This window comes from Nannobrachium achirus, assembly GCF_963921795.1.
Source record: "Nannobrachium achirus genome assembly, chromosome: 22".
Classification (NCBI taxonomy): domain Eukaryota; kingdom Metazoa; phylum Chordata; class Actinopteri; order Myctophiformes; family Myctophidae; genus Nannobrachium; species Nannobrachium achirus.
In genome coordinates, this window is record NC_137829.1 from 43470617 (window position 1) to 43542705 (window position 72089).

The 72089-nt window shown below is 43.4% G+C and overlaps 1 protein-coding gene across 1 annotated transcript; it reads left to right on the plus strand.

Moving 5' to 3' along the window:
• Nucleotides 1–23074: 23074 nt before the first annotated feature.
• On the plus strand, nt 23075–58598 carry LOC308307646 (heat shock protein 83-like; the record flags this gene model as incomplete). The annotated part of the gene is made up of 3 exons (XM_080752911.1): nt 23075–23940; nt 49004–49065; nt 58507–58598. 3 exons carry the CDS (start codon nt 23075–23077, stop codon nt 58596–58598), a joined length of 1020 nt encoding a protein of 339 aa, XP_080609037.1.
• Nucleotides 58599–72089: the final 13491 nt, after the last annotated feature.

The window sequence follows — 72089 nt, forward strand, 5'->3', positions numbered from 1 at the left end:
TATAAAGTGTACTGTATGTACTGTACATTAGAAATTCAACTTTCTGTTACTGATTAATAATAAAATAAACCATGAGGCCCATAGGGCATGGAGCCTATCTAATGTTTCTGTAGCGTGAGGCAGCTTGATGTACAAGTACACCCCCTGGACATGACGCTAGGATGTCACAGTACAGGGACTATTACTGATTGTTAGCTGTTAAGTCGGTGTAGTTCTGAATCAGAATTAGAAGGACTTACATAACCAAGTAGAGTAAATGCATGGGTATTTGTCTTGCTGCATATTGACAATCCCCATGTGAAAGTATTACATGCAGGCAGCTCATTACGTACATAACAATGGATCTTATATACCTGTGCACATTTTCTAGCATGTACAGTACATGAAGTCTAAGATGGATGGATCTGAATGACCAGACTGAGGGGGGATATCAAAAGCAGATCAGGGCATTTCTCCCACTATGCCCCCCAGCAAATGCAACCCTAGCCTCGCGCAGGGGCGTCACAAGGGGTAGGAAAGTGGGACTGAGTTACTGGGGCCCAAGGTGGAGGGGCCCTAATAACTTTAACTATTGAAAAATAGCAGATATACAAGCTCACAGCATGGCACTCGGTGCCGCGCTGTGAGCTTGTATATCTGCTATTTTTCATGGGGGGCCCGCCGTGAATCCTTGTACCCAAGGCCCAGAGTTTGGTGTGACGCCCCTGGCCTCGCGTAGCCAGGCTTACTCATCTGCGAAGAGAAAAGCCTGGTGACAATATGAGGCAGAGACCGTTCTAGGAGGTGGGTCTCTGGGTATCTGGTCTACGTCTCCTGCTTCGTCCGTTGCGCTCGCAATAAACAATATACAAACATTGATTCAGACGATGTTACACCTATTAAGAGTGAGTTAAGAGCTACAATCTATTTTTGGATAGGAATCATACCTGGGACAACCGGGGGCTCAGGCTCCCCAGGCCGGCTCACTAACCACTCGGCTATGGCCGTCATCCAGTCTCCTGGCCTGGTGAATCATGAAACCATAAAACCTTAGATTCTGTGGTTTTCCGATATTCTTCGACGCAGAAAGAATCAGGTGTTTTATGGTCATGATTCACCAGGCCAGGAGCCTGGATGGAGGCCATAGCTGAGTGGTTCCTAGCATAAAATAATAAATATAAATATATTTCGTAAATCTCTATGGTAAAAACTGAATGGGCTTTCTACCTGTGGAACCACAAAATGGCCACCAGCGCTATGCTCAATTCAGTATGTGCATACGGGATGCTTTGCATTCTGTGCCTCGTGCAGTATGGCTTTAGTTGCAGCTAGGGTATACGGGCTGATAGTGAGTCTACTGAAGCAGTTTTCTCTGAGATAATTACAGTACAGTGAAAACCAAGATACGTTCTGTGTTGTTGTATGTTACACGTTGCCTAGGAGATAATTACAAAATCCGTCTGTATACGGTTTACCCACTGATGATGGAGCCTAACCCCACCAAATATGAGCAAAAAAGAAATCAATTTATAGCTGCTGTGAAGGCAATGGGCTGTCGCAGCGTGGGGAAACAACAGCAGCGGTGCGAAAAGCAAAGAATATCCCCGGACGTAAGGCCCCCCACTGTATTGATAATTAGAATGGACCCAGAGAAACACCGTCACGCTGCTGCGTGAGTGATGACTGTAATTACGCTCCTAGAAAATAAACAAACACAACACGCTAGAATTAGAATAGTAGAAGACAGCCCCGTGGGACATGAAACAGAGAGAATGCAAAGCGACGGGGACATGTCCACTGTAATCCTGTGACCGTGACCGACTAGGGACGCCGGTGTCAGGACTTAAGTGTGTCAGCGTGACGCGGCATGTTGCATCTACAACTCGTTGCTGCAGGTTAGCATGAACCTGCAACGGAGTCTTTTCTTTTTTATTATCATCATTTTTTTTGTAGAGAGCAATGGTGGGAAAAGTACCATTTTTTTTTATCAATCCTGCAATGCAGAAATACTCTGTTACAAGTAGAAGTCCGGATTCAAAATTTAAAGAGTAAAAGTGCAAAAGTATTGGCATCAAAATGTACATAGATACCAACAGTAGAAAGTGCTCATTATGCAGAAGGTCCCATTTTACGTTTTCAAATGTATAACAATCTTTTGAAAATAGCAGATATACAAGCACACGATGCGTCACATCGCAACACATTGTGAGCTTGTAGATCGGCTATTTTCAAATGGCCGAAATGTATATGTGAGGCTGAAATGTATGTTTTGTAATAATAATCAAAATCTACCAAGTAACTAGTATGTTTTCAAATAAATGTAGTGGAGTAAAAGTACAATATTTGGATTGAAAAATGTAGTGGAGTAGAAGTAAAAGTATTGGAAATTTGTAGGCTACTTACAGTATGTAGGCTACTTAAAGGCCCGCTGACACGCCCCAAAATTATAATAGTATACAGTAGTTCACATGGTCTCTCTGAAAACGCTCTGAAATAGTCTGAAACTCATGTCACAGTGTAATCTGCCCCTTCGCCCCCCAACAACAGCTGACCAGTACAGTAAGTAGTCTAAGTACAGTCAATTAATTTGATTGGCTTATAATTGCACATTCCCACAATGACATCATAAAAATATTAACTCATATTTTAAGATGACTTTTTAAAGTGACAGTACCCCTTTAGGTGACAGTACCTTAAGTACAGTACTTAAGTAAATGTACTTACCGTATTTTCCGGACTATAAGGCGCACTTAAAAGCCTTTAATTTTCTCAAAAAACTACAGTGCGCCTTATAGTCCAGTGCGCCTTATATATGGATCATTCATTGACATTGACATTCCCTTTAGCACAGCTCCATCTGTTTGATGCATAACGCAACGGTAGCGTCTATTATGTGCGCCTTATAGTCAGGTGCGCCTTATATATGAAAACAGTTTGAAAATAGACCATTCATTGACAGTGCGCCTTATAGTCAGGTGCGCCTTATAGTCCAGAAAATACTGTAGTTACTTTCCACCACTGGCTAGAGCAGTGTTCCTCAATCACTGTGCCTGGGGACCTTTAGTGTGCCCCTGAGAATTGGGCAAAGTGTGCCCTTTGAAACTGCTTGAAAGCCAGTATTGTATTTATAATTTTAAAAATGATTTAAACTAGTGAAAACAGCACACAACGCCTCGCAGTGCGAGGCGTTGTGTGCTTGTAGATCTGCTGTTTTCACTACTGTTGTGCGACAGCCTTGTATGATGAAGCAGGGCTTTACTTTGCGAAGAAACGTACACATTTGAAACTTGGAGATACAAGGTTTCTTCCCGACAGTGACGATATTTACACCCCCGTATTATGTCGGTGTGCCCATGGATTCTTGGGACATGAAAAGTGTGCCCACGCCGAAAAAAGGTTGAGAAACACTGGGCTAGAGAGTCACAGCAACGCACCGCATCGCAATGTAAAGGCTCGATAGTGTGATTATGAGGATCTGGAGAAGGAAAAAACGGTCACAGGCACAGGAACGTGACTTGGGGCTCAGAGTGAGTGGCTCCAAGCCGCACGCAGCCACCTGTACTCCACCGGCAGCCAAACAGCCAGCGTCGCCCTGTGTGTCAGGGCTGAGGCTCAAATCATTTCCATAAAGAGGGGAGGCAGATAATCCGCCGCCCCCTTATTCATTCATGACTCTGAAATAGGAGATCAGCATTCTGCCAAACAGGCCCAAATAGAGATTAGGCTGGCACAAATTGAATTACACACAACAGCAACTCTCCTTTCCATCTCGTCATGCATTTGGCTCTTATGTGCTCCAACCTTCATCCAAAACCAGATAGTGGGTCAAACGGGGTCAGTGCAGGAGCATCCCGCGTCCTTCACGTCCAAGCTTTCACCTCCCAAATCCTGTGGTGGAAAAAGTACTCCATTTCTTTACTTGATTAAAAGTATCAATACTGCAATGTAGACGTACTCCGTTACAAGTAAAAGTCCGGAATTCAAAATGTACTTGAGTAAAAGTACGAAAGTGTTGGCATCAAAATGTACTTAAAGTACCAAAAGTAAAAGCACAATATGTTTGAAAATAGCAGATCTACAAGCTCACAATGCCAATATTCAAATTGCCAAGGTCTAAAATAGGGCTAAAGTGGTATATGTATGTTTTATAATATCATAATTTAATATCTGCAAAGTAGCTAGTAACTAAAGTTTTCAAATAAATGTAGTGGAGTAAAAGTACAATATTTGGATCCGAGATGTAGTGGAGTAGAAGAAAAAGTATTGTGAATTGTAAATACTCAAGTAAAGTACAGATACCTCAAAATTTTACTTAAGTACAGTACTTAAGTAAATGTACTTAATTACTTTACACGATTGCTTATATACCGGTATGTTCAGGACTGAAAATGACTATGGTTGTTAGGAATTCGCTGTAGGCTGGTGCTCATGTACTGTATTAGACAGAACACAAGACGTTGTCACAGTGAATGACACACGTTAAGTCAGGTCATTCAGTGTCAAGTGTATAAAGTGTCAGATACATTAACCCATTTAGGGCCTAGAATTATTGAATGCTTTAGCTATTGAAAAATAGCAGATATAAAAGCTCACAGCGCTGCGAGCTTGTAGATCTGCTATTTTTGAAAAAGTCGTGAAAATGTGTGCAAATCTTTGAATATTATGTATTTTTAAAGCGAACGTTTGTAACTAACAATTTGCTTCTGGGGTGGGGGGGGGGGGGGGGGGGGGTCTCTGGAACTAGATATTTTGAGAAGGGGGTCCGTGGCCAAATAAATATCAGTTTGGGGGTCCTTGACATGAAAACGTTTGAGCACCACTGACATAGTAGTCTCTCAAGAACAGACTAACTGAGCTCCAGTTGAGTGAAAAGGACCTTTTCTTTGACGATGGCTGGCCAGATTGCTGACATAGAAACATAGGTTTTTTTTTTTTTAATCTTAGAAGGATTCAAAAGACATCGAAAAGAATCGGGTAAAAATTCGAATTTTCACAATTTTTCAAATATAGCAGATCAACTAGCTCGCAGCGCGGCACTCGCTGTGAGCTTGTATATCTGCTATTTTTCAATAGTTAAAGCATAAAATAATGATACACAATAATGTGTACCCGTTCTAAATGGGTTTAACAGAGACTAATTAATGTGCTGGTGCTGTGACACATTTTAAAGGGCCGGTTGCGGCTGCACGGGCGCTGTTCTTCTAAACCTTTATATGCAAATACGGAGCAAGTAGAGTGGCTGTATGTTAAAAACCCCAATTGTCTGCCCTGCTCCTTTATGAATAATAATTTGGATTATGATTAATCATTTTGTTTTAAAGAGATCAAATTGACGAATGTAAGGTCCCGGAAATGTCTAAAGCGTTCACTCGGCAAGCACGACTCAGCATTTATCAGAGTGACTGACTGTTTTCAGGCAGTGACCTTTCGTATTGACATGTATTCATTCATTACCAGGCCCAGGTGTAATTGGCCCCTGCTCTGAATCTAAGACGCCTCCTTAATGTGACAAATATATAATCCGCTCCTATGGGGGCTGTGAGGGGTTTGGCGAGGCCGAGGGGGGGTTGTGTGGTAGAGTGTGAAATTAATACTTCTCTCTTCTCTGGAGTGCAATAAATAAAGTCCTTAGTTGATCGAGAGAGAGCGCGCCACTGCTTGCTTATCATTACACACACCCACACGATTAAAAAGGCCATGTCTATAAGATTAGCCATTTTCCACGCAGAAATGGAAACAACATGCGATGATAAATCACAGTGAACACACACCACACTGCCCCAAGTGTGATAAACAATCCTTCGCTTTATACGAAAGCTTGATTCATGGCTCCGTTAAATGTCAGAGCAACCAACGTCTACTGTACGCTGCAAAAGAAAAAGGCTTTTTTAAAGATTATAATTAGCTTGGTCTCACTTATTGACTGTAAAGGTTTATGTCACACATCTGTGACCACTCGCGGAATTGTCTGAGCTAATTGGTATTTGTGGAGACTTGAAATTACCTCCTAAAGCTGCATGGGAAGTCGAGTTATTTTAGCTACAGTCAGTGATGTCACATAGTGGAAACGGGAGAGTGTTTTCTGTGCGTTCGGAAATGCGCACCGGGTGTGTGCTCAGTGTAGTGAGTGCCTAAACCCAACCCTAATCCTAACCTTAGTAAAACTATGCCTAAACCTAACCCTAACTACACCCGGTGCGCATTTCCCTTTGATAAGCTAGGACTGAACGACCTGCAGAAAATACTCTCCCTAGTGGAAACAGGGGGAGGGAACACCATGAGAGTGTGTAGGAGGTGCAAACAAAGGAGCTTCTTTTGATGGCTTGTGAAATTGAAAAACAAATATCTGGATGTCTCGTGTACATTTTTCGTAACATGTGGTGGTTGTCCCAGCACTACCATAGCTTTGCGCTTGGACAGAAGAATATATCACTGCGTATACTGCCATATAAGGCAAAGTGCAGTAAAGAAAAAAGCACAAATTATTGACACAAAAATCAAAGTATACTCATAGTATTCTCATTTGGGAATTACTTTTTTATACTGCTGCCTTGCATTAAAGGGCTAATAGTAGGCATCTATTTGTATGCAGAAAGGAAATATTAGTTCCTGGAATGTAGTGTCGATTAATGAATGACTTGGGGGTATAAAATTATCCATGGACTTCTAATGCATTTTCATTCAAACCACTTGCATACAATAACCGGGGTCCAACAGGGGTCTTTATTTGTCCCTCCTTTTTTCTTGAAATTTTATGCTTTCTACTATTTTCGCTGAATGTTCACCTACTGTATTTTTGCTGAATTTTCCTCTAGAATAGGGATGCTAGGGTTCAAGTGGTTAACTTTGTCCATTGACCCTTGATAATTTCCACTAACAATAGCTAGTCTGGGTGACATTAAAAGAGAGAAAAGAAAAACAAGTACTTTCACATGCTAATGTGTGATATTTGGCTAATGACATGCCAGTGCCCACTGCCCAGAATCACACATTAGCAAGGCTGTTACTGGTTGGACAAAGTACAGTACCATTAGAGGTGTGGAAGAGAAGGGTGACATCGCACTGACCTCTCTCTCTATGTCTCTCCTTCTCTTCATCTCTCCTTCCATCTCAAGAGATTGCTTCTGGGTCCATTATAGGATTTTACTGTGGTGTTAATTAGATTCTAAGAATGAACCACTTTAACGGTACTTTGTTGAGCAGGTCTACATACTTGGTCCACTAAAGTGCTGAAGTACAAACTCATAATGTGATGTGTTGTGAGCTTGTGGATCTGCTTGTAGGTCCACTATTATGTCATCAGACATCCCAAGTCTCCCGGAAGTTGCTGGAGTCTCCCGGAAATAAGCGTCGCTCCCGGACACCCGCGAGTGCCACTAAAACTCCCGGAAATCTCGGCCGCTCTCGCAAATGCCTGCCATATCCGGCGTGATCCGATCTAGAAACCGGATCTATAGATGCAAATAGATGTGTTCTCATTCGTCGTCGAACTGTCAATCTGGCAAATGAATGATTGTCATTCGCTGTGGGCGATATGGGCGTCTAAAAGTGACCAACCATTGGTCTCAGATGCAGAGACTGGGCTCTCATGCTGCTCATAACAGTAAACAGACAGGTTTTGACAGGTCTTGCTTAATATGAATAAAATGACAGTACTTTACAACTGTCGACTCTTGGTTCTCTGCTGGCGACGCTAAAACCATAAGTGTTTGCGTTCAGTGCCCCTTTCATAATACCAATTGCGCATACGATGGTGCCGTTATCACTTCATTAACGAATACGATCTCGGTCAAAATAGGGCCCTTGACGTTGTGCTCCAGAAACCCTTGTTTCAGCCTCTCTTTAACACATTGACCGCCATTTTAACATACCTCCGTACTCCCACCTGCCATTCGTCTCCATAGACTTCCATGTAATTGGGTGTGCACGGATCATGCACACCCATGCCTAGATAATGCACCACGTGTGTCCACATTGCTCACAGCTTTCAAACAAAAAAATCCGAATGGAAATCCGTTCAGGCATTCATGAGATAACAGCCACTATGTTTAACAAAGATGGCTGCCAAAATGGCTGCCATGCTTGAAAGATGGGGTTGCTATGGGGGTTAAACATGCAATTTCGCGATTGCTATCATGCCTACTCCATTTTTGGGGGTCAAAACATTTTTTTGAAAAAAAAAATTTTTTGAAAAAAAAATTTTTTTTTTTTTTTTTTTTTTTTAAATTCTCGGGACTATCGGGCCTGGCGGGGAAAGACATTGGAATAATCTCGGGACTATCGGGCCTGGCAGGGAATGAGTTAATACAGTATGTTTGTCTTGTATACAGGATCTGAAAGAATATGAAGAATGTACTGCATACAAGCAGCATGAACTGATAGAATAAACCCTGCATGGTTCATATCAAAGCAATATGAGAGGTCTGCCGTTTGAATTCATATTTTCCTCCCAACTGAACAAATGTTTGCTCCCCGATATCATGTTTAGACACATTTTGTGATTCCAGCCTAAACCCAGAATTGAGGCGATAAGCTGTCCTCAGAGAAGTGTTTGTTGCATCTGTGATACACTCTGTGAAGCAGAATAACTATCAATAAAACGCCCGAGGCTCTATCGGCTTGACTCGATTACCAAGCGTGAGTATTTCACTTGGTAAAATGTCCTTGCCAAATGAAAATCCTATTTGAGTAGGCAATTTTTTTTGTCTTAATCCTGTAAGGCCCGAATGAATTTCTACTTGCCAAAAAAAAAAAAAAAAAAGAATCAGATGGTGTTGTAGGAGTCCTAATTTCCAGAGGAAAATAAAACATGCTCCAATTTACATATGGGGGATATTTTTCACAATAATAACATATGTACATGTTCTAGGCATTCTAATGATCACCAAAAAAATATTACAGTCATTTTAATTATGTTTTTGTGAGGAATAGCTTCAGTGAAAAAGTGAGATGTTGTTCGTCCAGACTCTGGAATTTCAGCCTCTGTGGGGGTATTCAAATGCAAATATTGTGGCCAATATGGCATTGTAATTCTAAACAATAGGATCCAAATGGTTGCGACCGTCAGGTCGCAGTTACTATCAAAACCTCCACCGGCTGGCAGTCAGTCTGTCAGTCAGTCACATGTCACACTTTTGCCCTTCTCATATCTCCGCCAACGTTGCCCCGATCCATGCCAAACTTTGCACACACACTCCTTGGCTGCCAAACCACAACCACCCCCATTTCTCGCATGGCCCTCTTCTAGCACCACCATGAGGCCGATTCTTGCAAGACGCATTTTAGGACACTGCTCCTACAGATTTTGCCCTAAAATCATGCAAAGCGTTACACAGTATCTCTAAAGTCATGTCATCAACATGGACAGACCAATTTGTGTATACTTGCGACCTGACGGACGCTTATCTCCCAATTAGGGAGTCTTACTGGTGTTTAGGTGGTAAGGGGAGCAAAAATAAAATCATTTAATCCTTTTTTTGGATAAAATACAAAGGTTGTCATTTTGCAACAGTAGGTTTTACAGGGTTAAAGGAATGCCATTGCTTCTCAGTCACTCTATAGTATTCTGGGATAATCCCTGTATCAGACTTATATAATATGTTATATTCCTGTAATAATGGGATGGCCATAAAAGCCTCGCCATACAGTAGAATATTGCGTAGCTCAAGCTGCAAAGCTTATCTGTTTCAATATGCACTCTCTGCATTGTACAACTCCCACCCCATCCAGGGAACCCTTTTTATCCCCCGCGCCTTAAAGCAGTTCGTCCTCAAGAGAAAATTCATGTGAAAACTGGAGAGCTGGAGTGAATTCTAATCGGCTGCTTTCTCTCTGGGTTATATCTACATCGGCTCCTAACAGACAGTCAATCTTGGCGTGTCCCACCGCGGAGCACGTGGAGTCCCAGGGGGGCACTTTATTCCAGCGTGGGACTTCCAGCCTTCCGAGTCGACTGTACCCAGCCGGCATTGGTCGTTCTCAGGGGCGTCATAAGTTGGGGGGGGGGGGGGGGGGGGGGGACACGGACGACTGAGTTACTAGGGCCCAAAGTTGGAGGGGCCTTAATTATTTTATACTTTAGCTATTGAAAAATAGCAGATATACAAGCTCGCAGTGCGGCACTCGGTGCCGCGCTGTGAGCTTGTGAGCTTGTAGATCTGTCGTGAAAAAATGTGTGCAAATCTTTGAATATGTATTTTTTTTAAAGATTTGTTTTTGGGCTTTTGCCTTTATTGATAGGACAGTAGACTGACAGGAAATGGGGAGAGAGATGGGGAATGACATGCGGCAAAGGTCGTCCCAGTCGGGAATCGAACCGGCGACGCCGCAGCAACCATGCCTTTGTGGCGGTGCCCATGTGGTATGCGCCTTGACCAGTAGGCCACCGGACGCCCCTGAATATATGTATTTTTTAAGCAAACATTTGTAAGGCAAATTTTGCTTCTGGTGGGGGTCCCTGGATCTGAATATTTTGAGATGGGGGTCCCTGGCCAAATACATATCATTTTGGGGGTCCTTCACATGAAAAGGTTTGAGCACCACTGACATAGAAACATAAGTTAAAAAAATAAAAATAAAATAAAAGATTTTCATGATTTTTCAAAAATAGTTAAAGCACAAAATAACGCGTAATAATGCGTTCCCAGTTCCCCCCATGAAGAACATTCATGGGGGGCCCGCAGTGAATCCTTGTACCCAGGGCCCAGAATTTGGTGCAACACCCCTGGTCGTTCTCAGTCTCCCTGTCTCCGTCTCCGTCATATAAAGCTGCTTCATTGTCCATGAAACGGTCTCTCTGCCGCGCCGCTCTCCAGATTGCCCTCTCTCATCTCCCTCTCTGCTGTTGCTGCACGTGACATTAGCTCCTATACTGAATGCAACGCATGTGTTGCTTCTGCCTGTGCCAGGTGCCACACCATGCATTAGCGCCACATTAACCCAGGGATCCCTGGGTAGCCTATATGCCATTATAAGTGAATCATGAACAATCACACCGGTGTGAAGTGAGCGGTGAAAACGCGACACACGTGCGTATCTCCTTGTATGTTCTGTTCGTGACGTCAGTTACTTTATGTGTATCTCCATACACAAAGATCTGTACTAATACATTTTGGCTATCCATACAGGAAGATCCGTACTAATACACACAAAGTGAAATGAAAAAGAAAGAAATTTCACATAATTAGATATTAGATATCTTTTAACATTTTGGATAGGGCTTAAGTCAGGGGTGCCCACACCTTTTTGACGTGAAAGCTACTTTTAAAATGACCAGCTCAACATGATCTACCCACCCCCCAACAAAACAGAGGGGGCTTTGGAATAGCCGCACTGACGGGGTTATATAATATACCAGTAAGACTCCCTAATCGGGAGATAAGCGACCGTTGGTCGCTTATCTCCATAAATAGGCCAAAAAGTAGTTTGTGCAAAATCGTCCTGATGGTGGCGCTAGATGGGACAGATGCGTTGTGATTACATGACTGTAGAGATACTGTGTACTGGTGTGCATGATTTTAGGGCAAAATCTGTAGGAGCAGGGTGACTGTAGAGATACTGTGTAGTGGTTTGTGTGATTTTAGGGCTGGACTCCCTGGTGTGAAGGGGTGTGTGTGTGTGTGTGTGTGTGTGTGTGTGTGTGTGTGTGTGTGTGTGTGTGTGTGTGTGTGTGTGTGTGTGTGTGTGTGTGTGTGTGAGAGAGAGAGAGGACAGTGGCAACATTCCTTGCCACTTGACAGGTCACACATTATGTTTGAGAGAGAGAGAGAGAGAGTGTGTGTGTGTGTGTGTGTGTGTGTGTGTGTGTGTGTGTGTGTGTGTGTGTGTGTGTGTGTGTGTGTGTGTGTGTGTGTGTGTGTGTGTGTGACACAGAGAGAGCAGCCCCGTTGGGGTGGTCATTTGGTCATTTTTGCACATTTGGTAATTTTTTACACCTGGGGGTCCCCCAGGGACCTGGGGGTCCCCGAAACTCCGGGGGTCCTTGGAGGTTGTAGTTTGGCAGGCAAGGAGTGTGTGTGCAAAATCTGGCATGGATCGGGGCAACGGTTGCAGAGATATGAGCAGGGCAAAAGTGTGACGTGTGACGTGTGACAGAGTGACGGAGGGAGTGACGGAGGGACAGCCGGTGGAGGTTTGGATAGTGTGCAAGTAACTGCGACCTACGGTCGCAATAAGACAAACACACTTGGAATGCGAATCCCATTCTGTATGGAAGCGGTAGGTTTTCGGGTTCTTTGTAATGCTACTGACTCTTGAAAACAAAGCATTGCATTGTGGGGGTTTGCCTACTTTAGAAGCCATAAAGGGAGCTGCCTGGCCCTTCTTGATGTCAATCAATCAAGTCACCTCCATTCAAGTGACAGATGCCATAAAGATGGGTTTTAAGATTTGAGTTTGTATTTGTGTTTATTTATTAATTTATTTATTATACTGTAATTATATATTTTTTAAAGGCATGTCATGTGGTCTACGTGCACAGCCTTTGCGATCTAATGGTAGATCACAATCTACCTTTTGGGCACCCCTAGAGAGATTTCCGATACGGCGCTCAGCAAAAGACCCAATCGCATGAAAATGACGCCGAATTGGAATTATTACTAAAGCCTACTCATACACACATTGCCTCTCTTTCAGGGGCTGGTCCGGGAGGACCGCTGAAAACCTACAAGAGAGTGCTTTGATAATTGCAATTGATTTGGCAGTAAAAGGTACAAATCCACGTCATTTATTTGTTTTATTGTATTTTCTCAGACGCAGAGACAGGGCCAGGTCTTTTCGTCCGGTTGTTAAACATTATGACACATTTTATTTCCGGACTGAAACACAGCCTTTTCCCAGGGAATATTTGGGTCAATAATGAATACTTTATGTCTTTTTTTTTCTCTTCCCTTTATCCTATTTTGATCACATTAACACCAAGTAATTTCCTGTCATGATCTCTCCATTATTCAAAACGGTATTAGTCTCATAGCACCGATCTAATTACGCCTTGAGAAAATGTAATGAAATCCAATTCGACAGTCCAGCACTGGATTTCCACACCATGTCTAATGATCCATCTCCTTTCCAATATGGAGATGCAGGGAGACAGCAGGCCTCATCATAACTGTTATGCCTGATACTGTATATGCAGGGGCGTCACAAGGGGGGGAGGGGGGGGGGGGGGGAGTGGGACTGAGTTACTAGGGCCCAAGGTGGAGGGGCCTTAATTATTTTATACTTTAGCTATTGAAAAATAGCAGATATACAAGCTCACAGCGCGGCACAGAGTGCCGCGCTGCGAGCTTGTAGATCTGCTATTTTTTAAAAGTCGTGAAAATGTGTGCAAATCTTTGAATATATTTATTTTTTAAGCGAACATTTGTAACTCAAATGTTGCTTCTGGGGGGGTCGCTGAACAAAATGTTTTGAGATGGGGGTTCGTTGCCAAATACATATCATTCTGCGGGTCCTTCACATGAAAAGGTGGCACTCGGTGCCGCGCTGTGAGCTTGTATATCTGCTATTTTTCAATAGTTAAAGCACAAAATAGTGCGTAATGCGTTCCCAGTCTAAATGGGTTAAACCCCATTCCCCTATATGAAGAACATTCATGGGGGGCCCGCAGTGAATCCTTGTACCCAGGGCCCAGTATTTGGTGCGACACCCCTGTGTATATGCTCCGCCGTATGATGGTGACCTGCGCTGAAAATAGCCGACATGCAAGCTCACAAGACGCCATGGATGCGAGTCATGCAACGCATTGTGAGCTTGTACCTCGGCTATGTCCAGGAACGTGGCACCGTCATATGAAAAACTTTAAATCAGGTTTTACCCTTCAGTCCTCAGTCAACCTCGCCCTCCCGGGGTTATTAGTCGCATCATTTCTAATCAGACAAACTATTCTACACAGAGGCTCATGCAAACACAAGCCACAGTCCTTCCCTGTCAGTCACTGATGCCTTTGGCATAAGGGGGGTAGAGAAGAAAAGGAAGAAGAAAAAAATAAAAACAGTCTGCCTGAGCATTTTTATCTTGAAATTAAACACCACACTGCAGACATTAGTCTGGAGGCTTAGCCTCTCTGCAGTGTGCACTGTACCATAAACGCTGCATATATCATACCAAAGCTATAAGTGCATAATATATGGATGATCATTTAGCATAGCCAGAAATTGAGTATTTCTGAGACAACATAATGCATGCATAACATAACGCAGTATGAGCCACAGCCTATACATGATGTTAGCATGTTATTTACAAGTATAGGGCAGTCTAGTCCAGTGTATAGTCAATCAACAATATAGCCAAAAGCATCCACTGTATTGTGTGAATCTTATTTAGGCCTATGAATTCAACAATGGAGTCTTACAAGTCAACAATGGAGCTTACAAGTTATGTATGGGGGTGGGGGGTGGAATGTGTTTGGTGATGTGGCGGGGGACTCTAGCCTGACACTCAGCCTGAATTGACATTTCGTATCACTCCATTATTCAGAAAGTTCTTCCCTCCAGAGCAGTTTCTGGGATGGGCGTTGCCAAAGAGGCAGTCTTCTGCGATTGGTTAAGGCAGTAGCAACGCAGATGACTAAAGGGGAGCACACACTGGACGCGGCGGCTGCGCAGCGTCGCGTCACGGTATCGATGCACGTGAAGTGCCGCGAGGTAACCCCAACTGGATGCGGCGCGCTGCCACACAGCCCATCCATTTCCCCCAGTGGGGAGAACCATGGGAGAACATGTTCAACGTGCGGCAACGCTGGAAAAATAGAACAGCGGCGTATCGGTGCGGCAGGCGAGGCGTCAGACCCGCGGCTGCGCGCGTCTGCATGACGGCGCCGGTGTGGGTTAGTTCATTGAAAATAATGGGGTTGTATGTTTTGACGCGCCGCCTCCGCGCCGCCTCCGCGCCGCCTCCGCGCCGCCTCCGCGTCCAGTGTGTGTTCCCCTTTAGTGTTATGTGGCTGGCTACTAGTGGCTAGCCTGTTGCTTGCTAGTTGCTAGCGATTCAGGGACTGGCTAACCTCTCTCTCTCTCTCTCTCTCTCTCTCTCTCTCTCTCTCTCCCCCCCCCCCCCCCCTTCCCGGGAGAGGATCCAGCTCATTGCTTGAAGCCCATGCATGGGTTATGCTTCCTCAAGCCACTTTGCCCTTCTACGATGCCCCGGATGGATCCTATTCTAAGGACGGGGGTGGTTCTCTCTGAAACTCTCCCAGGCAGCATCTCGTTCTGCGTGCCCACGAATCACTGCTCCCTCCCCCGCTCGTTTGCTGCCTCCTGCTCCATACACCCATGGCAGTATGCTTGAGAAGTGCTTTTTTTTTTCAGTGCAGTCTATGGGCAGCAGTGCATGCTGAGTTGACCTCTATGCAGTGTTGTTTTTGACAGCAAATTTTGATTTAGTTTTAGTCATAGCCTTTTGAATAAAATATCATTCAGTTTTAGTCATAATTTAGTCACCTGAAAAGTATTAGTTTTAGTCAAATTTTAGTCAACTAAATATCATAAGATTTTAGGCGACTAAATCTACAGTTGATTTACACTTGGTTGTGTGCTGAAAATAGCAGATCTACAAGCTCACAACTCGTCGCGCTGCAACACCTGAGAGCAACCAAACATAAAATGACTCTCTTCTCCACTAGTCCCTCCCTAACGTTTTAGTCTAGTTTTTATTTTGTTGACGAAATTGTCAATATATTTAGTCTTAGTTTTAGTCATCACAGCTTAGTTTTTACTTAGTTTTGATTTAGTTTTCGTCAGTGAAAAAAACCTAGTCGACAAACATTTTTCGTCATAGTTTTAGTCAACGAAATCAACACTGCTTCTATGTCGCACAAAACTAGTGAAAATAGTAGATCTACAAGCACACACTATTCCACAATTAAAATGTTTGTTTTTAAATGATAAATACAAAACGAACGGCTTTGGACAAGGGTTTCACCCAGCAACAACGTTATGAAACTTGTGGCATCTGAACATGCAATGGTCAATCGGTTTGTCAATCTTGTCATCTTTCTCATGATTACAGTGGCACAGACACAGCAGTTCATCTGAAGTTATCTGCGCTGCTATTCATTGCAAACAATCACGATTCGCAGCTGAATTGCAATGATTTTTTTTCTCCATGTGCTGACACTGTGTGGGAAGAGGTGCAATCAAAACAAGTGCAATCTAACCCCTGTGCTGTTTTGATTGATTGAATATTCTACTGGAAAGAGATGGAAAACAGCACGAGTACAGTTCAAACACTTGGTCCATTGGGGTCATAAAACATAAAAAATATCACCGAAATGCAAAATTATCACAAATGTAAAACACTCAATGTACAGAGTAGGGGGGGAAAAACACCTGTCTGAGGGAGAAGTGATAATCACCTCCCACCAATTTTATTTTCATGGCGTCATCATACTGTCCACAGAGTTTGTCCCTAATGAATAGCCGTAGTGGACTACGGTGGCTCAGAAGGTAATTTGGATAGCATCACAGGAGAAAACACGTTTGGCTTTTTTTTTTAGCGACATTGTACCCAACCACGCCTGATCGGTGATACAAAAATAAAACATTACCACTCGTCTTGGGATAAGATAACGTCAGATTAAGGTAATAAAACGCTATTCCAGAATTCTCCTTTAAAGCGGCAGTGCCGTAGGTTTGTACTTTTTTCTGTTTTTCATGTGCCTAGGAGGTTGACAGTACTTCGTTAGACCCCCTGGTGTGGTTGTTATGAGCAATTATGTATTCCCTTTGTATTTGGTGTTTCTTCCGGGAGGCTGCCACCTTGTGGGTTAAAATAAAGTGCCAATCCAAAAACACAGATAGAGTGACATCATATAATCATCCCCTCCCCTTTTACCATTCACCCAACACTGAGGGTGTGTCTAACTTCAGCTGGGTCACCACCCACCACAACCAGGCATACTGGTGTGTGTGGCCACATAAAAACCTAATTTTAACTCTTTCTGTACACTTTTTTGGAAAAGAATCTTCCTCCTTGTATAATCATAATGCCTGATAATCATGTTTTAGGGGAGGGGGAAATCATGGCACCCCATCTTTAAGAAGATGGAAGCTACAACCATTTGAAAAATGCTGTGCACCTCATTCTGGACTCTCCTCTATATGCCAGTTAGTTACACCCCTTAAAATGCCATCCTGCTTAACTTTCAGACTAGGGCTTGAGCAGGGTATCCTCAGTAGATTGTTTTTCAAAAGGTGCATTAGAGCACAGATTGCCTGAGCGCTTTGGAGAGAAGCATAAAATGAAGGTGATAAAGCCTCGTTACTGAAAACTTGCCTCCTTCAAAAACTCTTTCACACTCGCTGTCCATTCACCAGTGCCGTTGTCTTATCCTGCTCTGTGCGGCAGAAAAAGTGCTCACTGCTGCTTTGATGCAAATTCATGAGATTCACCAGAAGTTGGCCAGCTGATACGGATTTTTTATGAAATATTTTGTTGAATTGAATGACGTTATTTAATGCAGAATAGAATGGAAGAGCTGTTTGTTCTGTTGTAAGGATATTACGCACGCACGCACACGCGCACGCACGCACGCACGCACGCACGCACGCACGCACGCACGCACGCACGCACGCACGCACACACGCACACACGCACACACACACCTTTATCTGCAAATATACTGTACAGTAGGCGATGGTACAGTCAGTACCATCATCTCTAGAGGCACCCTGAAGGTCAGCCATGAAAATATCCATACAGGCTTTGCAGGAAGGCAAATGGAGGAAAATGAGTGCAGCGGGAACATCGAATTGCCTTTTTAAGTGATATAGTATGTCGTCGTTGTCGGGCGGAAACCTCGTATCTCCAAGTTTCAAATGTGATACGTTCTTTCTCAAATACATCATTCAAGGACGTCGCACAAAAGTAGTGAAAACAGCAGATCTACAAGCACACAACGCCTCGCACCGCGAGGAATTGTGTGCTTAGATCGGCTAGTTTAAATCATTTTTAAAATGATTAACGCAAAAACGAACGGTTTTGGACATACAAGGTTTTCACCCGACAACAACTATGTGTGTTTTTGGTCATTCCATACATACAGTACATACTGTAGGCAACCCTTACTAAACAATTCCCCTCTTAAACATGATTAGAAACTATTTTTGAAGAAAGACAATGCCAATAATACCTACAGAATAGGGATGCAAGGTTGAAAGTGCATTGAAAGTATGTCTGTGGGTTTTTATAAATAAAACAAGAGCTTGTGACTAAGAAATAACAACATTTACATTGGATCCATTGAAACACAGGCTATTTTGTTCCATTCCTGAATAGTACCAGCTTTGGACATAGAAGGTTACCACCTGACAGCGACGTCATGCTACATTCTCCTGTGTCACTAAAGCCCCTATCAGAGTCGGTACCGCGGTGAAGAGCTATCCACCGCGGTGTAGTCTTTTTGAGTCATAAAACTACAACGTTACGTCATTACTCGCGGTGAAGAGCTTTCCACCGCGAGTCCCGACACATCTCTCTGTTTTTGCCAGACCCATGAAATGGGTAGGCCTACATAAGCAAATGTCTGTCCGGGTTTTCTATATAAAGGGTATATATGATGATGACATGATGATGACATGCCTACAAAAGGCATGATGTCATAAATGATGATGACAGACAGGGGGTCTGGCACAACCAGGTTGACCTGGTCTAGTTACTTTCAGACAGATAGGCTCTTCACCCCGTTCACTGATTGGTCAATCTAGACAAGTCAGTCACGGTGAATAGGACTAGGACTTCACCGTGACTGACTATGATGGCCTCCACTTATTTTCTGACTTGAGGTGGAAAGCTTTACACCTAAAATTTGCGGTGGATAGCTCTTCACCTTGGACTCTGATAGAGGCTTAAAGCCCGTATCAGAGTCTACGGTGGAGACTTATCCACCGCAAATTTGCGGTGGAAAGCTTTCCACCTCAAGTCAGAAAATAAGTGCAGGCCATCATAGTCACGGCCCACGGTGAAGTCCTTTACCCCGTCTAGACCGGTTCAGGTCGACCAATCAGTGAACGGGGTGTAGAGCCTGTCTACACCCCGTTCACTGATTGGTCGACCTGAACCGGTCTAGACGGGGTAAAGGACTTCACCGTGGGCCGTGACTATGCTTATTTTCTGATAGTAAAAACAGATAGTAAAAACAAAGAGATGTGTTGGGACTCACGGTGGAAAGCTCTCCACCGTGAGGAATGATGTAACGTTGTAGTTTCATGACTCAAAAAGACTCGAAAAGACTACACCGCGGTGTAAAGCCTTCCACCGCGGACCCGACTATGATACGGTCTTAAGTCTCCACAAAGTCAAGAGCGTGACACTGTCATGCCTCGAGTGTGACAATGTGGCTTGAAAAGATGAGCTTGTGGATCAGAGGGGAAAGATCCGCTCACCAAATAGCTCCCATTAAGAGGATTTTATTCAATGCGGTGACGTTTGGAGCAACACTTGCTCTTCCCAAGTCTTCTTCTGATGTAATCTCTGTGAAGTCTGCGGAAGAGGCTGTGTTGCTCAAAATGTCACTGCATTGAATAATCCTCGCAGTGGAAGCTATTTGATGTACAGATCTATCTGCTCTTTTAAGTCCATGTTTTTGGAATTTGATGGATTCCCAGGGAATAGCAGTTTCCACACCTAGCATTCCCATTTAACCTCAGATTTAGTTTGTTGTATGCATAGCATACTGCATTTTCTCCACCAGATTAATCTGATGTTAGATCGGCGCTGCATGAATCTCAATCCACGGCCATCTACATGTGACATGTGACTTGTTTTTCCATTGCAACCAGTACAGTACATCCACAGTGCCTTGCTCGCGGGCACTTCAGTGGTGTTGGGGGGAGGTGGTGTACAGTGTGCTGGCCATTCATTTCCACACACAGATTTTAGATCTCTCCAGGGAATCGAACCGGGGACTTTCCAGTTATGAGCGTGTTCCTCTAACCTTTTAGGCCACGCTGCCTCTGAAGTGTGGCGGAGCTTCTAAAATCGATATGATATGAAAAAAAAAAAATTTTGAAAAATTTTTTTTTGAATTTTTTTTTTTTTTTTTGGACCCCATCAAATCTGGTGAACATGATTTCAATCGCGATTTTGCATGTTCCACCCCCATACAACCCCATCTAACATACAGGGCAGCCATTTTTGTTTACATTACATGTAAAACATAAGGGCGATTATCTCAAGAATGCCTGAACGGATTTCCAATCGGATTTTTTTGTTTGAAAGCTGTGAACAAACTGCACAAATCCACTCTGGATTGCATTGGATTTTTCAGAGCTCATTCTTCTCTGTTTTTTTCCCATGCATGAGGTGTGCAAGGTTTAATCATGGCTAAGTTGACGAAAATAAGGCTTCTAAAATGCTTGGTAGCCAATAGCTAACTTCAAGCTAACTTCATCCTCTTCCTGTACATGCAGTCATGCACAAAGGAAAGTGTTCAGGCAAGTCATGGCTGCAGGGCTTCTGCATATACCAGCATATCTCTATGGGATTTTCTCTGGCCACTGGGCGCCCTCTAGTGGTGAAAGGGGTGGCACTAAATGAGTTAAGTGGTGGTTCCTTTTTTTTTTTTTTGCCACTTTCTAGTTGTTTTATTTTTTTACTGAAATAACGCCTCTGATAAAAGCAGGGACGCCAAACATTGACATTTTCCCTGGCCACACCTGGGGGAAAACAAAACAGCAGTAGAAGGCAGCAGCTCCCCCTTCCCTTTCAAACTGCGAGCGCGATGGCACATACAGTGTGTTGCCGGGGGGGTGGGGGGGTAGGGGGGGGGGGGGGGGGGGGGGACTGGGAATGACACGGTGTCAAGCCTCCTTTCGATTGGAGTTGTCAGTGTGAGAACGAGCGAGGTAAAATGCCAATGTCAAAAAGGCCTGTGTTTAGCTTGTCCGCGTTGACAGGCTAGGACATGGAGTGCTGCTACCTGACCGGCATGAGAGAGAAGAGAAGCCCTGGCCTATGCTGCTGTGAAGTCACATCTGTGAGCCAATGGTAAACAGGTTTCATGTGCTGTCAATCACGCTGCTCTGCTCCTCTGTCTATTTCCCCTGTAGGATGTCTCTCATCCACCATCATATCTCTCTCTCTCTCTCTCTCTCTCTCTCTCTCTCTCTCTCTCTCTCTCTCTCTCTCTCTCTCTCTCATGCTTTCTCATTCTCTCTGATTCTATCCTACCTGTCAGTTTTACACCAATATCCAATTGTCAACGTCAACATCAAATTGCCTTGCATTTTCCAGTAGCTTTTCTTTCTTTCTTTCTTTCTTTCTTTCTTTCTTTCTTTCTTTCTTTCTTTCTTTCTTTCTACCTACCTACCTACCTACTATGGGCATTCCATAGTAGGTGAACATTCTGTGAAAATAGCCAAACTTGTATCGGCTATTTTTGTCAGAGAGATTTGATGTTGAGGGAAAAAAAGAGGGGCCAAAGTACAGATATAGTAAGTACCATAGACATCGTAGTAAGTACCATAGACATCCATAGACATCCATAATAAGTACCATAGACTAGGGGTTTTCAAACTTGTTTGACTCAGGGCACCCCTGTAAATAACCTTTTCATCCACATCACCCCTGAATGTTCATTTTTAGAATCTTACACGTAGGCTATGTCACAGAGAAATATCTGTTTCCATCAGAACTGACTGAAAATAACTTTTATACTTGATGTTTAACTACTTGAACCCCAGCATTCCTATTCCAATTCCTATTCTGGGCGGAAGGTCACGTTGTGACGTGTTGTGAGCTTGTAGATCGGCTATTGTTGGTGAAGAGAGTTGGCCGTAGATGTAAAAAGAACTCATCAAGTAGAGTGCAAATCAGGTCTTCACATAGTGAAGTGATATTGATGTAGTGATATTGATGAATTACAAATGTCAAACTAGAAATGCTGTTCCTACGAAACAGTGTGGGCTCGCTCGTGACTATATTCTGCAGCGTGCTAACTGTCATGTGAAGCTCAACCAATGCTCCAGCTAACACCACTCCCAGATTTTCCACACCTCAATTGCACCTCATTGGCTAAGGGCCCTGCCTTTGTACTGTCTGCGACGGTACTCACGCGACGGAACTCACTCTATGAATAATGAAGATAACGTGGTGTTCTCGCCTTTCAGGCGAGCCCACAATGATGAGTACATGGTTAAAGAGGAAGTGAAGCCTCCTCCTCACTTCCGTTTCCGTATCGCACACATTTTTATCCTAATAGAAATAAAAATCATCTAAGCATGTTTAGCCTTCTGCTTAGCAGAAATGACATTTTAAAATATATTTTCTTGAACGGAAATGCCAGTTTTCCGTTCCGGAGCTGTGTAGTTCCAGACTCTATATAGCATTCGGAGATTGTGGAATAGTTGTCTGGCTACACGAGACTAGGTCGCTCCAGCTGAGAGCTCCAAATGTCCCTCTCCTGAGCAACATCAGCAGCTTCCTCCTGGGGGATCGGCACAACCAGGACGGAAACCACATTGCTCCTCTTGTAATCTGACGTTTGACTATCGGTCGGACCCTCCTTTCCAGTACCTTGGTGTAAACTTTCCCAGGGAGGCTGATTAATATGATACCAGAGTCGTCTGCCACTCCCTCGGCACTGTCCCAGACTTCCACGCAATGTTGAACAGACGTCTCAACCAAGACAGCCCCTCTACAACCAGAGCCTTCAACATTTCTGGATGAATCTCATCAACGCTCAGAGCTTTGCCACTGTGGAGTTGCTTAACTACCTCAGTGACTTCCTTCCCCATCAACATGTCTGTCCATCTTCTTTTTATGCCTATATATGGAGATCCCTTATGTTATCAGTATATGGGCATATGGGGGAGTGGAGATCCCTGATGTTATGAGTATATGGGCATATGGGGGGGTGTCAGGAGCATACATGTCCTTTGCTCTTGCCCGAATATGGAGATCAACATCAAAATCAGCATCACTAGGCTACATAAAGCATCCCGAATTATTATCACTGTGACATTACTGCGCTGACCTTTGGAGAGACAGGAATCTAATCTGAGAAAACTTTAATCTAACACAGACAAACAAAGATTACATATATATATATGTATTATACTATTAATAAGTGGCTGGCATTTTATTCTAGATATTGCTGAAGATGACCGAGGATAACCTGCACCACGAGGAGGCTGTGGCTCAGCCTGAAGAGGAGGCTGCTGTGGAGACGTTCTCCATCAACACCTTCTACTCCAACAAGAAGATCTTCCTCAGGGAGCTGATCTCCAACGTATCGGACGCTCTGGACAAGATCCGCTATGAGAGCCTGACGGACGCCTCCAAGCTGGACGCCTGCAAGGAGCTGCAGATAGACATCGTCCCCGACACGGCGGCGCGCACCCTGACCCTGATCGACACCGGCGTGGGCATGACCAAGATGGACCTGATCAACAACCTGGGCGTGATCGCCCGCTCTGGGACCAAGGCCTTCATGGAGGCCCTGCAAGCCGGAGCCGATGTCTCCATGATCGGCCAGTTCGGCGTGGGCTTCTACTTAGCGTACCTGGTGGCCGAGCGTGTCATGGTGGTGACCAAGCACAAGCACAACGACGATGAGCAGTACACCTGGGAGTCCACTGCCGGGGGGTCCTTCACCGTCAAGCTGGATGGTGGCGAGCCCATCGGCCGCGGCACCAAGGTGGTCCTCCACCTCAAGGATGACCAGGCGGAGTTCACCGAGGAGAAGAGGATCAAGGAGGTGGTCAAGAAGCACTCCCAGTTCATCGGCTACCCTATCAGCCTGTTTGTGGAGAAGGAGCGCACCAAGGAGGTCAGCGACGACGAGGCCGAGGTGGAGGAGGTAAAGCCCTCTGAGGGGGTGGAGGAGGAAGGGCAGAAGAAGGAGGAAGAGGAGGACAAGCCCCTGGTGGAGGACGTGGGAGCGGACGACGAAGAGGAGAAGACCATCCTGAACAAGAAAGAGAAGGAGCACACCAAGGACATCAAGAAAACATCGCAGAAGACAATGTGGATTATTATATTTCGCTGGTTAATCTTTCTCTTCGTATTCCTGCCCTTGGCGCGAGGCCGCCATGTTCCGGCATTCAACGCAAGCAACGCTAACGTTGAGGAAAAGGACTGGTTTTATTCTAATGGCCGAAATTGGAAGTTTGTTCATGAGCCTCTCACTTGGATAGATGCTGAAAAGCACTGTGTTTCCATGAATGGCAATCTCGCATCAATTCATTCAGAATTGGAGAGTAAAATGATCTACGAAAGAGTAGAAAAAGGTTACTCCTACTGGATAGGTCTTCATACAATGTGTCGCCAACATGCTGGCTGTGACAAAGCGCCACGATGGTTTTGGACCAACGGCCGCCGAGCTAACTACATTAACTGGCATTTTGAATACCCCACAGATGAAATCAATAGAAGCTGTGTGATGGTTAAGTATGATAACAACTGGAGTAATGGAACATGGAGAGACCAGAAATGCGAGGGCCTGTATCGTTCCATTTGTGTGAGACACGCAAAGATTGAGTGAGGAGTTAAGCGACACCAACAAACGGACTTGTACTACAAGTACCTCACCGTGGCAGTAACTTGATCAAGTTAAACTTCTACCCTGGATGTAACTTGTTAATTTTCAAGTTAAGTTACTTTTTTTTTCCAGTGTTAAATTGAGAATGTATATTTGGTTTATGAAACAAAATAGAATATACTACAAAAAAGGCACATGCCAGCTGACATATGCCTCTCAACTGAGCTTTATACTTTTATTTCACAAAGGTTAACATTTTCTTTAGTAAGCAACTGTGTTCCTAAAATAAAGTTACAAAAAGAATAATAATAACTAGAGATACTGTTCCTACGAAACAGTGTGGGCTCGCTTGTAAAAAATGTTTTAAAAAGAAATAAAATATAAATAAAAATGTGTAATTAAATAAAGTGTCGGTTACGTTTGAACATTGTGTAACCTTTTAAATGGAAACGGTCACTAATAAATGATCCTTGTAGATGAGTTTCTGTAAGAAATAATACATCTGCTAAACATAGCTCATGATGATATCTTATATTATTGATATGAGGTGCTAGTCCTTCTGTGTTATGATGGATTATGGTTAGTGTGTAATGACCGTTGAGAGTTTGTGTCCTCTGAGCAATTGGCATTATGTTTTCAAAGCTAACTTGTGTCATCTTATTAAAAACTCATTGAATGCCATTTCAAGATGGCCCCCAAGTACCAGACTGCCACTATCCTAGATTTCTAGTGCACGGATCAATTTTTAGTGCACGGATCGTGCACGCCCATGCACCATATATGCATCATATGTGTAGTACTTTTTAACAGCTTTCAAACAAAAAAATCCGCTTGGAAATCCGTTCAGGCATTCATGAGATAGAAGCCTTCAAAGTCAGACAAAACAAACACTGCCACCTTCCAAATTTCTAGTGCACGGATCAATTTTTAGTGCACGGATCGTGCACGCCCATGCCTAGATCATGCACCATATGTGTAGTACTTTTTAACAGCTTTCAAACAAAAAAATCCGCTTGGAAATCCGTTCAGGCATTCATGAGATACAAGCCTTCAAAGTCAGACAAAACAGCCATTTTTGACATTTTGAAAGATGTGTTTGTTATGGGGCTAAACATGGAATTTCGCAATTGCGATCATGCCTAATACATTTGAGGCATTTTTAGAAATTTTTTTATAAAAAAAAAATTTGAAAAAAAAAAAAAATTTTTTTTTTTTTTTTTTTTCAAATTTTTTTTTTATAGACAACATTATCCAGTCCTCCTGAAAGATATACGGCAGAACTCATCATATATTTCCCCCCAAAGGTGACGTGTTAATTGTCATGTAAAGCTAACACCACTCCTAGATTTTCCACACCTCAATTACACCTCATTGGCTAAGGGCCCTGCCTTTATACTGTCTGCGACGGAACTCAAATACAATCATGCCACCTCATTGGCTAGTGGCTCTGCCTTTCTACTGTCTGCGGCAGAAATATGCGGCGGAACTCACTCTATAAATAATGAGGATAACATAGTAGTCTCGCCTACGGCGAGCCCACAATTATTCTGAGGCACCCCTGGACTGATCACGGCACCCCAGGGTGCCTCGTCACCCACTTTGAAAACCCCTGTCTTAGACAACCATAGTAAGTACCATTGACATGCATGGAGTTTAAGACCATGACTGACTAACTTTAAAAGAATAGACGCCAAAAAGGCTGCAGGCCCTGATGGTGTTTCATCTTTCCTTTTAAAGACATGTGTGGAGGAACTTACACCAGCTTGGGCCCCTGTCTTTCAAAGGTCAGTGGATTCACAGTCAGTTCCATCTCTGTGGAAAAGGGCAACTATTATTCCCCTTCCCAAAAAAGCTGTTCCCCGAGAAAATAATGTCAACAGACCTGTAGCCTTGACTTCCATTGTAGTCAAGTGTTTGGAAAAGTTGATGGCGTGGAAGCTGAAGTCGAACTTGCATGGACAATTAGATTCACATCAGTTTGCCTACAGAGCTAACCGTGGCACTGATGATGCAATACTCACAATAACTCACTCAATCCTGGGCCATCTTGAAGATCCCAAAGCATATGCCAGACTACTCTTTGTTGACTTCAGCTCTGCTTTTAACACAGTGCAGCCACACGTCCTTTTTAATAAACTGAAACAAATGTCTGTCAACCCATATATCATTAGATGGTATCACTCTTTTTTAACCAGCAGGACCCAACAGGTCAGAGTGAACAAGACAATATCACAGACCAGAGGAATAAGTACAGGTGTTCCACAAGGTTGTGTGAGCAGCCCCTATTTATTTACGGCATACACTAATGACTGTATCAGCAGTCATCCTAATAGTGTATCTTATATTAAGTTCTCCGATGACACAGCCATTTTGGGTCTTATAAATGATAGGACAAGCACCCTTGTTTATGAGCAGGAGGTAAGCAGTTTTGTACAGTGGTGTGAAGACCATCACCTCACTGTTAACACAAAAAAAACGGAAGAAATGGTTCTCGATCCAGGTCATGTGGGGGACCACACTCCATTACTCATAAACAATGCCAATATTGCTCAGGTGGATTCATACAAATACTTGGGCGTGCATATTGACAGCAAGCTATCCTGGGATGTCCATGTTGATCATGTGTGTACTAAGATCCAGCAGCGACTTCACTTTCTCCGTAGGCTCAGGGTGTTTGGTGTACAGCAGAGAGTGATGTTGCTTTTCTATCATGCTTTGCAATTCACTTTTCACCTGCCTCAGCAAATCCTCCATGGAGCGACTACAACTTGCAGCCGCCAGATTATTAACAATGTCCAGCAGAAGGTGCCACATCACTCCAGTCCTAGTTTCCTTACACTGGCTTCCCGTTCATTTTAGGGTCCACTTTAAGGTCTTGGTGCTCACCTACAGAGCTTTACATGGTCAAGCTCCAAGTTACTTAATTGATCTGGTCCCATGTTATGAGCCTGGTAGGGCCCTAAGGTCCGCTGAGACGGGTTGTTGAAAGCCCCAAAGACTTTTTTAAAAACTAAAGGTGACAAGGCCTTTCAAGCAGTGGCCCCTAAACTGTGGAATGACCTTCCACAATCTTTGAGGGATGCAACCTCTGTTGACATTTTTAAACGCAACCTCAAGACGCTACTTTTTGAACAAGCGTTCATTGCTGGTGTCACATGATTTTAAATTTCTATTCTTATTTTTCATCTTCTACGCCTGTTTTGTATATGCCTAGATGCTAATTGTACAGACTCCTTTTTATTATGCCTTTGTCTTTTTCAATGTATGTAAAGCACTTTGTGAGATCTCTCTGTGAGAGGTGCTATATAAATAAAATAAAATAAAATAAAATGTACTGTGATCGAGAGTATTTTCCGTTATACAATTTGTGTGTGGTTTGGTAATTTGACTGTGAGGTCAAAAGCACAGATTAATAGACTAGCTCGGATTGCATTGAAGGAGATGGGTGTGAGGGAGCACCCCACCCTTCAAGCAATCTTTGAGGAAAGTGTAGTTAAGAAAGCTAAGAGAATAATTGCTGACCCCTCTCATGTCCTTCACTCAGAATACGAACTGCTACCCTCTGGTAGACGTTATAGAGTCCTAGTTAAAAACAAGAAAAGACATCTGAACAGATACAAATACTCATTCATTCCCATATCCGTATCCTGCTAAACTCAGGCCGTTAGTAGGGGTGATGTAATGTAATGTAATGTATGTGTTACAGCATGTTTGGGTAACTCAGGACGTTCATTGTAAGAGCGCTTGTTTCGTTCACCACACACTAATCACCACCAGATGGCGACGACAGCCCATAGACAGCCATTCACTAGTGCAGGCGCTGACGTCACTCGTTTGCGACTCCCTTTCTTTATTTACTAGCCTAGCTGGGCGGTGTTTAGCCATTAGCTTAGCCATTAGCTTAGCCATTAGCTTACTATGAGCGTTTATCTTGGGCTTGCCCAGGCCTTACGGCCTGGGCATAAATATAACGATTGCATTCACCACGGCTTCGTAACTCGCGCGGCCGGCGCGGCCCTGGCCCGCTCTTCGCGGCCACTCGCGCCTGCGGCGCTCGGGGGCGAAGAGCAGGACCAAGGTCCGCTGGCCTTCGCGCCGCTTGCAATGTCGTGGACAATCGATGGGCTCCGCCTGGAGGACGTTGTTGTGGGCGACCGCTTGTTCCGCCCCGTGCGGCACCGCGAGTGCTCCGTTTCTCGGCCGTCCTGTTTCTCTAACATCCGGTGACATATGCACTTGACCTGTATGTCAGCACTGTGTGTTGTGCACTATTCGTTGTAATTTACTTTCTTTCTGTTTGTCTTGTCCTGTTGTATGTTACTAGAATTTTGCGGCCCTTCGGGACGCAAAACCCTAACGCTTGCGTCTTGGAGAGAATAATGTCCTACTTGTTTTCTTTGGCATGTCTGTGTCGCGGTCTGCAGTAGATGTTAAACGTGGACGCTTGCGCCTTGGAGAGAAGCGTGCGTCTTGGAGAGCATAGGTAGATGCTTGCGTCTTGTAGAGAATGTGTCCTCTTTTTCTTTGGCATAGCTGTCTGTGTCGCGGTCCGCAGTAGATGTTTGTTTTTCAATGCTGAAATGTGTAGGCAGTGTATGTGTGCCGAGTGTGTGACTGCGTGTGTAGTGTGGCTGGAATGTTACACCCCATTTGGTGACGTATATAATTTGTTACACCGCAAATGGTGACCTATAGAATCGAGTGGCACCCACGTCTGTAATGTAAACAGACGTTAATAAAGTATTGGTGAGGCGATGACTGTTTGATTTGCGTTGTAGATGATAACTATTTGAGGGGACTATTAATGCGAGTTGGCAGCCAATAGTGAAATACGGACGTTACCGCGATTGAAGTGAAAGAGAAGAGGTAGAAAGTTGTGAGCTAACTATTAGCTATTCGGCTAACTGGGGCTAACTGTTTCCGGGTCGACTTGAGGCTATTTACAGAGACAAAATATTACGGTAATAACTAATCCAACTGTATACAGAGGTTTGGAAACACATCTTGCAAAAGTGGCATGGGTGTTTGAATTTGTAAGCTATATTTAGTACATATGTAGTACATCTAGGCCAAGTGGTTTGATTTTAAATTAGCGGGTGATTGTTGACCCGGGAGTAGATGACTTACTCTGATGTAATTATAAAGATGTAGCAGCCTGCATGTCCAAGACAAATTTCCTTCGGGGACCAAATAAATGAATCTTGAATCTTGAATCTTGGACTAAACAAAACAACATAACCTGCACAGTGCGCACGTGCAGCAGAAATGGACCAGAGAAAGAGAGAAAAAGACAGAGCGAGAGAGAGAGACGCAGTTTGACGCTGCTGCATCAGACAGCAAAAATATTAGGCTCCTTTGAAGTTATTTTCATAACATGGTGGTAAGCGATTAGCAGCAAGATTAAACCACAATTTAAGCAAAACCCTTATAGTGGGTTTCACTTAGTGGGTTTCACAAGACGTTTACACACAGATTAAACATACATACATGTTTAGCAACAGGATAGACTGATGTGCAAAGGAATGTGTCAGCCTGTGGCGTTTATTGTACATTGAGGGACTCTTGATCACCTAAATAGACCAGCGGTTTTCAACCCCTTTCATATCAAGGTCCATTATTTAGTCTGCATTTGAGTCATAGACCACCATTTGAGATGTAGATGTAGCCTCTCAGACCTAAAAACAGGCCAAAGTTGATCAAAATAACAATTCTTCTCCATTTTCTAATTGTGTAGACTTCTTGTAAATTAAGTAATGCAGATGTTTAACATACAATTTAACGCTTGAGAGCGTAAAAGGAAACCAAATGGACCCGTAATGGACCCAGGTTTGGCCAATATAATCTAATAATATCTAATAATCCAAATTTGCATTTGATCTTATAGTTAAAGTTTAAACTTCACAAATAGCAAGGCCGTACTGTAGCATGACACACTAACAAAATGATTTATAACTGGATGTGGACTTTTGTGAGAAACTACCAAGAAAACCATTAGTGTACCCTAATAATAAAACAGAGGCTTCTGCAGAAACATCACAGTGTATTAAGAAGTGGAGAAGTGCTTTTATTAATGGTCATTTGGACCTAAACTGAAGAGGAAGGAAGTCAAATATTATAATATAATATAATAATATATAATATAAAAATATAATAAGTGGTGCTAACCGCTCCTACATCTGGCTTTGTGTGTTTGTACAGTATGTATGCACTTCCGTATGTGCAGTATGTCCGTCCCGCAGAGCTTGGCCAAGCTTTGTGCAACGCTTAATGAAATGAACTCATAAAAGGTACCACTCACTTCACACTGGGTGTGATTTCTTTTAAAGAAGAATAGGATGACATTTTAAAGAAAAGGTATGTTTACTCTCCAAGTCTGGAATCGGCTCAAGATCAAAGAAAGGGTAAAGGGAGTACTGATCCCCAAAATGTTGGAGAGGCACACTGAACCTAGAATGCTAGAATTAAAGCCAGTAAAGTTTGGACCAGGGTGATTAAATGGTGTAGGTTTCAGCTCACAGCAGTTTTTTACACAATTCTTCCAGCTTTTATTGAAAGAACATTCTGACAGACAGCCCTTTATTGATCCCTGTGGGGGATTTCAGATGTCATAGTTCACAGCAGCAAGCGCGAAACACAGAATACTTTTACTTTACGGGTAAGCGTAGAACGATACAACCTACAACCTAAGATTAAAATAAGACATAATAAGTAAGTTATATATAAAATGTATGTATATACGTACAGTATACACACACACACACACACACACACACACACACACACACACACACACACACACACACACACACACACACACACACACACACACACACACACACACACACACACACACACACACACACACACACACACACACTATTAAAACCATGATGAAGTAAATAATACTCTGAGATATAGTGGAGTAAAAATAAAAGTAGTCAAAATTGGCAAAAACTCCAGTGAAGTAACCTCAATTTACATTACACCAATACAGACTGTTGACAGTAGATATGACAGGATGTGGTATACTGGTTTCCTCTCATTATGTCCAACCTGATGTGATTAATCACCAGTAGCGGGGCAGATAAATGCATTTTTGCACTAAAATACTTCAGAAGTGGAAAGAAACCTAAAACTTTTCACAAGTACTCCTTAGGGGTTGTTCCTATGATAAAACACATTAGACACTGAAAAATCAAAATGGCTGCCATGTTTCCAAGATGGCTGCCTCTGAACAGTACGCCAGCCAGTTAATGTCCGATTTTCATAATATTAGAGTTGTTTTGTAGGTTTTAAAACATCCTGAGTTCATTTATTACACTTTTAAAGCAGCCAGAATAACTTTTCTGACTTTTGGTTGGGGTCTTTCCTCACCTGGGACCCCCCAAACAGACCCCTGAGCCTATCTCAGTAATCGCATTGCTCCTGCTCCAGAGCAATGTTAAATTAGATCATAACTGAAGCATTAAAGTTGTTGTAACTGGGCTCTGAAAGCAAAAATTAGTAGTAGCAAATACCCAGGGGTCTTCCACAGGGGGTCCGGGACCCCAAGGGGGTCCTCAGAGTTACTACAGGGGGCCTACCGAATCTTGATGGGGAAGTTCTTTTCTTTTTTTTAACTGTTTTAATTAGTATTCTCAGTATTATTTATTACATTTTTGTGTTAGACAGACAGGTTCACAGGTGTTACTGCAGGGATTGCAAGAATTAAGGTATTGCAAAATCTCACTTTGGGCGCGCAGTCTAACATGTCCATTTATTACGCTGCACCCACATTGACAACACAACACACACATACCTCTTTGTTATCATCACCCCAAAAAAAAACGCACCCTATCCTCTTAAAGAGCTCACGGTCAATTGTACCCCAAAGAAATTCACTATACATGTCCTCCCTAATAGTGTTGACAGTTTCCACTATAGCATTTGCAGGGAGGAGAGTGCAAGGCAGGTTATTGTTTGAGCAGCTGCACCGTCCCTTGTAACCTGCTTTGCAGCCACATTTGATGAGCTCAAGTACTGCCTTTGCAGCAGGGAGGGCAAGAAACCTGACTGTTCATACCCTCCACTCTCTGAATTCCATCTATTTTTTTCAATTGATGGAAGCTCAGGGCAATTTGTCAGGTATGACAAAGTAGGCATCATAATAGGATACCTTCATCAAGGGACATGATTTTGAGGAAGTGCAAACACATGAAGAGGCTGATACCCCGATTCCTTATCAAGTCCTTGCCTCCGGTACAAAAAAAGGAAATTTATATATTCGAGTGAGTTCAAGTTATTGGATGTTACAAATGTCAAGGGTTCCTTTGCGTACATAGTTTTTCAGGTGCTGACTGGGGAGTAACATTTGTTGGAATCACCAAAAAGACATCAATGCCTACTTGATGATGATGATGATGACCAAGCCATTAACCGCTTCAAGGACCTTGGCAAGGTCATTGGCCATTCCTCCTGAGCTTATAAATGATGAGCTTCCATCAACATTGCAGTCGGAACATTTTGCATGCCATGTTTACAGTTCAAAAGGTCCAACAACCCTGGGATTACTCAGATGGGAACTATTTCTGTCAAAGAACTTGGAGGGTGAGATGCTACCTCCAACTCGTGCTGCACTGCTACCACATTACCTCCGCGCCAACTCTGTCACAATGCAGGATAAATCATACCTGACCATACCATACCCTGTGCTTCCACCAATCAAAGAAAATGGATGGAATTCAGAGAGTGGAGGGTATATTCCAGTCAGGTTTCTTGCTCTCCCTGCTCCAAAGGCAGTACTTGAGCTCATCAAATGTGTCTGCAAAGCAGGTTGTAAGGGACGGTGCAGCTGCTCAAATAACCTGCCTTTCACTCTATGCTATGGTGGAGACTGTGTCAACACTATTAGGTTGGACATTGAAGATGATGATGATGAAGACGAATATATTCTGCATGTCTGAAATTACTGTATTGTAGTGAATCTCTTTGGGCGTAATTGACCATGGGCTCTAATAAGGTGAGGGTTTTGGGGTGACAATAACAAAGAGGTGTGTGTGTGTGCGTGCGTGCGTGCGTGCTTGCGTGCGTGCGTGCGTGCGTGTGGTCAGTGTGAGTGCAGTGCAATAAATGGAAATGTTGTTCTGCGCCCAAAGTGAAAAGTTGCAATACCTTCATTATTGCAATCCCTGCAGTAACAGCTGTCAACCATAACTGTTTAACACATTTTTTTTTATAAATAATACTGAGAATACTAATAAACCATCAAAGTACAATACATAAAACCAGGATACATAAAAACATTCGAAGTTTAAAAAAAAAAAATGAGATTTGGCAGGCCCCCTGTAGTAGCTCTGAGGATCCCCCCAGGGGTCCCGGACCCCCCGTGGAAGACCTCTGGTATTTGCTACTAGTCATTTTTTATTTCAGAGCATATTTCAGATCTAATTTAACATTGTTCTGGAGCAGGAGCAGAGCGATTACTGAAATAGGCTCAGGGGTCTGTCTGGGGGGTCCCAGGTGAGGAAAGACCCCAACCAAAAGTCAGAAAGGTTATTCTGGCTGCTTTAAAAGTGTAATAAATGAACTCAGGATGATTTAAAACCTACAAAACAACTTTAATGTTATGAAAATTCGATATTAACTGGCTGGCGTCCTGTAAAACATATCCGAAAAGGCGGCCATCTTTAAAACTGGCGGCCATTTTGAAAATTAAGTGTCTAATGTGATTTTTCTAAAGAATGACCCAAGAGGTACACTCTGTAAAATTTTGGTGCTTCTTTCCAGAACTGAAGTATTGTTCTCCTTAACTGCCCCGCTTAGTCTTTTGCACCTGCATCGTCATCGAATACATCAGCAACATGAAATGGCCGTTATCAGCCCTGATCAGGACAATGAAATGGAGCCAGTATGGCCATATTGGACAGGTATGTTGTTATCAAGCATTTTCTTTGTTGATGATGCTATCTTCCATATACATACAGTAAGGTTCTGGTTTTCGGTGGAGATGACTCAGCACCTTCCGAGTTATGTCATGACAGGGACATAGTAAATCTTATACTGAAAAAATTGACAATCTACACGCTCATATCACGTCACAATGTGTCGCGCTGTGATTGGCTGTTTTATTTTTATTTTATTTTATTAATATATTTTCAGTTTTCCTTTTATTATTACTGTTGTGCATTTGGGGGTCCTCGACGTGAAAATGTGTGAGAACCACTGTGCTAGTGTTGGACCCGTGCTGGCAAATGGCGTTGTGCATTTAGAATTATTGCTGGCTGATTTTGCTTCTCAGACAGAGATCAGTTCTTGGAAGATCACGACTGTTTTGCACATTTGTGCGTGCTTTGAGTCGACGCTCACAGCAGAAGTTCGCCAGATGCTCGGTCCCGACAAGACGTGTGTGCTTTCTGGATGGCTGGCAAAAAGCAGTCTTTGGTGAGAAATATGAGGTGCCCTGGTGATTTAACGCTTCATGTGGTGACGGCAGGAGATCGCAGATCTCAGTTCGATTCCCATCTCAGCAATCATCCCTTCTTTCCACTACACCCTCCGTTTTCTAACTCCATCCCTCCATGAAGCAGAAATCTCACTGAAAGAAAACATCTTCTTCACCATGCCTGGCGGAGATAAATTATCTATCTATATAATAAATATGACATTGCATGTTAATGTGACAACAACAAATACAAGTGGAGATAAGTAAGCAATTTACCCCGAGTGAGAGGACATTATGCTCTGATAATGTCCTGTGTGAGGGGGTGATCGGACGAGGCGAAGCCGAGTCCGATAACACCCTCACACAGGACATTATCAGAGCATAATGTCCGACCCCGAGTGGTAAATAGCTTTTCTACCACTTTTTTCCGTATACATGAAAGAAAACACATAGTTGTAACTTGCAAGGATATTAAGTTACAATCATTATTGCCTATAAAACTTCCGCGACGACAGCAAATAGTTCCACAAACAACATCTTCTACTCACCACCAGATGACGCCAACTCCATGCAGAGAAAGATGTCTAGCATACAGCTAAGCTAACGTCAGTTAGAAGGACCGTTCCGGCCGTAAATAGAGGCTGTTCGCTTCCAGAAAGGCATAGGTTCAGAGAAAAGGGGCTTTAAAGTTGGCGGATTGCATTGGATCCAAATAAATCGGCGACGTCGTACGCACGTTAGTAAACATAGGACCGCTACGACCGTCATATGTTGGTTGGGGGAAAGGTGTTCCGACTACCTCCTGAAGTCCCCGGATGTACACTGAGGCGCATTGATCTCGTCCTCACACAACTGCGGCGGTTGTTCTGCCATAACCTCCGGAATTTAGCCAATCAGAATCCAGTATTTGAACATGTGACTAGAAAAAGTGGTAGAATAACGCTTTAACAAGGGCAGCAGCTCCTTATTTTCATATGTGTAAAAAAGTACAATAGTTGCCTCTGAGACGTAATGGAGTAGAAGTATAGGTACTGGAAAATGGAAATATTGTAATAAATAATGTATATGAGTAAATGTGCATACAGCTACTTTCAACTTTGTAGCAGGTGCATAGAACAGTGGGTTTCAACCTGTGGTTGAGGCCCAGGGGGGTCCCAAAACAATTTTGGGGAGTAACCAGAACTTAATATGTCACATAGTTTTCTCTCTCAACTGTAAACAAACCAACACAAAGTTTAAGTGTATAGAGGGTATCTGCACATTTCTAAAGTAACAATCTAAGGACTTTTTAAGACCTCTAAAATGACAAATGAATAGGCAGAAATTGTGAACATAGCTGATGTACGGTATATGCTCACAACGCCTAGAGGCGTTGTGAGCATGTCTGTTTTCACAATAGAACCATGTTATACAAAATGTGCCTCAACTCTTAGTGCTCGTCAGGGTGGGGGTTAAAATAGGATGAAAGCCACTGCAGTAGCATAAGTGTAACTGTGGACTTTGACAGGATCTCTGGTCAAGTAAAGGATCTGTCTGGCAGAAAAGGAAGATGAGCGGACGAGGCAACCGAGTCGTTACTGAAAGGGGAGTGGTGATGTCCTCGTTGTTAACGAGTCCCAGACCAGGCATGTGCACACATACAGATCAAAGGGGGCTTGAGCCCCTGCCCTTTTATCCGCCTGTAAAAAGTGCCCTCTCCAGACCATGAATGCAGTTTTTAATATGGAGAAAGAAATGCAAATGCCCTCTTTCCATGCCAGACCTGAAAGAATTGCCCTCTCTGTGTAGAATGCATGCCATTACGCCACATCTCCAGTATTAACTTGATTCTGCTTAGTTCAGTGTGGTATGAAGCACCAAAAACGCACACACGCGCGCACACGCGCACGCACACGCACACACACACACACACACACACACACACACACACGCACGCACGCACGCACACACGCACACACGCACACACGCCCCACTGTATATGGCTTTCTCTAAATGTATCATAGTCAGATAGGGGCCATTGATGTTGCGTTCTCCACCTCATTTGCAACAGCTTTCATTAGCACCCCCCCCCCCCTCCCACTTTTGATGTGTGACTTAATAGCTTTCTAGGAGGGAATTCATGCGGAATACAGGAAAATGTCCAAATAACATCAAATAACAATACAAGGTCACTGCTACCACATTGCTGTTAAATATTATTAGAATGTCTCTTCGGAGATAGGCAATTTCACATTGATAAATTACAGAGAAAATTAAAGAGAAAACGTGTAACTTTAACTCAATTAGCTCAAACTGGTTAGAATTGTCTTGTACGCCCGCTCCTGCAACCTAAATTGCACCACATTTAAAAACTTTCCAAGTTGGGGTACAATGTCGTGTGCAGACCGTCAGGGGCGTCACACCAAATTCTGGGCCCTGGGTACAAGGATTCACTGCGGGGCCCCTGTGCTTTAACTATTGAAAAATAGCAGATATACAAGCTCACAGCGCGGCACCGAGTGCCGCGCTGCGAGCTTGTAGATCTGCTATTTTTGAAAAATCATGAAAATCTTTGAATATTTCAAATCCTTCTGAGGTTTTTTGAAAAACCTATGTTTCTATGTCAGTGGAGCTCAAACCTTTTCATGTGAAGGACCCCCAAAATTTCCTGGCCAAGGCTACATTCACCAAACGTGAATGGAGGAGAAGCATCGTTAGATGTAATTATAATCATAGAACTCTGGGCAACCAGTGACTTCCAGGAAAGTCTGGATGGAAACCGAGGAAGATTGGTGACGCAGGAGAGACAGATGACCACCAGGAAGAGCCTGGCGTTTGTGTATGAGGTTAGCAACCTCATGCACAGCACTCGCGAGAGGGCACCAACTCAAGCTAAAGACATTTATACAGATACCCTCAGAGTCTCCCGAGAGGGGGGGAGTATGTGAGACTCAACAATACAAACATAACGGTAACAGCCCTTAACTAATCACAGCTAACAAGATGGCTCACCTAAACAACATCAGCTGGGGAGAAATTGGAAGTAAAGTGTCACTGCGATAACATCTGCAGGAACACCAAAGGTAAAAATACATCAAGCCAGGACCAAGTGTGGAGAAGAGGGGTCACAGGTGCAGCGCACAACTTGGTTGGTGAGTTGGTGAGACGAAGGAGAACTCCAGGCAGGAATAACCCCACAGTACTGGAGAACTCTACGCACCTGTGTCACCTCAAGACCTCAGGAGGGACCCACCCAATACCTCCCCAGAGGAGCCTCTTGTTGGGAAAAAAAACAAATAGAGCAGGAGAGGGGAGTTTAGCCTTGGCCAGGAGGAGGAGATGGGCAGTGATTTGGCCACCACTGCCGACCCGGCCATCAGGAGGGTGTAGCGGATGCGGGTCGAAACACCTGAAGATCGATGGTTACCGCCTGAAGACATCAAATTTTCCTGGCCAAGGCTACATTCACCAAACGTGAATGGAGGAGAAGCATCGTTAGATGTAATTATAATCGTATGTATTTGGCCACGGAACCCCATCTCAAAATATTGAATTCCAGGGACTCCCCCAGAAGCAAAATTTTAGTTACAAATGTTCACTTAAAAAATACATATATTCAAGGATTTGCACACATTTTCACGACTTTTCAAAAATAGCAGATCAGATGTGAGCTTGTATATCTGCTATTTTTCAATAGCTAAAGTTACTATAGGGCCCCTCCACCTTGGGCCCTGGTAACTCAGTCCCACTTTCCTACCCCTTGTGACGCCCCTGCAGACCGTTCTACAGGGCCACCGTTTTCTATATCAAGCATCTATACTGGAGCAATTGGTGGCAAACCTAAACCAGAATGTTTAGCTACATATTCTCACAAACACCTCTCACAAACATAGCCACCACGTCGAACAAATTTACAACTGTCCACATTTTAAACATGCCACTCTTTGAACCGCATTTATTTCAATTTAACAACATCTCGCCTCACGCAGAGCAGCCAGTCCTGACATAGTATTCTGAACATTCTGGCCAGTGCTGAAACGTCAAAATGATCATCAGGGTATCAAGTTACAGAGGGAGGGAGGGGGAGGGAGGGGGGAGAGGAGCTGAGCAGAGTAGAGTATCGAATTACAACAGAGGGGGGTGTGTGTGTGCGTGCGTGCGTGCGTGCGTGCGTGCGTGTGTGCGCAAGCGTTTTTTTTCCCCCAATTTTTTTTTTCAAATTTTCTTTTTTCACAATTTTTTTTTTCAAAAAACTTTTTTTTTTCAAAAAACTTTTTTTTTTCCTCAAAAAAACTTTTTTTCTCAAAAAACTTTTTTTTCTCAAAAAACTTTTTTTTCTCAAAAAAAGAATTACCCATATTTGGCCATTACACACACCACACTGCCGCAACATGGCGGTGAAGGCCGCACAGCGGCCTGAACTCTAGACTTTTGCGGCCCGAAGGGCCGCAAACTTCTAGTTCATTACAAAATGCTAATTTGTGTGCTCAATAGAGTACTAGTCTGACATCACTTCCGTCAACCCCCCTGGGTCGCAGAGTTGTTTTTTTCCATTCTAAATCCCATAGAGTTGTTTAAAGGGGAATACCACTCATTTTCAACATTGAACAAATGTCGTTAATATACCTTAGAGTTGTTGTGTGGAAGATAAAAGGTCCTCCGCTTCTGTGTTGCCTAGAACTGGAGGATTGACTGATGTGATCCGTGACATCATTAAGATGTAATCTGCAAGACAAAGAGTACAGAAAGTGTCTTCATATAATAGGTCCTCACTAATGTTCATGGTAAAATAGCAAAAATAAATAAAAAATCTACGCAGTCTGGTTCTCATAGGGGAGCTGTCAAATCCATCCACCAAGTGACATCATCGTTTGACAGATTTTTTTAACAATATTTTTGAAAAAAGATATTTAGATTTTTATTATCGCGAGAACAATGGCTTCCACTTTAACATTGCAACTTTTCAGAAAACTATGGCACCAGCTCTTTAACATCTCGTCATCTGACAGATCCCACTCTATCTACGTTAGAGTAAGGTCTCAACTCATTGCAATAGGAAGGGTGGAATAGAATTTCAGCTTTGTACAATATATGCTGCTAGTGTCTGGTTCAACCGAGTCCTCCATGTATAAATCGAGCTCCTGGCAGGAAGATATTCAGGAGGAAATTTGGTATAAGCGCACTGTAATGTGTTACAAATGCGATTATAATGTACTATAGAGGCGACCTTTAAGTAAAGTGTTGCTATCATGAATGGAGGGACACAGACAGTGACCCGGCCTAAACTATTACAATACAACTGGTTGATGAGAACCTACTGTATAGTATATACCGGCTAACTCCTAAGTTAGGTTTAGTAGTACATAACAGATAAGTGCTTTAAGTGTACGTTATTGCCTGTGGGACTGATTTTTTGGAGTGGTGAATCACATGATATCCCAAATGGTATCGGTACATTTGCCTTTTGTGTTATGTCCATTCACTTATATGAATAATAGTTATATCACTTATAGACATGTGCTTGTTACAGTCAAAACGTTTGAAAGCCCTAAAAAAAACAGGCCAATAATTGGCCAATGGCTGAGGGAAATGTCATGTCTAATCTTGTCTAACAGCGGAAAGGATCATAAACATTGTCATGAGTAAATATGATATGAAATATGAAGAGGTTTGGGAATCATTTTTGGACTTTGTTGAGGCTTTCTTGCAGAATAGAGGTCCTATGGGATCGAACTTATCTTTACAGGTTTTGTTTTGCTTTGTGTTTTTCCCTTTCTTTCTTTCTTTCTTTCTTTCTTTCTTTGTACATTTGAGTTTTGATGGTGAGTTTTGTCATGTTTTCTTTCTTTTGAATGCATATTGTGTTTTATTTCCTGGGTGATGGGATATTGATAGATTTTTGATTATTGTTCTTTTGGACAATATGCGTGCCGTTTTCTTTCCTCTGCTAGACAAAACAAAAAATCTATAAACACACAATGCAATATCGATACTTTTACTTAAGTAGCAAACATGTGTACTTTTCCCACCACTGCTCATGTCCTCCTAAGTATAGAAATACTTGTGTGCATAGAGTCGAGGGAACATAGGCATGACACCTTGTGTATATGCTTGCATGCGTGTGTGTGTGTGTGTGTGTGTGTGTGTGTGTGTGTGCGCGTGCGTGCCTGCGTGCGTGTGCTTTGCCTTAATATTCCATGATTATTGAATCCTGCACGGCCCAGGTCATCCATGGTACTGTGTGTTGTTCATATCAGTAAGCGGGGGAGGACAGTAACATTATTACTGCTGGGGTTCCTCACATGACCAAGTACACATGCAGCATAGCAAACATCTCCATCATGACCTTCATATATGGCCGTGAAGGTGTGTATTCTAACAATAATGCATAGGTGGTTTCTCTATGCCTTCTGTCATTTGAAAGAAGCTTTCAAAATGTTCCAAAAATAGTGGTGGTAAGCTTGCAGAGGTGTTATTTTAGCTATTTTTGAAAATGTTCGCCTAATGACATGCACACAATAGGGATACCAGGTAGAAAATGTTTAAAGGGTTGCGTACTTAAATAGGACTTCTGCCAAAACTGACATTTTGTTTTTGATTTAATTTGCCGTGCAAAATGTTTTCAGGAAAGTGAAAATCTCTTGACATGAAAAATGTTAAATCCAATACTAACGTCTCTAATACCTGCCACATGAAGATGTCTATTTGGCAATCCCCTTCAAATAACACTTCCAAGAAGATCAGGGATGGATGTACTGTAGCTATACTATAGGCCAGGGTTCCCATTTTTTTTTGTCTCAGGGCACCCCATGAATATTTTTTGAATGCGAGGCACCCCTACATTATAATTTTCACTCCCAGCACCTTATATTTATAGCATATCGTCGTTGTTGGGTGGAAACCTTGTATGTCCAAAACCGTTCGTTTTGTATCATCTATAAAATGTACTAAACTAGTGTTGTGTGAAAGGCGTGTGCTTGTAGATCTGCTGTTTTCACTAGTTTTGTGTGACAGTCTTGTATGATGAAGCAGGGCTTTGCTTTACCAAAAGACGTACACGTTTGAAACTTGGAGATACAAGGTTTCTGCCCAACAGTGATGATATTTTAGTGATCATGTTGCGAGGAAAACGTTGAGATAACAGCCATTTTGGATAGAACTGACTTTGTGAAAATAACTTTGTACTTCAAGTTTAACATTTTACTAAATATTTTTTCAAGTGTCCAAATAAATTTGAAATATTATCAAATTATCTTGCGGCACCCCTGGACTGCCGTCACGGCACCCCAGGGTGCCCCGTCAGGCCGTCACCCACTTTGAAAACCCCTATAGGCTATGCAGGGACACGGCAGCCTTGAAAATGACTCCATCCTTGAAGACAGAGTTGACTAAGATGAAATGCAGACATGCTGGAAGCTGGGCATGTATTGCTGACCAGCGTCATGCCCTTGGCACAGCCGCCCCATTCGTTTTAATTACAGAGACGTTTAGTCCACAGATTCTAATGATGATAAACAAGCACAATTAGAGTAGGTAAATGAACCCGGCCCGTTGTCACTACATCACACACCATGTTGTCCACACTAAATATTCAATCATATATCGAGACTTGTACACCAGCCGTTCTTAAGCTTTTTTGAGCGCCTGACCACCAGCACAATTTGCGCAATTATTCTCAAGGACCACGCGACCTGACCTATAACTACAACAATATATTTTGTACAGTATATTAAGAAGGCATAGCAAAGTAATTTCTATATCTTATTTTTTTTCCTTTTGTTTAGGTTCAGGTTCAGGTTCAGTTTTATTGTCACACATATCCATACACGTACAGATACAATGAAATGCTTGTGCCAGGAGCACTCTCAGCCTTATTACACAAAGACATGGTCACAGTGACCGACAAGAGTGTGGACCCACATACCATGCAGGCCACAAAAGACAAGTCCCAACAACGACAATACCATACAGTGTAACAGTGTACAGTTTAAAGTTGTTAAAGGGATAATTCATCCCCACTGGGCACGGTGGCACAGTCAGTAATGCTGTCGCCTCACAGCTAGAAGGTCCTGGGTTTGATTCCCGCCGGGACGCTGTGGGCGCTGGGGGCGTGTTCTCTCCTCTGTGTTATCATTGCCCATTCCCTAGGTGGGGTTGGCGAAAGGGCCTTTCTGTGTAGAGTTTGCATGTTCTCCCCGTGTCTTGTAGGGTAGGTACCCTCACAAAAAAAAAAACCCTGGCCAGCCAGGGTAAGTGATGGAGGGGAAAGGAACTTGTTGGAATAACGTGTTCCTTCCACGCGCTACGTCCAACCGGGGAAACTCCCCCCCGTCAAGAGGAAAAAAAGCAACTTGGACTCCTCATGCATAGACGGAAGCATGAGGTCAGTCCGTTGTCTCCCCAGGTTGGCAGAGGGAGTGTAGCGCCCATGATTATTAAATTAGATAATTGACACTGGGTGAAAAATTAGTTACAAAATCGCGTTTTAAGCAGTTATGTTCGGTGTGCGACACCACGTGCAGCGAAGTAAATTAACAATGTACCGGTATCAAGCCCTGCATTGCCCCTATTAGTTCCAAATGTTTCATACAGTTTACAGTTTAGGCATTTAGCAGACGCTTTTAATGGACTTGGATTTGATGGACTTATGATTAACTATTATTTAAACATATATATATATATATATATATATATATATATATATATTATTTTTTTTACATAAAAAATACTTCTTTGGGCCATGTGTAATTATGCGATGGACCACTAGTGGTCTGTGGACCACTGTTTGAGAAACGGTGTTTCACGCCATGGTCGATCGTCACTGGAGAAGGATATGGCAGATTAAAACAGTGGGGGCCAGCACGCTTATAAGGCTGCCTGTCATTTATTCAGCACAGACACACAGTAAAATCCTTTTTATCTTCTGTCAGGTGACAAGATGTCATTACAGGAACGTGTGTCCCGCAGGCAAAAAAAATAACCGCACCAGCAGCGCTCGCCCATGGTCACCATTAAGCACACTATAGGGCTACTTGACCTCCAATTCAATGAAGAAAAACAACATGGTGTCTAAAGTGCTTTTCACACAGGAAGTGACATTACATACGCCCACATTCTCACCAGGGACGTGCAGAGAAGAGTTAGAGGCAGAGGCTGAACTTTCTAAAAGGGCCTTTTGGTGGAAATATCGAAAATAGCAGACCTCCAAGCTCACAACGCGTCGCAGCGCGACGCGTTGTGAGCTTGGAGGTCGGCTATTTTCGGTGCGTTAAACCTTGCCTGGCTCCAGCCAATAGACCCGCCCACTCTCTGAGTGGACTGCTTCTCTTGGTCTGGAGGTGTCATATGACGCGTCTCTTGATTCGGTTTCTTGGCTAACCGACCAATGAAATCAATGCAAGACAGAGGAGGGGTGCGTCTAACTTTTGAAAATCAACAGAAACAGTGGAGGGAGGGGTGGCTCACCAGAGTTCTTAATTGCCTCCTTTGAACTTCAGAAGAGCTACAACTACAAGTGTCGATAGCTTGTTAGTGATTCTCTCTAATCAATGAAACATCAAAGACAATGACCTGTTGGGTGCATGTCACAGAGGGGAGGGGGAGGAGGGAATGTTTTGTGTACACAAGTCAAACACAACCCCTCCCACCAGATCTCTTGTGATTAGGAATTTCAAATTTCAAATCCCCTCCCCTTTGTAATCAAATAGAATAGGGACAACTTCAGACTCAAGCTCCAGCGTAGAGTTTGAAATCAGGCTACGTTAAACCACTCATATGCATACTTTCTACACAGAAAGGGCAATTCTTTCAACATAAGATGCTGCATTCAAGTACAGGAGAGTTTGGACAAGGCAATTCTCTTGAACGCTGCCCTCAGGTATGGCATGGAAAAGGGGGAATTTGCATTTCTTTCGCCATAGTAAAAACTGCATTCATGGTCTGGAGAGGGCACTTTTTACAGACTGATAAAAGGCCAGGGGCTCAAGCCCCCTTTGAATGATGTCTATGTGTGCACATGCCTGGATCCATGGGGTTGCACGGCGCTTCTCCGGTGCAACCCCTGGCAATCTCTCTGCGTCAAGTAAACGACAGTCGCGTGTGTAGGAAAACAATTTAACACAATTCAGCTCAATTGCCACGGGGAGCGTGGGAGTGAGACGAACATGAACGTGGCAACTTCACAGGGTCACAGTCACTTGTTGCACCAGCCCCCCCCCCCCCCCCCTCCCCTCCCACTCCCCTGCCTCTCATTGATAATGATCTACCGGTGCAATCACTCCCTGTGTGAAAAAAGCCCTTCATAACGTCATGCCGTCATATGGATAGTGAGTGAGGGGTGGACTGAAGGCGGATGTAAATCATACTGGCACGAGAGCATTATTCACAATATGTGAAAGATATTCAGAGATTTACTCATGTGGCACTGATCATCGGTCCAGTGGTTTGCGAGATTAGCTGTGGACAAAGACACACAGACAGACCCTCTTCTATACGGCTTTCCTCCTAATCAGGCCATACCGGGGAGCGCTCTCCAGTCCGACATGTCGCCACTCCGACATTGACTTCTTATTGTCGGAGTGGCAACACTTCCATAGAGGTTAGGTTTAGGTTAGGTATCGGGTTAGTGTCGTAATGGAGACATGTCGTAATGGAGACATGCAAGCGGCTATATCACACCGTAAAAATTATGTTCTGCTTGGCATCTCTAACAATGCATTCACTTGGTATTTACAGGCCACTATTAAATAGGTTGTTGTTATTGTTTTTTACATATCATTTAACATGGCTTAAGTTGGAGCACTGGCCAGGGTGCCGTACAGACACAAGTGTGCAAGGAGTGTCGGGCTGGAGCATGTCCTACTGGATTCGGAGGCTAGGGGGTAACATGCCCTTGTTCACCTTGTACTAGGTCAATGGCAGTGTTTTGAATTGGATAAGATCAGCAGCCCAGGAGCCAGAGGAGGGAGCGTAGTGGAGAGACGTGAACAACAGTGGGAGGTTGAAGACCGGCCATGCTGCGGCATTCTAGATGAATTGCAGAGGTTTGAGAGAGCATGCAGGCAGACAACCAAGGAAGGAGTTGTCGAAGTCAAGACTGGAGATGACGTGAATAAAGAGCTAGGAAGACTACTTGGTGGGGACGTGGGCAAAGGGTCTGAACCTTGTGAACCTACAGAACTGCAACGTTTGCCTTGAAGGATAGCTGACCAAGATCAGTCCCATTTATATGTTCGTGGCAGGTTTTGGTTTGTGCAATATAAATGATGAGGAAATGCACCAACTTAAAATGTGCTATAAGCATGATGAATTGTGTGGTTGATTTCAAAGGCATAGGCTAGCTGTGTTGGGTTGAATGACCTTAATGGAGAAAAGTGTCTATTAAGCAGACTTTGTTCATGCCTCATGTCTACGCGAGGAGACATATTTGACACATGCATCGTCAAGCCCTTTTGGGAAATGTTGGCTGCCTGATACGTGTTCAAAGAGGTTGATCTTTCATGAAAACCAATGCTTTAACCGATACTGAAAAAAATAACTTATATACTAAAAATCACACCCAATGTGAAGTGAGCGGTGGTCGTGCTTGCATAACATCTTCAGACTAGGATTTAAGTCTAGGATTTACAGGCTATGCTACACACACACATTTTGCTATGGCAAAACGCTGAGGAAAAAGGCTACAGACATACGACATATGACATCACTAGACAAACATGATGCTACGCACACACATTTTACTATGGCAGAACGCTGAGGAAAAAGGCTACAGACACACACGCAGCCACTTATAGGAGCACACGCACAGCACGCACAGCTACGGACACACACACAATTTGCTATGGCAAAACGCTGAGGAAAAAGGCTACAGACATACGACATATGACATCACTAGACAAACATGATGCTACGCACATACATTTTACTATGGCAAAACGCTGAGGAAAAAGGCTATACGGACACACGCACAGCCACTTATAGGAGCGGTTTGCACCGCTCAAAAACAATTCTCTACACACACTGTACAGTTTGGTGAGCTTAATCAGTGTATTTGGCCAGGATAATGTTACTTTTGACAATTCTGAAATTAAAGCACTGTGCTTGGATAAGGACACGCTGTGCCACAGCAACTCTTTGTGGAGTATTATTTTATGGACAGCTGTAAATGCATCACAGAAGCTCTTTTACATTTTATGACCTCCATTACACTACAAGGCAACTTCACTTATCCTTCTGCCCTTTGCCGGTGACGTGGCCTATCAGTCACAAGCTGGTGCTCGCAGGAAGCTCGCTTTACCGTGGGCAAATTAAACTTCACCGGTGAGGAAAAGGAAAAACTCAATTCACTGGCAATTCACCTCCTTTTGGAAGGTATAGCGTAGCATATCGCGTCGCTGTTGTCCGGCGTAAACCTTGTATCTCCATGTTTCAACTATTTAAGTAGCAAAAAATATCTGCTATTTCTGAATAAAAATAAATCGATATGTCTGTACACGGACATATATGTGTACTTTTGACCAGCTCCATACATGGAGATACTGTAGGTGATGATCCAGTCGTCTCTCCAAGTATGGCTATCCAGGGTATCTTGAGTCTGTGACGTCAGATGAGAAGTATTGGCCATGGTTTGATGAGGTCAGTGTTGTGATCTTCATAAGGAGATCCAGGTAATGATAGTCAGCTCCACATATGGAGATCCATGTGTTGTACCAACTTTCGGTCTTGGCCATATATGGAACGTGACATGAGGTGTGACTGACTGACTGACGCACAGGAGCTGCAGGTCTTCATAGTAAATGTGACCTACGGTTGCAACAACACTATGGCATAGTGTTTAGATTAGTTAGGAGTCCAAATAGTACTAGTTGGCTCTCAAATGTTTTATTTGCAAGGACCCTCATAACTCTGAGAGTGTACAAATGGAACCAAATGGACCTGTAAGGGTCCATTTGGTTCCGTTAGAACAGTCTCAGAGTTACAGACCCGTTATGGTCATTCAGGGTTAGCTCTGTATGTGTTTCTGGTAATAGTGAACTGTCCACTAATGTTTGTGGCAACATTTTTTTTTTTACAAAAATGTCCACCACAAGCCAGGATGGCGATGACCCTTGAAAAGCATTAACAAGAACATTTCGGTTGGACATACAAGGTTTCTACCAGACAGCGTCCATAATGTAGACACTACACCACAGTATATGGACTCATCATAAAAGACTAGACACAAGTCAGTAAAAAGAAAATGCATTTTCATACATACAGACATGACACACACACACACACTTGAAAACACATCAGAGATATGTCTAAAATAAATAGTATCATAATACAGACATGACATACACACACACACACACACGCACGCACGCACGCACGCACGCACGCACGCACGCACGCACGCACGCACGCACGCGCACACACACACACACACACACACACACACACACACACACACATGAAAACACATTAGAGAGATATGTCTGAAAAATAGTGTCTCTATACTCCCTACTGCTGCACAGTATGTGCTACAATCATTCCTTCCACGTTTTCCAGCTCGCCCTTAAAGCTACGCTTGAGAACTGGTATCTAAAACCTCCCGGAATGGGGGGGAGTTTCCGTTTTCCCTGATGAAAAAAAAAAAAAAAGTGTTTGGAGCAGCGCAGGGACGTGCTGGGCCCCTGATTCAGCCCGGGAAAAAAGATTTGGAGAGGCCCTCATTGCGCTTTATAGAGAGATCTCTCTCTATGGCGCTGCTGCTACTCAAAGATTTGCCATTTCAGATCATGACAAGTGACAAGCCAGTGGGCCAATTACATGAATTAGGCCTATATTTCGTTGTTGTCGGGTGGAAACCTTGTATGTCCAAAACGGTTTGTTTTGTATTTATCATTTAAAAAATGATTTAAACTAGTGAAAACAGCCGATCTACAAGCACTTGTGTGCTTGTAGATCTGCTGTTTTCACTACTTTTGTGCAAACAGTTTAATTTTTACTTTTGTGCAAACAGTTACCTTTTTTCCTAATGGCCCGGCCTGGACCGGCCCGAGAATGAACCCGGCCGTTGGGGAGTTGTCCCGCTTTTCCCAATGGCCAGCACGTCCCTGGAGCAGCGTGACCTAAGTCTGTGCCATCTATCTCCTGCCTGTACCTGACAGTGTCACAGGCGCTCTTTTGTGCGAGGTCACCGGGGGCCAGCTCCGTTCTGCAGGAGCACACGGTGAACACGACGGCGGCGGGGAAATTGATTTTAACTCTGAAATACCCGGAACGCGCCTGAGTCGCGTTAGATTTTAACCACTTTAACCATTATTTTATGCTTTAACTTTAGAAAAATAGCAGATATACAAGCTCACAGCGCGGCACCGAGTGCCGCGCTGCGAGCTTGTAGATCTGCTATTTTTTGAAAAATCGTGAAAATCATGAGTGCAAGTCTTTGAATATCTTTGACGCGATCTTTGACCCGACTTCTAAATCCTTCCTCTGAATCAGTGGTTCTCAAAATTTTTCACGTCAAGGACCCCCAAAATGACAGGTATTTGGCCACAGACCCCATCTCAAAATATGTTGTTCCAGGGACCCCCAGAAGCAGAGATTTGACTTACAAACGTTTGCTTTGAAAAATATATATTGAAAGATTTGCATACATTTTCATGATTTTTCAAAAATAGCAGATATACAAGCTCACAGCGCGGCACAGTTAATCCTAGGCCTAAATGGGTTAACACCCGGGCCACCGTGGCCCTGATGACTAAAAGGGTCGGATGAAATCCTGTGTGACAGTTTGGGTGATTGGTGCAAAGTGAAAGATGAAAGGGAAGATAGATGACAACAAATACGGCGGCTGTGCAGCACAGAGGGCAGCAGTGTGCGCTTTGGCACCTGCGAAAGACGGATGTACAACTGTGTGCGCCCCGATTGGAAAATAATGTAATTGATTTATGTCAATGGAAACAAGGTCAGTGAGCCTCACCGCTACCAAAGCAGCTATAATGTCTGAACTGATTTACAGGGGTTACGTCTTTGTACAAAGTAGGTGTTTACCGCTTGCACTATAAGACAGTGTTTGAGTGAATGTAATTTCTATTTCATTATGTAATTGCTATGGCAAAGGAACTAGTCCATTACTGTATATTGTTATAAGTTATATTCACGTAAAGTCCTTGGATTCTCCCTACCATAAAACAATTTAAAATGTTTGTTATCAATCATCTTGTAGTGTTGTATAGTCTACACCAGTAAGACTCCCTAATCGGGAGATAAGCGACCGTTGGTCGCTTATCTCCACAAATATCACAACCTCCACCTCTCACGTCATACGGGTAGCCATAGTTACACCTGGAATGTTGAATCTCCATATATGGAGATAACCTACGCATCACACAAAGTCTGACCTCACCAGCCCATACTTGGGCATGGACGACTTATATCTCCATATACGGAGATGGCCATATATGGAGATACGATGACATCACAGAGTCCACAGCTGATGATGTGGCGTGATGTCATACAATACACAAACAAGCCCTATATAAAGGGGCAATTCTCACCAGGGAAGAGAGCATTGCCTGGAATGTTGAATCTCCATATATGGAGATACCTACGCATCACACAAAGTCTGACCTCACCAGCCCATACTTGGGCATGGACGACTTATATCTCCATATACGGAGATGGCCATATATGGAGATACGATGACATCACAGAGTCCACAGCTGATGATGTGGCGTGATGTCATACAATAAACAAACAAGCCCTATATACTGATGCGATACGATGACATCACAGAGTCCACAGCTGATGATGTGGCGTGATGTCATACAATAAACAAACAAGCCCTATATACTGATGCGGAGATATGAGCAGGGCAAAGGTGTGACGTGTGACGTGTGACCGACCGACGGACGGACGGCCGGTGGAGGTTTTCATAGTAAACTGCTCCCTCACGGTCGCAATAAGAGAAGAAAGAAAAGGAAGAAGGTCTATACACCTTCCCAAGTTTATACCATTCATTTTAATGAGAAATGGAAATGTGCATGTCCTGCGTAGACTGTTGAGTGAATTTACGGTGGTTCAACTTTTGCAGTTTCAAGGCCGTACGGAGAGCGTGCGAGTTCTGCCCGGAACACACGCACGCACGCACGCACGCACGCACACAACAAGTTTTGTTATTTAATTGATTTAATAGATACTGTGTAGAAGACAAATTAGACTGAGCTTGAACCAATAGTTAGAATAAAACTAGTGAATGCAGGTTTAAGAAAATAACCTGACAGCTATTGCCATCCTGGTTATGATAAAGCAAAACATAGAGATCACGAAGTGCTTTTAACATAACGTTTGGGCTACATGGATATCTTGGCTTTTGTGGCAAAGGTAACATTCATATATGTAGGCCATGGGTCTTCAACAGGGGGTCCGGGACCCCTAGGGGGTCCTCAGAGTTACTACAGGGGGTCCTCCAAATCTTTGAGTGATACTGTAGCAACTTTTTTTTTCTTCTATTTTTTAACCACTTGAACCCTAACGTCCATATTCTGAGAACTTTAGCCAAAAATAGCAGATCTACAAGCTCACAACGCCTCGCGCTGCGAGGCGTTGTGAGCTTGTAGATCGGCTATTTTTGGCAAAGAGCTTTGGCGTAGAGGGGAAAAAGAGTGAACCAAGTACAGAGTGAAAGGTCAAGTTTATTAAGTATTGACGGTTCAAGTGGTTAAATATCTGTGTGGGGGTCCCTGCTTCATCTCTCTCTCAACTAAGGGGTCCTTGGCCTGAAAACGTTGAAGACCCCTGATGTAGGCAGCTAGTGGGCAAAGTCCTATGTTTCTTTGTTTTGTTTTTTTAACCATGGAAACAGATGCAGGCAACGGGTGCTGCAGTAATCGCTCAAAGGAACGGCTGTCGTAGCATTTGCAGATGAGCTGGTCAATTCACCATGAATAGCCGGCAGACCCACTTAAGCAGATCACATGCTTATGCTCTGATCACATTGTCTGAATCTGATCTTGAACTGGTTTGATGTCTTTGAGATTTTTGCTTAGCAGGTTGTTGCATTTCATTATGCTTTATGCTTATGTGATGTGCCTGTCCTAAGGGTGTTGATTGTTTTGATAATTGTATTTGTATCTTTCATTCAGTGGCGGAATTTAAACCAGGCTCTAAGAGTGTTTCCATGGGTCGGCAGCACTAGCGATATTATCGTTTATCGTGATAAAAAATACTCACGATAATCGTATCGTGGAGGTTTCATTTATCGTGATATCGTCCTCCGTCATGCACTGGTGATCAATTCACCTTTTATTTGCCGAGCTGCATATCCGGTACCACTTAAACCCTCTATAATTGGTAAAGGGTACTTATAATATACGTCCTTGATACAGTCTTTTTTTCACTCTCTATCAATTGTCTTTGCCAAAAAATAGCCGATCTACAAGCTCACACTGCTATTTTTTGGCAAATGTTCCGCCCCAGGATAATGGATTTTGATTATCGTGATAATATCATAAATCGCGATTTCTTTTGCCACCCTAATCGTGCTATGACATTATCATATCGTCCCATCCCTAATCGGCACTCAGCAGAGTTGTGGCATCTCAGATATGAGTTCATGGAAATGACAGTATTAGTTAATGAATGACTTCCTTGCACCTGGAGCGGCAGAGAATCATTTTAACGTACCCGACAAACCAACTAAATGGACAGCACTGGGATTTTTAAATATATATATTTGTATCAACCCGAGTCAGTTTCCTCATCTAATGTACTCCATATTAACCAGCTGTCAAGATTGGATACCCATTCCGGGCAGAAGTGTCTTCCAGTCTGCCAGACATCAGCAACCACTGATTATGAGCTATTAAAGAAGCCTTCCGAACCAACGGAAGAGGCTGAGAGTTTCACGCTCTGTTTACGAGGCGGATGCTTTCATGAGCCGCAGTCAGCAGCGATTTCATGGTTGTGCGCAGTCGCCAGACAGGCACCAATGACCGGCAATATAGACAAGCACCTAGAATGTTGTAATATTGGTTGTAAAAACAACAATACTGATATGGAACAGTGACAGAGACTATTTTCATCACTAATTTGGTCTTTAGATTGATAGGGACTGTGCGTGACGTAAAACAATTATTTGACACGCTGGCGATTTTTAAACAAACAAACAAAAGTGCACAGAAATGCAAGCTACAAGTGAAGTGGAGGATGTAGTTAGTGTGAAACTGGTTAATAACGATGATAGCGACGATGATGATGATGTTAATGATGATTAGTATGGCAGTATAATATGATGAAAACCTGGAAGAAGATTTTATTCTGCTCAATCTTCGCACATTCTCAGCTTAAAATGCATCTTCTGAAAAATGATGTATGCTTAATAGTGGGCTCGCTTAGGCCCACCCTAATCCTAACCCACCTCCATTTTATCACGACGATGTATCCACCTGTTTCCGCGGGAGTTTACTGGAGATTATTTGGACCACACTTCCGGTTTAACAGCAGACATACAAGCTCACGTCGCGTCGCAGATGCAGCCCGTTGTGAGCTTGTAAATCACACTCGGCTGCGGCGCCGGAACAACGTCTGCGCAATGCACTATGGGGCGTTGGAAACCCGTGGATAAGTTCACCATTAACAACTTATGGGGTGCAGGGTGAGCCTCTGACTGGGTGGGATAATAAGTCCAGTCATTATATGAAAAAACCTAAAACAAATTGCAATAGTAGCAAACTCAACTGATTCTGTATCATTATGTCCTTAGTGAGGGAAAAAAAGTCCCAAGGAATCCCACCGGGGCAAAGTTTTGAAAACGACCTACTTACCTTCACTTACTATACACTACACTGTAACGGAAAAATGACTCCCAAAGAAATCTGCTTTAAGTGGGATGTGAGGGGTCAAACTAGGGGGTTTTAATTATTCTGAATCCATTGCAAGCATTTGTTTTGCATGAAAAACATTCCTTGGGCTAAAAACGGACCCCAAAAGACTGTGAAAATTGATGATTCATCACTAAACCATCATTTTGAGGGGACATTTCTTGCATCACCCTGTATTTACTCAGGACGTATTGAAACACAAAAGGACCCATTCATTTTGATTCCGTGTCGGACCACACAGCCAATATGAGACCCGCCACCCTCCTGCCTGCTTGGCTGCATAGCTTGGCTGCCTCTGGAGAACCATTTCATGTTTCTCACTGATCATCCCCTGAATTGATCCACCTGAGAAGTAGTTATGTAGAGCATTGTCCCGGGCTGCAGAGGTACCGCTGGGAAATCATCGGTTTGTCTCCTGCGATGAGATGAATGACAGCTCGGGCCGCGGTACGTACCAAGAGTTCTAATCAGCCATGATGACAGAGGAGAAGGACAAAGCGGCGTGAGGAGCAGAATACAGGATATGTGGCAGAGGCAACACAGCTGTGTGATGTTTATGGCGGCCTAAAGCGGCGACGGCCTAGAATTATTGAAAATAGCAGGTATTATTGAAAATAGCAGGTATACAAGCTCACAGCGCGGCACAGAGTGCCGCGCTGCGAGCTTGTAGATCTGCTATTTTTGAAAAAAGTCGCGAAAATGTGTGCAAATCTTTGAATACCAGTAAGACTCCCTAATCGGGAGATAAGCGACCGTAGGTGGCTTATCTCCACAAATAGGGCTAAAATTTGTTTTTCCAAAATCTTCCTGATCCATGTTGATGACATGAGTGTAGACATGCTGTGTAGTGATATTCGTGATTTTAGGGCAAAAACTGTAGGAGCAGTGTCCAAAAATGTGTTTTAAAAATGGGCCTGAAGGTGGCGCTAGAATAGGGCCATGTGAGAAATGAGGGGTGGGGTCTCCGCGTTGCCTTGGCGGACGAATAGGTACCGGCCCCGGCTCTCCCGGGCGCTCCTAGCCCGAGTTACGGCATTTTATGTGCGCTGCAGTGGCAGGGGGTCCTCCACTGGGGGCGCCACCACTTTTGCATCCGTTCTGGAGCACCAGGAGTCGGTGGTCCCCGGGAATTCCCCGTGAGCAGCCCCGTTGGGGTGGTCATTTGGTCATTTTTGCACATTTGGTCATTTTTTACATCTGGGGGTCCCCCGGGGACCTGGGGGTCCCTGGGGCTCCTTGGAGGTTGTAGTTTGGCAGGCAAGGAGTGTGTGTGTAAAATCTGGCATGGATCGGGTCAACGGGTGCGGAGATATAAGCAGGGAAAAAGTGTGACGTGTGAGCACATTTGGTCATTTTTTACATCTGGGGGTCCTTGGAGGTTGTAGTTTGGCAGTCAAGGAGTGTGTGTGCAAAATTTGGCATGGATGGGGGCAACGGTTGTGGAGATATGAGCAGGGCAAAAGTGTGACGGACTCACTCACTCACTGACAGACAGACAGCCGGTGGAGGTTTTGGTAGTAAATGCGACCTACGGTCGCAATTATGTATTTTCAAAGCGAACGTTTGTAGCTCAAATGTTGCTTCTGGGTGGTCCACGGAACTGAATATTTTGAGATGGGGGTCCGTGGCCAAATACATATCATGTTGGGGGTCCTTCACATGAAAAGGTTTGCAAACCACTGACATAGTAGGCTCTCCAGAACAGACTAACTGAGCTCCAGTTGAGTGTTTTCTTTGACGGTGGCTGGCCAGATTGCTGACATAGAAACATAGTTTTTTCAAAAAATCCTTAGAAGGATTCAAAAGACACTTATAGAATCGGGTCAAAATTTGAATTTTCACGATTTTTCAAAAATAGCAGATCTACAAGCTCGCAGCGCGGCACTCGGTGCCGCGCTGTGAGCTTGTATACATGCTGTTTTTCAATAGTTAAAGCATAAAATAATGATACACAATAATGTGCACCCGTTCTAAAGGCACGCGGTGGCGGGGTCTATACACTATGTGAGGTCAACTTCCCTCCCCGGGGAGGGGAGGGGACTGTGACAGTGCTGCCATTTCAATTAAAAAACATTGTTATCATGCTCGGTAGGGGAAATAATTATTATTAAAAAAAACTTGACTGAGAAAATGAAAAGAGATATCTTTGGCAATTTGAGGTCACTGTGGAAATGAAAGGAAGCACAGAAGAAAGACACTTGAGACTGAAGCAAATGTAGTCAGACCAAAAATGGGCATGGTCAAGATAAGGAAACACCAACCTGTGCTTTGACAAACATAAACTGACAATTGGGTAGTTAGCTATAATAACGCAAATGCTATCATTATTGTACCATTGTTTCGTGTTGAGATTGGCACATTTCACCCAGATTTTTTTCATCTCCCTCACGTCACTTTGTCTGCTGACCTCACTCAGCAATGAAATAAACTGAAAATAAACAAAAATATATTTGAAAGAATTATCACAGGAGGCAAGCAGTGATCACCCCATGATGTGTACTGCAATGTAGTTTCAAATGCACTACATTGTAGCCGCTTTTTGACGTATGATCTGGGCAGCTTTCCCCAGGAAATGTGCCAAGCTCAATAGTGAACAACGGTATATGCACATGTAGTGACAATGACAAAAAGGCAATACTTGTTTTGTGGCTACAAAGACTGTGCTGACAACCATAGAAAAAATATACCTCTAGCCTCTAGCCTTTTTTTTTTTTTTTTTTTTACAAACGGACAATAAATATGTCCTTAAGTTTATCATTACCTTCAAAAGTCCAATTCACTACAATTTAGTAATCTATGGGTATCGGGTGCGTTTTTTCCAGTTAAATCAACACTCCAGATTTATCTTGCATGAAAGAGACTAAATTAGAGTATGAATGTCATTTAATATCACAGCATTTTGGTAATCGTGCATAATCAAAAAAGCCTGTCCAAAGTAATCCACAGGAAATTAGCATTCTTGTCTGTCTCCGAACAACTCATGAGAGACAGCCGCTGACAGCCCCGTCAGCGTCATGTGACGCGACCTCAGACCCGTCTGATAACGCGTCTGTGCTTAAATAGCGGTCAAGACGCAGCTTTGCGTCTCTTGACGCAGCTTTGCGTCTTTTAGACGCGAAACCGCGGCCCTGGTAGACTTACCGCGTTTACAGACGCGATCATCACGGCTCTGTGAGACACAACGCGGCTCCAGACGCGATTACAACTCATACATCTACAGTATGCTTGTAGCTCTGCAGGCTTCAACACTTTGCTGCTAACATCCAGGCACACATTCTAACATGACCCTTGGCGCTATGACAGGCACTGGGTTGTGATAATGGAGAGATAAATATGTAAAATTGTGTCACTAAATCACAAAAAAGCCCATAAACCGCTAAACATAAAAGCAGTTTTAACAGCTTTTCATTCTCCTGGCTTGCTCGTGGATGCCATGGCAAGCAAAATAGTTTTTAGTCTGTGATTCCCTGTAAAACTTCTGTTACAGTTTAATCACTTTAGGTTCTGGTTACACAATAAATTATGCTTGGCTAAGCTCTTTGGATTCAGAATACACGAATTCCATAGAAATGTGTCCAGGCTGCATCTGTCCTTTGGAATATTAACAAATTGGCTCTTTATTATTTGCATTCTGTTGTGTTGTATGGGGCGGTTTGGCCTGGTGCAGTGACTGTTGATGCTCCAACTTCAATTAAAAGTGATTGACACGGACTGAAAACAGCAACGCACAATCAGCGTCCGTTTCAAAAGCTAGCCAACATACCTTGAGGTGTGAAACAGCCCAACTATAATACTGGAACCGCTTAAACCCTATACTGGGGTTGTCATAATAGGTGAACTTTGCAGAACAAGTAGTACTTGCGTTGTCATGAGCTCATATTACAGTAGATAGCATTTTCTTTGGCGAAGCGATTCGTGTAGATACAGTAAATAAGGTTCTATTGGGTAATCAATTTATTATTACAAAAGTTAAAAAATATATAAATAATAAATGATATCACAACTGCAACTGCAAATGTTATGACTACATATCGTCGGGTAGAAACCTCATGTCCAAAACTGTTACTTTCCAGAATTAAAGAGTCCAAAAATAGATTTTAGATCGGCTATTTTTGTCGCTTCTGTGTGACACTGTAGCATTAATGAAAAAATACTAAATGAATAGTGGAGATAAGAGGTTTCTGCCCGACAGCAACGATAGCCTATACAGTATGTGAGCGGGCGGCAGAGCACAGTGAACACATAAAACACGTATCAATGTACATCAATCATTCAGAGGTGCTTTAATGATAAACTCTCCAGTCGACTGACCAAGCACATCCTGCCTTTACTTCAACTGTTTTATTATTATTTTTAAGCCAAAAAAAAACAACATCATGTAAATAATTTCAACTTAATTCCTTATGGAAATTGTTTTAGAATGGACAACGCATCCATTTATTGTCCGCCTGGCCCGCTGACCTGCCTCGCCCCGAGATGCTCTTGCAGAAGGAAGAAACAAAGCAAAACAAAATACAGAATCACTGGCTGCTCTCATTATTTTCTCAGTGTGCAAAGATTTAAGATTCATGTCAGGCTGCGCGTATAGAGAGCATGCCTACTGTGCACTACAGGGAATGCCTTGAAATTTGTCAGTGAGTTCACAAGCTTTCTTTTTTTATATACATACTATGAGTAGCCAATTATTTTTACCCTTTTTCCTCACAATGTAATGGTTATGCCAATTACCCTCCCCACACATTTCCGTGTTGTCACCTCTATTGTGTCCTACACTGCGCACCTGCCAGTGAGGAGCCCCCACTGGGAGGACATAATAGCGCCACCGTCCAACTCCTTCCGCTCAGAAGACCCCGCTGACAGGCGCCACATCAGCCCGTAGGAGTCACTAGTGCGGTGGCAGAGATCGGCCTTCTTGCCTGGCTGCCACCTTGAACACAGCAAGTTGTGTTCGAAACAGATGTTCAGCCAAGCCAGTCGCACCACGGCGGATTTAAAGCCCCTAGACTACGGCGGTAGACAGGTGGGCTACTTTACTCCTGCGCCACCCGAGAGTTCACTTAAAGTGATCTAGTTAGGGCCACCTACAAAGACTGATACAACAAAAACAAGCAGCTCAATGAAGACATATTAAAATATAAAATACATACAGTATACAGTATGCATACACTTTGTCAACGCCTTGAGGTATGTCTCCTCATCGCAAGTTTATTTTTATGCCCTTATCAGAGCCCTGCAGCTGGCACAGTGATAAGAGTCCTCTCGCTTCCCGCGCGCACAATCTGTGATAGAGTTGAGGATCCAGGCCTTGAACCACAGCTACACTACCGCAAATAAAACACACACCAAGATCTGTACTCGAATTACCATGATACATCAACAGTAATTCCACTGAGCATTTATTGAACTAATCAGTCACAAAGGTAATGCATTGTGTATCCTCCTGTATCTGGCGACATCGAAGACACAGCCAAGCCCGCGGTTTTGCGCAGTGTAGCTACACCGTAGCATAATGTCCTATATGACTCCTGAGATTTAGATGTCAAAACGGGACAGGCGACAGTGACTGGGAATAGCTTTAGCCCGCGTAACCCTCGGAAGGGACAAAGAGAGGTGAGATAAAAGGAACAGTGGCTGGAGGGAATCTCTGTGCACAGCTTAAGCTGGAGAGACTGATGTCCTTATAAGTGCCTGTCTGTCCTACACAGACGCCAGGGTGTCAGACACCGTGGAAAGCGGCTTAAAGCTTTTGTTAGGCCTCTCAACTGTTAAAGGTTGTATAAAAGGCTGATGGGGGGAAAAGGAGGCTTCTCATTTTTTTTCCATGTGTGTCTGCTCTTTGGAGCACGTGGCAAGTACACCATAGTTAAGGATACTACCGTATGTTGAGACAGCAGTATGCAATGCAGACTGTAAATACAAAGAAATGACAGTATTTCAGTACCAAATCCTCCATGGTTTAGGGCGTTTTAGTGGGTTTTTGTTGAAGTTAGGACACTTTCACAGCTCTTAAAGGAGTAGTTCACCCCCAAAATGTTTTTTTTTTCTCTTTTTCTATTGATTAGTCACACCATGGAGACTTTTTTTTTGTATTTGCTGCATTCCCAAGAGTCAAGACAATATATATATATATACTCCTTTAAGGAGGTTCCAGCCTTCTTTTGGCTAAGTGGGTCTAGTTAGTCAGTCCCGGATATCAAACAAAATGTGTTTTTACTAAGTGCCTTCCACCACAGGTACAGAATTTGAAATCAAAGGAAGCGTGAATAAACAAAAGCCAAATAGAGCACATTGTTCGGCGAGGCAAGGAAGGTTAACTGAGAGGGAAAACAAAGCCCTCTTGATCAAATATTCATAGCAAATTGAATTGCCATGCGCATCACCTTCGGTGCCTTGCCCCGTATGATCACCAGTCTATGCATACATGCCAGTGAATGATCACAGTCCCTAATGAGGCTGTGTTTGCGGTTGTTCACTCCGTGGAGCATTACATCACTGACAACATCCTTACAGACACGTATAAAGTAAAACCATGGAACTGGTGTGATGATAACATGATGAAAACCAAAGGGGTGGAAAGAAAAAAGAATTGCACGCAGTGTAGCTATAATAATTATATCGATTGAAGGAACTCCGAGCAGCCACACGCGTGTCGAATACCCATATTCCTTTGCTTATATTCCTATATCTTTGTAGATGATGTGTATAATGTACATCAGACGCACACTACCCATCTCAAGCATAAATGACTGTCTATTTATACTTAATGGCCAGGGCCCGCAGGCATACAAATGTGCCATTTTCCCCAGCACGAGACACACTGAGCCGCAGCGCTCAATATTTCACAAATGTCACAATGTAGATAAAAGCAAATTTGTGCCCCTCCCTACGTGTTCGGCATGTCTGAAATATGACTGCGAGCGCTCAAACGGGCCGTGCCCTAAAAAGCGCTCGTTTCTGAAGCACTGCAGTGCCTAATGTCATTTGTACCCCCGCCGTAGTTACCTTGAGGGGAAGCAAGCAGTGCAGTCAGACTGCATTCGTCTCTCTGTAGTCTGCATAGGCAGAACTAGAATCCCCATCTCTTCATAATCACACTCTGGCAACAATTGAGAGGCTCCATCTTCCTGAACAAATTGAATGAAGAAAAACAACAACAACAACATAAAACACAATAAAGATCATTTTGATTTATAACGGATACCAGCAGTACCAAACCTCAAAAGCAATTTGAAACAAACAGTAAAAATAAATAACAACATTATCTAGATTCTAGAATATAAGGCCTTCATACAAGCGCCCAACCAATATACATATGTGGACATCGGTATCTGCAATCATTCAATCAATGTGCCTCGATTTGTATTCTTTGAGAATATAGAAAATTGCAAATCTTAAAACTCACAACGCATCATCATGCAATTCATTGAGAGCTTGTAGATCTACTATTTTTGTGTTCAGTTTGTGAACTTTATATGTGTTTGCTTGTTCATTGTATAATGAAAGTTACATTTTCTTTTCATATGTCGATTTGTGTTCATTTGTAATTATTTGTTTTCTTGTAAGTTAAAATGTTCAAAAAGAAATCATTCCTACAGTAGTGTGAAGTGAGCGGTGCTATTTATGAGTTCATTTCATTAAAAATCAAACCTCGGTTCGAAGTGAAGCGGTGAACTTTTATTCTATGTGTTCTAGAGCTATGAACTCTGTGATCTATACATTCTTCCAATTCTGAATGAATGAATGATTTTATCTGGAGGGCCGAATTGTCATGTGAAGCTTGACCAATCCTCAAAGTATGGTCTCATTGGACATTTTTAATCATCCAATCATCAGACCGGGACGGACGTTACACACATATTCTGGATGTACGGGACAGATAAAACCTGTTCATTCTGGACTGGAATGACCATATATGGACATGAACGGGACACACAAAGCCACTCCTTGGAAGCGGCTTTCACCGCTTCAACAAGCTTGGCCAACATGTCCCTGGGCGTACAACAAACGTGGAAAAAAAGTATAATATAATAATAATATAATAATAGACCGACCCCAAAATCTGGTATGGTTAATTTGGGGTAGTTGGTGCCCTATGCCAACACATGGCACCCCTGCAAGCCAAATGACGCCATGATGACGTTATGATAACATCCTCTGGTGACTCCCACGACGTTCAGAACTAGGCCAGATCACAGCCCATATGGGGATGATCTTGACGTCATAACCAGGATGTCATATGGACTTTTTTGTTTGACAGGATTACTGTTATTGTTTGTAATGTTAGTTGAAATATGAGCATATAAGGTTATATTCTGGGACATATCTGACTAGTTATGATATTTATCTGGCCTCGACCGGACCCTCTCTGGTTAATCCAGGATGTCCGTTTTCGTGGGCAGGATTTTTGTTGGTTGAAATCAGGCGACATTCTAGGCCAGATCCGACTAGCCATGGTTTGACTTCTTCTGGCCCCAATCGAGACGTCACTTATTGGTCCAGGTCCTGACCGTGCTTGCTGGGACCTGATGCCAGGTGCAGGATCAGGACAATAAGAGGATGAAGGTGAATCAGCAGGAGGTGTCGGGGGTGACTGGTGACCATGAATGTGGCGGTGGTGGTGACTGGCTGAAAGTGTCCTCTGTCTTCCTGTTGAGCATGTGTGTGCCTTGCCCCGAGGCATGCCGGTGCCCTGGCCCACTCCACAAACATTTGGGATTGGCTTTTTATAGATGATCCAGCCCAGAAGCCAGCCATCCGTTTGGAGAGATATATAGAGGGACAGAGAGAGAGAGAGAGAGAGAGAGAGAGAGAGAGAGAGAGAGAGAGAGAGAGAGAGAGAGAGAGAGAGAGAGAGAGATGCGAGGGGAGAGAGAGAGGGGGATACGTGGCTGGCATTGAAATGCGTCCACCAGCTCCGTTGCAGATGAGTTCTTTATGGCTTGAAATACATTAGCGAGGCACTAATAGTATCATTAACGTGGCTGGAGAGCTGCCATCTTGTTATTCAGACATTTGTGCGCAGAATGGGTAACGAATAGACTATTTGAGCAGAGGTGATGTATGTGACAGCGGGGTCATCGCCGCCACAAGACGAGACAGATAGCCGGTCCTCGGGAGCAATGGTGGAAAACGTACTCACATTTTCTACTTAGGTAAAAGTATCAATGCTGCTTTGTAGAAGTACTCTGTTACAAGTAGAAGTCCATGAATTAAAAATGTACTTGAGTAAAAGTAAAATAGTATTTGCATGACAAGTACTAAAAGTAAAAGTACAAAATGTTTGAAAATAGCAGATCTACAAGCTCACAACGTGTCGCATCGCGACGCATTGTGAGCTTGTAGATCGTCTATTTTCAAATAGCCAAGGTATAAATAGGGCTATGTATGTTTTTTTTTTGTTAGATTTGTTTTGGGGCTTTTATGCCTTTATTGATGGGACAGGAGATGGGGGGAGATGGGGGGAGAGAGGGGGAGCGGCATGCGGCAAAGGTCGTCCGGATCGGGAATCGAACCGGCGACAGCCGGGAGGCATCCATGCCTATGTGGCAATGCCTAAGTGGCATGCGCCTGGACCAGTAGCCAGGCCAGCAGGCCCCCCGGTTCATGTATGTTTCATAATATTATAAATTATATCTGAAAAGTCACTAGTAACTAAGTTTTCAAATAATTGTAGTGGAATAAAAGCACAATATTTGGATCTGAGATGTAGTGGAGTAGAAGTAAAAAAAGTATTGGAGATTGGAAATACTCAATCAAAGTAAAAGTAGCTCAAAATTATACTTAAAGGGCCACTTCACCTCTGGGACAACCCGATCTTATTTTATTGCTGTTTGGGACAAAATATCAACAAAAAAAACAGATTGAATACAAAAAATAACTCAGGATTGTGTTGATCGTGTCCCAAACAGCAATAAAATAAGATCGGGTTGTCCCAGAAGTGGCCCTTTAAGTACAGTACTTAAGTACATGTACTTAGTTACTTTACACCACTGCTCGGGAGGGGGGATTGGGGGGGTGTTCCTGTACACACACACATACACTGTATTGCCCAAGACACTAATCGTCAAAGCGAGTCGGATCGATGCACCGCGGTTGGAGCTATTCTGTGAGAAGAGGTGCTCAGCCAGGCCACTGAACCTTAACAGCACGGAACGGCCTGCGAGGAGAGGACACATTATGCATTCCCCCCTGTTTCACTGGATCCCATGTTATTTATACCACACGATACTTAACCAGTCTGGAAACTGACAGCAGAGTTATGCCGCCCAATAAATTATGGAATAACACGGGCCATATTACGGGAAGCTTTAGAAGTTATCATTCCTTGTCGCTGAACGCCATAACTGAGAGGATTCCCAGCGGAGGTTGGATGAAAAACCATTCCAGCGTAGTCCCCCCTCCCCCCCCCCCCCCCCAACACCCCCGCCCTCTCCCTCATCATTAAATCAACAGAGATGCACACCATTACAGCTCGACGGGAGCCCCAAGGCAACACCGTCCCCGCCTTTCACTTAGGAAAGAGATCGTTTGCACAAGCATGTGTTGAATTCAGCATGACGCTCGGCCAAGGTTGAGTTATCACCAAATATTTATCCAAATCAAATGAATCTGCTCTACGAGGAGGCTTTCGTTCAGTTCCTCTTCCTATCAAATTCGAAACCAACAAAGCAAATCAATCTCATATTATTCTTTCTTCTCTTTTTCTCTCTTTCCGGATCAGCTTACTATTATATAGAATATGCTTAAATATCCTAAGCTGCTATCTAGTTTATACATTTTACACAATCATTTTCATCATAATACTATATGTTTTATTACAAACATGTATAGTTTGGGGTTTTCCTATGTGTATCATCATATTTTTTATAGTATACTATTAATGTCACGTGCTCTTGACCTTTGGATGACCTTCCCTCACTAAGGATGCATATATGTTGAGATGAGTACTTAGAACATAATACTACCTACCATATACCAGTAAGGAAAACCAACCTCACGCAGGACGGAATTTTACACAGGACTGAATTCATGTGCAAGCTATGGGCTTACTATTGTTGACATCAGGGATCTCCATATATGAGCATACAAGGGACAAGGACTGAATTAATTTGCAAGTGTGACTCGGCAGCCACACTGTGTGTGTGTGTGTGTGTGTGTGTGTGTGTGTGTGTGTGTGTGTGGTGTGTGTGTGGTGTGTGTGTGTGTGTGTGTGTGTGTGTGTGTGTGTGTGTGTGTGTGTGTGTGTGTGTGTGTGTGTGTGTGTTAGGGCTGGGATGCGATTACAATTTTTAATCTAATTATTTACAGGCTCTGTGATTAATTAATCGCAATTAATCGCATTTTAATCGCACATCGATATTTGACCTGAGAAGCATTTTTTTCCAAGTAAAACACATTTTGTTGTACGAGTGAATCATCGAGTGAGTTTTTAAATTTTGCATCCACTGGGCCAAGGAAAGCGCTCTGATCGGCTACTTCTCCCTTTGCATTTGTTGTCTCTTCTTGGTTGGTGCATCGCTATGATCGGTATGCCCGAAACTGAAGGTTCTGTGGTACAAAAACTAAGTGCGATTAAAATGCGTTAAATTAATCGCGTTAATTTTTTGTAATTAATTCATCGCAATTAATCAGTTAAAGTCCCAGCCCTAATATATATATACATACAGTATGGGCATGAAAGAGATTGTGTGTCTGTAGACATTGAGGCATTTGTAAAATAATTCTGTCTTGGCCCTATAGTGTCCATGCATGGGCATTGCGAAATATGAGTCAACAGGTCAGGTATAGACAATGAGGCATAAAGCTGCCTTGGTCATTGTCAACAATGTGATGTCACAACAGCTCAGGTATAGACAATGAGGCATAAAGCTGCCTTGGTCATTGAGTCAACAATGTGATGTCACAACAGGTCAGGTATAGACATTGAGGCATAAAGCTGCCTTGGTCATTGAGTCAACAATGTGATGTCACAACAGGTCAGGTATAGACATTGAGGCGTTACCCAGCCTTGGACAGGAACTGCCGGGTTTCATAGTAAACTTGCTCCCTACGGTCACAATTAAGATGAAGCTTCTTGTAAGACTTGCAAATATAATGATGCTCACATAAATTGAATGTATATGATTCCTGTGCAATAAATGTTTAGTTGGAGAATCTTCCCCGGGCAATAAACTTGAGCGCGGAGAAGGACTTCTGAATCCTGTCTTTTTACTTTATCAGTGCCATGCCAATTCATCCGACCCCTTTTTTGTGTGTGTGAAAAAAAAAAAAAAAAAAAAAAAAAAAAAACATTCATCGGTAAAGTTTTTTTTTCTTTTTTTTTTAGATAGGTTTTTGGACTGTTTATGCCTTTATTTGATAGGACAGTAGACTGACAGGAAATGGAGAGAGATGGGGAATTACACGCGGCAAAGGCCGTCCGGATCGGGAATCGAACCGGCGACGCCAGCAGGCATCATACCCTAGTATGTGGTATGCGCCTTGACCACTAAAGTTGTTTAAAATGAAGCACAACCACAAGGTGCATACCACATAATAGGCTCGTCTGTAGCCTGGCCGCGAGCCGAGGGTTCGATTCCTGAGCCCAACGACCGCAGCTGCGTGTCACTCCATGTCTCTGTTTCCTGTCTGTCTTTACTGTACAATCCAAATAAACCACCCAATAAGTATAACAATTAAGCACAATAAACTAGTTTACAAAGTTACCATTTGGGTGCTGATAGACTTTGACCGATTGTTGACTGTGTGGAGATGGTTTCTAACTCGAAAAGATGCAATTTGGGGAATTGCGAGTGTGGTTGCCCAATATGTATTGTAGCCAAAAATGTTTTTGAAACTTGACTAATCCTCAACTCGAATAAAGATACAGGATGGACTCGAATCACACAATCGACTCACTATTTATAGCGAAGCACTTTTTTGTATTTTAGCACCGCTGCTTCAATGAAATTAAAGTTTCAACCTTTTTTCTCCTCTATGATTGGTTCCTCATTATGATCATTGACACTACTGCATATGTCATGTGAAACTTCACCAATCACGGGTCGGCCTCATCCTCTATCTCGCCTCTTCCTCACCCACAATTTTGGGAAGTTGCAAGTGTTGTTGCCTATTATGTTGTGACCAAATTTAACTCAATGGACCTACTCTATAATGGTGACGTCACCGAGAATGCTGCTTCCTGATTGGCTATGTTGACCGTAATATCATTAGGCAGAGAATGCTGCTTCCTGATTGGCTATGTTGACTGTAATAATCTTTGGCCTTGGCCGGACTAGACCAATAGGATGGTTGCCTTACTGGAAATGTGTAGAGCTCCATATTTGGGCATGGCTGACATCATATTTGATGACATGTGATTCGAAGCACTTGTCTTTAAAGGCTTTACACAGAGTTTGAGGGATGTCATTTGAGAGAGAAGATACAGGGAGAGGCAAACAGGGGATCGATTCACAAAGAGCAAGGACAAAAGTATATTCTACCTATAGTCAAACCCCGGTTATCCCATCTCGAGTGTTTTTTCTGAACAGAAGACCCTGAGCCTTCTGTTCAGAGTCTGAGGTTTTCCTCATAAATGCTCAAAGATGAGCCACGGAGATCCCTACTGCAGCCAAACACTGAGGAAGGCGCCAGTCATCACAGCAGAGTGTCAGGAAATCAACGCCTCTGTGACCGGCCAGGAACGAGGAGAGCCGGATGAACTGAGATCTCACGTGCATCAACAGTTGACCAAGGCTATAACTCAGCCGGGAGAGCAGCTGGAGAAACCTCAGCTCACTGAAGCAGGAGAGGGAAAACACACCTGCAATCAGTGTGACAAGAGTTTTTGTCATTTGTGCAACATGAGGAGACACCAGCGTGTCCACTCTGAAGGAAAAACCTTCCTCTGTAAACAATGTGGCAAGAGTTTCATTCAATCGGTTGATTTGAAGAGGCACCAGCTTGTCCACACTGGGGAAAAGCCTTTCTTCTGTGACCAGTGTGACAAGGGTTTCAGTCAGTTAGGTAACTTAAAGATACACCAGAGGAACGTCCACACCTTGGAAAGACCTTTCATCTGTGACCAGTGTTCCAGGGGTTTCAGTCAGTTAGGTAACTTAAAGATACACCAGAGGAACGTCCACACCTTGGAAAGACATTTCTTCTGTGACCAGTGTGACAAGGGTTTCAGTCAGTTAGGTAACTTAAAGATACACCAGAGGAACGTCCACACCTTGGAAAGACCTTTCATCTGTGACCAGTGTTCCAGGGGATTCAGTCAGTTAGATAACCTGAAGATCCACCAGCGCGTCCACACAGGAGAAAGACCTTACCACTGTAAACAGTGTGGAAAGAGTTTCCATCAGATAAGTAATCTTAAGACACACCAGCGCATCCACACAGGAGAGAAACCTTTCTGTTGTACACAGTGTGACAAGAGTTTCAGTTCGTCAGGTAGTTTGAAGACACACCAGCGTATCCACCACCGCACCGGGTTAAAGCCTTTCCGCTGTAAGGAATGCGACAATGGTTTCAATCAGTTAAGCGATCTAACAATACACCTCCGTGTCCACACAGGAGAAAAACCTTACCGTTGTAAACTGTGTGACAAAAGTTTCCGTCAGTTGGGTAGCTTTAAGGCACACTGGCGTCATCTCCACACAGGAGAATAACCTTTGCACTGTAAACAGTGTGACAAGGTTAGCCTACCTGGTTAGCTCACCTGGTTAGCTCAACTTGCTAGACTTTTTGTTGTTGTTGTAGATTTCATGTTTTGCCACAGAATCAAAGGTTTTATGGTCAGGATTCACCAGGAGACTTGGATGGCTTGGTTCCAGGCTTAAAATAATGAATATTGATATTTTCAGAAATCTCTATGGGCTGAATGAATGGGCTTTCTATATGTGGAACCAGAGCCGATATAAACAAAATAAAAACAGGTCACACGTGCAGGTCGTACTCCATTCATCATGTGGGCTCTACCCCATTCGATCAGGTAGGACATGAATGGCCTACTTGTGCGCAAGCAGAGCGCGCCATGAGGTGCCTTACCACTGGCATCACCACTGGCATCACCAGGAATGCTGGTCCCTCATTGCCTTTTAATGATGACGCTGCCAGAGATGCTAGTACCGACATACATACCCAGCCGATCGCAGTACTTGCACTCCCTACTTGCGCAAGTAATGTTGGGATTGAAGTAGAGACGTCATGAGGTGCGCTCACCACTGGCATCACCACTGGCGATGCCAATGACATCACCACTGGCATCACCAGGAATACTGGTCCCTCATTGCCTGTTAATGATGACGTTGCCAGAGATGCTGGTCCCTGATTGGGCTACGGTCTTCAACAAGAGAGGACACCGACATACATACATACATACATACATACCCAGCCGATCGCAGTACTTGCGCACTCTTCTTGCGCAAGTAACAAGACTGCACTGTGTCGAGGTGCCAACTTGCCCCTTGTGCACTTGCGCGCTCTGCTGGCACAAGTAATAACTAGAAAGGATTAATTGGATATTACAAGTGTGGTTGGTTGCTGATGTGACTATATTCTGCAGTAAGCTAACTGTCATGTGAAGCTCGACCAATTGATTCCCTATTGATTCCCTATCCCATTGATTCCCATTGATTCCATCCATTTCCAATGGCAGCGGAAAGGTTACCCTAGTTAGTAAATAAAGTTTCCCCAGGACTATAATGTGTTGCCCTGTTGGGCACCCACACTAATTAGCTTTTTCTTTCAAGGCAGTGACCCATTACCTTCATTCCAAACTGCACATAGCCAGTTTGTTCCTTTGCATTAGATCTACAGTTAGGATAACAAGGCCGCTGGCAGCTGTGCAGTTATAGTTCTCCATAACAGCAGGCCATAACATAATAGCTTGCACGGCTTAATGGAGTGCGTGCTGCACAGCCAATGTCACTGATCAGGATTCCACGGTGTCTCCCTCCCCGTCTTGACGAGCGGGATGAAACGTCTCACCCGCGGAAACATAATTGTGGACTTTATGCTTTTCTGATCCGCTTTGCGTGTAGTAAAAATCCCCCCTCCTGCCTCATTTGTGCCTCCGCCCCTCCATGATGGAGCCCAGCTCCCCTCTCCAGGGGCGTCACACCAAATTCTGGGCCCTGGGTACAAGGATTCACTGTGGGCCCCCCATGAATGTTAACTATTGAAAAATAGCAGATATACAAGCTTGTAGATCTGCTATTTTTGAAAAATCGTGAAAATGTGTGCACGAAACCTATGTCAAGGACCCCCAAGATGATATGTATTTGGCCACGGACCCCGATCTCAAAATATTTAGTTCCAGGGACCCCCAGAAGCAAAATTTGAGTTAGAAACGTTCGCTTAAAAATACATATATTCAAAGATTTTCACACATTTTCACAACTTTTCAAAAATAGCAGATCTACAAGCTCGCAGCGCGGCACTCGGTGCCGCGCTGTGTATATCTGCTATTTTTCAATAGCTAAAGTTACTAGGGCCCCTCCACCTTGGGTCCTAGTAACTCAGTCCCACTTTCCTACCCCTTGTGACGCCCCTGCCCCTCTCATCTGGGCCGTGGGGACTGATTGTCAGTGCATGGGGGCATGCATGCTGCTACATGCGTTGATGCAGCCTGATGGTCTAGAACGTACGTCTCCCTTCATGTGGGCCCGGTTGAAGGGAGAGCTCTCGCATGTAAAGCCTTTCCCCTGTTCTCGCTGTTCTCGCTGTTCACGCAGAGCAAGTGGAAGAGTGATGACTTGCTAATTTGATCATGAGGGTACAGAGAGGAAATGGTATGCGACTATGATCAAAGGCACGCGTCTTTAAAGACAGCCCGTTCCATCACGCGTGGTATTGTATGTAAAGAAGACACACCGGGCACACACGCACAGTCGCACTCTCACAACCCCACACACACACCCACCCCCACCCCCACACACACACACACACACACACACACACACACACACACACACACACACACACACACACACACACACACACACACACACACACACACACGTGCATGCATACACTCAACACCACCACACAGATTGAAACAGACTGCACGAAACAATGCTTTCAAAAAGGCCGTATTATGCCGCCGTCATGCCTTTATATGGGCTGACGAATGCTAAGGCCCCACACCTTCTATTATTTAATTATTATACGATGAACAAGCAAACAAGTAAGTATAAAAAGAAAAACACATCAATTGAACTTTATTTTAATTAATCAGTCAAGCATTAAAGATGGGCCGGGTGCCATGATTTTTCCCCCCGCTAAAATATGATGATCAGGTTGTATGATTATACTAGGAGGAAGATTTTTTTCCCCAAAAAAGTGTACAGAAAGTGTTAAAATTATGTTTTTTATGTGGCCACAGCCACACCCACCAGTTCATTATGTATGCCTGGTTGTCAGGTGGGTGGTGACCCAGCTGAAGTGGGCCACACCCACAGTGGTGGGTGTATGGGACAGAGACTTTCTTTTTTTTTTTTTTTTCACTGGGCATTTTGACACAGAGGCTTCCACCTTTCAGGAAGAAAACAAAAATACACAGGGAAGGGAAATTTGCACATTATAACCCCACCCGGTGTTCTATTCGAGTAATGTTAACTCCTTGGACACATACAAAACAGAAAAAGTACAAAACTATAGCATCGCCTCTTTAAGTAGTTGCATCGTGACACATTGTGAGCTTGTAGATCGACTATTTCTGAAAGAATTGTAAAGGTTGAATTGCAGATACCCATGTCATAAAAAATAAAACACAAAAATGTCTGATATATTATGGCCGAACCGACATATGGGTTCATTGGGTTGGGCTCTAGCATGGAGGCACATAAACTGTAAGCATTCATGCACACACACATGCATACATAAAACAACAGTGCACAGAGTAAAGCAGACTGAATGAAACAGCCAGGGACGTGCTGCTGGGCCCCTGATTCAGCCCGGGAAAAAGAGTTGGAGAGGCCCTCATTGCGCGCTATAGAGAGAGATCTCTCTATAGCGCTGCTGCTACTCAAAGATTTGGCATTTCAGATCATGACAAGTGACAAGCCAGTGGGCCAATTACATGAGTTATATTTCGTTGTTGTCGGGTGGAAACCTTGTCGGGTCCAAAACCGTTTGTTTTGTATTTATCATTTTAAAAATGATTTACACTAGTGAAAACAGCCGATCTACAAGCACAGATCTGCTGTTTTCACTACTTTTGTGCAACAGCCTTGTATGATGAAGCAGGGCTTTGCTTTGCGAAAAAATCTACAAATTTGAAACTTGGAGATACAAGGTTTCTGCCCGACAGTGATGATTTACTTTGTTGGCCGCCCAGCCTCCAAAATGGAACGAAGGCCGACATTTTATTTTTATTTTTTTCCTA